Source organism: Pteropus medius, unplaced genomic scaffold, assembly GCF_902729225.1.
Source record: "Pteropus medius unplaced genomic scaffold, Ma_sr-lr_union100, whole genome shotgun sequence".
NCBI classification, from domain to species: Eukaryota; Metazoa; Chordata; class Mammalia; order Chiroptera; family Pteropodidae; genus Pteropus; species Pteropus medius.
In genome coordinates this window covers 21,937,535-22,007,751 of record NW_024344378.1, presented here as the reverse complement: position 1 = coordinate 22,007,751, position 70,217 = coordinate 21,937,535, and the positions used below count along the sequence as shown (strand labels likewise).

General features: G+C 47.6%; 2 protein-coding genes across 16 annotated transcripts; both read right to left on the bottom strand.

The window, feature by feature from the left end:
- Window positions 1–12,502: 12,502 nt before the first annotated feature.
- On the bottom strand, window positions 12,503–39,103 carry PYROXD2 (pyridine nucleotide-disulphide oxidoreductase domain 2). 6 transcript variants are annotated; one of them, XM_039871558.1, is made up of 16 exons: window positions 37,237–39,103; window positions 31,865–31,884; window positions 29,292–29,385; window positions 29,144–29,217; window positions 26,992–27,147; window positions 24,895–25,048; window positions 23,059–23,120; window positions 22,863–22,960; window positions 20,592–20,733; window positions 20,046–20,180; window positions 18,657–18,729; window positions 18,231–18,387; window positions 15,955–16,109; window positions 15,133–15,239; window positions 13,568–13,688; window positions 12,503–12,779 (listed from the first exon to the last, which is right to left on the bottom strand). In XM_039871558.1, exons 1-16 carry the CDS (start codon window positions 37,361–37,363, stop codon window positions 12,709–12,711), a joined length of 1,746 nt encoding a protein of 581 aa, XP_039727492.1. In that variant the 5' UTR covers window positions 37,364–39,103; the 3' UTR covers window positions 12,503–12,708. The 6 variants fall into 6 exon arrangements, with proteins under 6 accessions (XP_039727492.1, XP_039727493.1, XP_039727497.1 ...); XM_039871559.1 differs by having other exon boundaries at window positions 18,231–18,354; XM_039871563.1 differs by lacking the exon at window positions 29,292–29,385 and adding an exon at window positions 32,079–32,510 and having other exon boundaries at window positions 37,237–37,370.
- A 143-nt stretch (window positions 39,104–39,246) lies between these two features.
- HPS1 (HPS1 biogenesis of lysosomal organelles complex 3 subunit 1) lies at window positions 39,247–63,979 on the bottom strand. 10 transcript variants are annotated; one of them, XM_039871557.1, is made up of 20 exons: window positions 63,871–63,979; window positions 62,236–62,351; window positions 60,340–60,456; window positions 55,903–56,040; window positions 55,544–55,686; window positions 55,041–55,149; window positions 52,676–52,836; window positions 52,065–52,221; window positions 51,411–51,506; window positions 51,228–51,303; window positions 49,195–49,250; window positions 47,828–47,995; window positions 47,552–47,731; window positions 46,448–46,509; window positions 45,805–45,939; window positions 45,650–45,715; window positions 44,416–44,560; window positions 42,267–42,380; window positions 40,520–40,602; window positions 39,247–39,994 (listed from the first exon to the last, which is right to left on the bottom strand). In XM_039871557.1, the coding sequence occupies exons 3-20, from the start codon at window positions 60,454–60,456 to the stop codon at window positions 39,832–39,834; spliced, it is 2,169 nt and encodes a 722-aa protein (XP_039727491.1). In that variant the 5' UTR covers window positions 62,236–62,351; window positions 63,871–63,979; the 3' UTR covers window positions 39,247–39,831. The 10 variants fall into 10 exon arrangements, 7 of the variants coding, with proteins under 7 accessions (XP_039727491.1, XP_039727484.1, XP_039727489.1 ...); XM_039871550.1 differs by lacking the exon at window positions 45,650–45,715 and adding an exon at window positions 45,364–45,526 and having other exon boundaries at window positions 44,416–44,550; XM_039871555.1 differs by lacking the exon at window positions 45,650–45,715 and adding an exon at window positions 45,367–45,526 and having other exon boundaries at window positions 44,416–44,550.
- Window positions 63,980–70,217: the final 6,238 nt, after the last annotated feature.

Genomic DNA, 70,217 nt, shown 5'->3' with positions numbered 1-70,217 from the left:
TTTAAATTTAGAAGGTGAAAATAGAAAGGTTCAGATAAAGGTTCACAGAATATCAGTATTAGAAGAGACGTTCAACATTACTGAGTGCAGGGATGTCACAGTTTTCTATTTTAGGTGCCGTGCCAATCCATGCTGTGTCTAGGCTTAGAGACTGTTTGTTGATTTGGCCACAGGCAATGGATGCGGAGGGGCATGGCAAATGCCACATATTTGCTTCCTTGCAGAAAGGCAGGGATGTCATATGGACTAAAGGGAAGGCAGGATTTAAGTTGAAAACAGCACGGGTATTTTAAGAAACTGGAGACTTGGTGGCGGGAATAGTGTTCTTTTTACTCGATATCAATAAATATTCAAAATCACTTTCAACGCAATTAGGCTAGTAGCCTACTGAAAAACGGTATCATGAATATCTGGTCATGAGCTGGCTGGCATGAGGAAAAACTTAAAAATTTAACTTAAAAATTATAATTTAAAGAAAAGGAACTAATACTGCGATGACATAAAGAAAGAGATAATTCCACTTGTATGTTACCTGGCCCTTGGAATTTTGATGCTAGAAGTAAAACAAAATTCTTAATTATAGGGACTAAGTAAATGAAGGTTTATGTACCTAATGGACTATTCTGCACCTATTAGATATTAGAATTACTATGAAAAAGAGTTTAGAGCAACATGGGGAAATACTTGTTATGGCTTCAGGTGAAACCAAAGTTTTGTGTACTTAAGATGATCATGACTAGGGAAAAAATGTGCTTCACTGGCAAAAGCCTTCTTTATTCCTTTCTGGAGTAAGAAAGAGTTAAAATTATGTATCCTATGTCATTAGGACATACAGATCTCTCAGTGTTTCCATCTATTAGGCATCAAAATATTAACAGAATTTGGGCTCGAGCTACAATCATGGGTGATTTTTTTCTTTTGTTAGTTTGATTACATATTCCTTCTCGTTTAATGTAGCAATATTAGAAAAGAAATAAACACAAGTAAAATAAAATAAAAAACATTTATAATCCTGGATAGTAACATTTTGGTGTTTTCCTTCCAGATACTTTAATATGTAGACAGACGTGTAAGTACATTTGTTTTATAAAATTAGGATCATACTCTGTGTCCGATGACTATCTATGACCATCGACTTTGCACTGGCTGGTGCCATCCTGGCCGTGGGGGAGCTTTACCTTCTTTTCCAGGTGGAAGTTCATGGGCAGTCGGATCACAGAGTAGTCTGTAACTCAACCAACTCTCTATGTTGCACCTATAAGAAAACTTTACACATAAAAGCAATATAATGTGCAACCTTTTCATTTTCCAGAGAGGCAGCCCTTCCCTGGTGATCTGATGAGCTCTTTGCTTTTGTCCTAGAAAAAACATTGAAGGGCAGGATGGCTCATCTAATCTCTTGCCCTTTGCTAAATGGGGTGTGGACAAGAAAATGTCAAGTGGTTCTGCTGAAAGCAGAACAGAACCCTCGGGGAGAAGGGCTCCCCCATCCTCCTGGTGCCCAGACGTGGGCACTGACATTACGCCACCCTCTCCATGCCTGAGTTGTGTGCCCGCCCAGGGGAGGCAGGCCCCAAAGCCCCCTGATGTTACTACCGCAGAGACAGAAAAACACAGTGAAGAAACTGAAAAGGAGCTGCCTTTTCTCTTTTGTTCCCAGCCAGCTTCAGGGAGAGGTGTGAGAGGGAAGATAGCTGGCCCCTGGGGCCCATGGGCCACTTAGGGGTCCTGTATTAGTTTCCCAGGGCTTCTCTAACTAAGTACCACAAACTGGGTGGCTTAAAACAACAGAAATCTATTCCCTCACAGTTCTGGAAGCTAGAAGGCTGAAATCAAGATGTAGGCAGGACTGTGCTCCCTTTAAAGGCTGTAAGGGATGTTCCTTCCATGCTTCTTCCAGCCTCGTAGCCCCCGGTGTTCCTAGGCTTATGGCTGTATAACTCAGATCTACGCCTCCATCTTCACAAGGCCACGTTCCCTCTGTATCTGTCTTCACATGACATTCCTATGTGTGTGTGTGTGTGTGTGTGTGTGAGAGTAGAGAGAGAGAGAGAGAGAGAAAGAATTTTCCACTTTTTATAAGGACACCAGGCATTGGATTAAGGCCCACCCTAAAGACCTCATTTTAACTTGACTATATCTGCAAAGACCCCCTAGGTCCCAGTAAGATCACATTCACGGTTACTGGGGACAGGAATTTCAGCATATCTTTTGGGAGGCAACTGAATTAACCTTCTTTCGCTATTTCAGATGTATCTGGAGGGAGTGACTAAATAGAACAGACTACGTACCTGAAAATCCTACAACTCTGCCTCCTAACACACCTTTATAACACTTAGAAAATCCTTTTTGGGGTCTCCATGACAACTATAGCTTTGTTAAAGTCATTTCACTTCTCTGGGCCCTGGTTTTCTCATTTATTAAATGAGCTAAAGCAGTGACTTTCAGGGCGTTGGCCTTGACATGCTGGTGGGAACTGTGATCCTGATGACTACAAACTGATGGAGGAACGCAAATCTTTCCCTTAGTTCCTGCAGGTGACTCACACACATCCCCTGGACTTTCCTCCTCAAGTACAATTAAAAGCTGCTTGTTTAACCCACAAAAATGTGGCATTCATAAACTAAAATTAGCGCCCACATGGTTTGCTAAGGACTCGATTTTGTTATTTCACACCTACTTTACATAGGTAGAATTTCTCCAGTTTTTAGAAGGATATTTTTTAGTTCTTCGGCAGTTGTTATGAACTGTCGTGGTGTTCAATTGCTGTGATTCATACTTTTTATTTATAAATTACTATTGGTTTTGTGCCCTCATTATTCATTTTAGCCTGATGAGAGATTTTGGTTTGTCTCAAGAAAGATATTTTTGGCCTATAAAATTGTCTACTGTCTACACATTGTACATAGATAGATTGTAGTTCAATAAGTAAAACTTGTGCATTCCTATTGCTAAAACGGATATAGACATAATCCCTTATAGTTTGTTTGTCGGGTAGAATGACCAGTTGTCCCAGTTTGCCCAGGACAGAAGTTTCCCAGGATGTGAAATTTTCAGCACTAAAACTGGGAAAATCCTGGACAACCTGGCCCAGTTGGTCAACCTACTATTTAAGGACACGTTGTTGGTGGTTTGCTTGCCTGTGGATGTGTGCTATTCTAATAACTTTCATCTTACAATCTAGGTTTGTATAATAAAATTAGTAGGGTTATTTTTGAGACCATAAGGCGCTTATTTACAATGTAAAATCAGGCGTATATTGTGAGGTTCTTCTCTTTTAACATAAATAGGAAGTGAGTCACATATGTTGCACATTCAACAAGTTCAGTGCTACATATTTGTTTGGTTCCTATGCAATTCTTACCTCCTTCCCCTAAACCCCATTCCCCTAATTACCAGCCTCAGTAGAGACATGGAATAGACTGGATGTTGGTGTTTTTTGGCCCCACCCAAGTGGATATGGTCAAAAAAGTTTAGGAATCCCTGGTTAAAGGACTCATAAGAATGTTGCTACCCCCATCCCCTCCCCCACCCCCCCCTGCAGCCTGTAGTTGCAAGTCCACCTTGACTTAGCTCAAGATTCTACACAAATGCAGACTGGGAATCACAGCCTTGCGAAGTGTCCTGGAGGTCCTCACTGGGAACTATCTAAGTGGTAAGTAATTCTCCCCACCTTAGGAAGATTTTGATATTGCTAGAGCCTCCTTTGGATAGTATCCAGTATGGATTCCTTATTTGGCTCTACTGTTTTACAGGAAGCTAGGGGGGCTTTGGGGGGGCAGGGTGGGTAGGCAAGAGAGCTTTCATTTACTCACGTGTTCATGTTCAGCCTGTGAGAACCCGGACTAGGGGCTTTTTGCTTTTGACCTAATTTAATTTAGTCCTCACAACAACTCTATGAAGTATGACTGACCCCACTTTGTACATCGGGAGCCTGAGTTGCAATGCAGCTTGCCTTGGCCTGACTTGGCTCAAACCCTGGTCTCCCCACCACACCCCTCAGCCTCTGAAGTCCCAAAGAACCCAGCACTCCTCTCACCTGAACAGAGGTGCCTTTCAAATTGCAAAAGGGGCAGAAGCCTTAGAAACCTCAAACAAACAAACAAGAGGTTGACAATTTAAAAATAAAACCAACATGTACTCAGCCTAGAACAGAAGCTCCTGGTGGCTTCATCCTTAGAACTCATTGCCCCCAATTTACCCCAAATCCTGGGCCACCTCTCCCTGACTGTTCAGGTTACATTTAGAGCTCCATTGGCTTATGGGCATTGTAAAAGGTGGCTGAACCATCAATGGGAGGCGGCTTTCCTCCCACATATAATTTCCTTTTGAGTCCCGAGTGGGTAAAGATAAACATTTTTCTGCTTTATATTTCCAAAGAAGTTGTCTTTAAGACCAGGCAGGTGATCATGTAGTGACCTGATTCCTGCTCAGTCATAAGAGTTTTTTTTGTCCCCTTGGCAAGGGACAGACACTCAGCATTACAGACAGGATTAGCTGTGGGACTGCTATTTATCTTACTACTAATCCCACTTATGGGAAATTAATTTACTCTGCTATTATAACTCTCCTTGCTTCCTGCCTGATGGGCTCCTGTAATTTACACCTGATTGCTCTATTATGTTCCTGCTTCCTGGGCTAAGAGTTGGGAGCTGGAGCTTGGGTGACTCACATTAGGAGGTCGTTTATACAGAGAAGAGGTTTTCTCATTACAGACTGAGCAGGGTTACTATAAAAGCCATAGTAGTGTTTTGTTTTTGTTTTTGTTTTTTTCCCTCTCCTAATAACAAGTTCCCTTTAGGCCGACCTTTCCCAAGGAAGTTTGTTTACTATTATTAAACTTCTTCCCAACTCCAAATGTGGGCTGCTCCAGTTTTTACAGCATACGGATGAGTCACTGGCTTCCCTAGCGGAAACCCAGCCCCTGGGTTCTCACCTGCCTCCATCCTTGATGAAATGCTCTGCACGGTCCTAAAGCAGCCGCTCACGGAAGAGGTGTCTGGGCTCCTCTTGGAATAAAAGGCTCTAGGGGCCATTATTTACAAGGTTTTACAAACATCTCTAACAAGAAGCAGGGTCTGCCAACTTAAGCTTCCCAAATCCAGGCCCTGTGGCCAGGGTCTCTCTCCTTTTATGTGGCAGGGGTGAACAAGGAGCTGTTGACATCAAGGCTGCTGGAGACAGGGCTCTTCTACAGACACTAGAAAGAGCCACTCTGGCCTGCTGCTGACACCCCCACGTTGAACTCTTGGTCGGGGCAGACAGTGGAGCGTGACAGTCTAAAATCTGGTTCTAGCCTCCTGGAGACAACGTCCCGTTCCTTACTCACTTCCATCTCTGAACAGCTGGTTTGGGTGCCTTGGGAGAGAGCCAAGAGGCCAAGAGGGGCTGAGGTCGGCTCAAAAGCTTGCCTCTTCCAGCACTGTGCATTGAACACTTAAACAAGTTAAGGGGCTGGACACCCTCTAACTTGCGTAAAATCCCCAACATCTTCTTAAACAAACTCCACGTTGGCTGTAGAATGAAGCTCGGCTTTAGCCAGATATTAGGGTTCCCAGTAGCATGAGCCTTTTGTCCTGCCTATTTTACAACATTGCTTTTCACAAATCCTCTTCCTACACAACTGCGTGCACTTCTGAACTTTCCGCCCGCTCCCACCTCCCTGCCTGTGCCACGTGACTCCCTGGAGGAAACAAAATGCCCTCCTCATCCTTTCCACTCATCAGGTGTTTTCACTCATTGAGTCTAGAGTGATCATTCTCTAGCTCATGTCACCTCTGCTGGAAGAACTACTCCCTGATTCTACCCATTCAGGGGTAGCTTATCTCTCCATCAAATTTTGCCAGTGTGCTCTGTACAGATTCATATGGCACTAGAGTTGTTAATAATCCTTATATGCATGTTTTTTGTCCCTCTCCCTCCCCCCACTAGACTGTAGATGCTTTGAGACTATGGACCATTGCTTTACATTCGTGTATAGTCTTACACATAAGTAGGTCGACAATTAGTGAGTCTTGTGGTGATACAACCAGTCGTCAACTAGTTGGATCCAGAGTGTAGCTTCTTGCTTGGAACGTGGCTTTTGGTGTCAGAAAGACCTCAGTTCAAATCCTGACTGTGTCAACTCTCAGCTCTGTGCCTTAGGCAAGCTACCTAACCTTGCAGGACTTGTTTCCTCATCTGTGAAAACAGACAGTGTAGATGGCTCCGGTTTTGTTGTGGATTTAAGTGAAGTCATGCAGTGAAATGCTTGGTTGACGCAGTGCTTGGCACCAAGTCAGAATTCAGTAAACAGCCCCTGTTGTTATTATTATCTGATTCTTTTTTGGGCCAGTGCCCAGGTACCTCTGCTACAGTAAGACTCAACAAATAGCAGATTGATGCAGAAGTTGGTTCTAGGGGAGGTGCCCTGGAGAGAACGTTGCAGTGAGCTATGGAACTCCAACAAGGAGAGCTCTCGGAGCTGAACCCAATCCTATTTCTCCCACCTTTTCAACAGCCCATAGACGGACTAGTTTTTAACGGATTCTCCAGATATTACGGAGCTTTGTCCAGAGGCAGGCGGAGAGCGACTGTGCACAACCCTGAAAACCTGTGCTCGTCATCTGACCTTGAACGTAACAAACAGTCCCTGAGGAAGGAGCTCCAATTACAGTCATGGAGTTGGAGGAGCTGGTTCAAAACAGATTGATTTACTGGACCAGAAATATAGCTCACCAGCCCACACAGATTCTGCCTTTGGCAAACTGCCCTGCCCACTTCCTTCTCTCTTGCCCTGATATATTATTGATCTCTGTGTGGGGGAGTTGGCGTAGTTGATTGTAGAGGTGTGTGTGTGTGCGTGTGTGTGTGTGTGCGCAGCTGTCCCAGAATGGAATTTCCTAGCTTGGGGGCCCTCTCTCTCTGAGGGATCATCCAAACCTGAAACTGAAGGGAATCTTGCTTCATTTCTTTGTGTGGTGGCTCAAATTTCATTTCTCGGCTTCATGCGGGCCCAGAATGTTCCAGAGTGCCTCTTACCCTGTCTGAACCCTTTGTTTCTGAATGCAGTAACTTGTTACTTTGTAAGGAACGAAGAAAACTAGTCTTTGTTGTGTGCCTCATGCCAGGCAAAACATTACTATCCCCATTAGTCAAAAGCAACTGTTACTGAGAAGAGTTAAGGAATGTTCACAGGTTCAATGGCAGCAGAACCAAGATCCAACTCCAGCGTGTCTGACTGATGACCTTCGCGATGGCTAACTTCATGTTTAGCCCTGCTGGGGGATAGATGGCCAGTCGTAATGGGAGCGACGTCCGGATCACAGGGTCATTTTAAATGGAAATGCTTGGAAATTTAGAGGCACAATTTCAATTCATAGCATCAGATATATCTTGTACCCACCATGTTCATGTCTGTTTGGCCTTCCTTGTTATTTCTTATTGCTGTGTAGCAACTTACCACACATTTAGCAGCTTAAAACGACACACATTTATTGTCTCATAGTTTCCATGGGACAGGAGTCCTGGCAGGTTTAGCTGAATCTTCTGCTTAGGGTCTCACAGGCTTCTCTTGAGGCGCTGGCCAGGGCTGCACTCCTACCTGGACACCCAACCAGGAAGGACCCGTTCCCTGCTCACATGGTTATTGGCAGTATTTAGGTCCTGGAGGCTGTAGGACTGTTGGTTGGAAGCTGCTCTCAGATCCTGGAGACTGCCCCAGTTACTTGCCACATGGGGATTCCCAATGTGGCCAGCTGCTTTCTCACACCCAGCCAGGGAGAGAGAGAATCCTGCAAGATGGGCACTGTCATCTTTTGGGACATAATCACATATATATTGTCACCTTTGTTGTATTCCATTGGTTAGAAGCAAGTCACGGGTCCTGCTCACGTGCAAGGGGAGGGGATCATAAAGGGTACGAATGCCATAAAGCACGGGTCATGGGCACAGGGCACCTTGGATGTCTATCTACCACATTCCTCTTGTCCTTTCTGTCTTCCTTCTCCTTTCCTACCCTCTGCCTTCATTTCCCTGTCCTAGTCTAGACTCATACCTAGGGTTTTGCTAGTAAACAAGAGCTTTACAGTAACGATGTTCACAAGTCATATCACTTTGTGCCAGGTACCAAACCAATTCTCTTTTTAGTAATGATGTTCACAAGTCATATCACTTTGTGCCAGGTACCAAACTAATTCTCTTTTTAGCTTTCTATTGAAGTCTAATACACATTACAGACACAGCATCATTGTAAGTTTAGAGCCGGATAAATTTTTCAGAGACTGAACATACCTGTGAACCATCGCACAGATCGAACTGCAGGATGTTACCAGCACCCCAAATACTTTCTCAGGCTCCCTTCTAGTCCCTAACACACTCAAGGCGAATCTCTAACAGGGTCGATAACTTTTATATGTTTTTTACATTTTTTTAAATGGAATCCTATGGCCTATATTATTTTATGCCCATCTTTCTTGACTCAACATACTATTGTGGCCTGTGGTTTTAGGTTGGTCATTCTCATTGCTGAATAAAATCCCATTGTGTGAATATACCACGATGTACTTACATAGTCTACTGCTGATGATCATTTGGTAGTTTCCAGTTTGGAGGTATTATAAGTAGTGCTACTATGAGCAGTCTTGTATGTCTTTTGGTGAACACACGTAAGCACTTCCGTTGGGTATACACTTAGAGTGGAATTGCTGGGCTGTAGGGTATGCACATTTTGGTGAGCTATGTTTATAAATATAATTCTCACATTTCCCTCTGTGAGGAAGGCATCGTCAGTTCTTGGATGCATGGCAGCTTTGGAGCCAGACCCACACTTCCTCCATTGGTCCTGAAAGAGCAAACAGGAAGAAAGGCAAACTGGCAGAGCAGAGAGTGTAAGACCAGCTCCAATGCTTTTTCACTATTGCCAACCCTCTGTGTTAATTTTTCTTAAGAGACCCATTGTTTGGAAGATTTCTGCATACCAAGCTATATTGTTTGCTCAGGATCATTTAATTCATTTTCCAATTTCTTTATTAGTCAAAGACATATCTAACCAGATGTCAAGTTGTTGATCTGACAACCTACATGACAGAACTGATGCAATTTCAGGTAAAACCAAAGAAAGTCCAGGTTTGGGTCCACCTCTGTAGCCTCTCTACTAGAACACAGGATTCCTGTAGGGCTGTTGAAACTCTGACCATACACTCTTCTTGCCTTTTGTGATGTCAAGGGAACTTCAGGTGATAGAGATCCCCACTCCTCCATCAAAGAAATCTAAGACCAAACCATGTCTGAAATCCTCTATTTTATGATCAATACATTAATGCACAAGTAATTCACAAATCATTTGGACCAGATCTAGATGATCGTTTTAAACAAAGTTTCAAAGCCTCATCCATTTACTTTGGGCTTGTTCTTAAACTAAGATAGGTTATATGAGGGTAGTAAGGGACATTTTCCAAACTGCCATCGAGTGGCAAGAAAGACTTCAGGCTACTGCTAACCTTCAGGTGTACTTGCTTCATTCCCATTTGTCTCTTTGTTTCTATTCTCCGTCTCTGTCTCTGTCTCTGTCTCTCTCTCTCTCTCTCTGTATGTATATGTATGAAATATATAGGTACATATGTATTAGAGACAGACAGATAGCTATTGTTTATCGCTATAAACAAAATAGTAAAAAAAGTAGCTTACTTTTTCTTAGCATTTTTCCATGTGATAAAAAAAGTAATTTCAAAAGCGATTTCTTACAAATTGCCATTTGATAGTCTATCATGTGATTAATAACTAATTCCCTATTTTGGGACATTGAAGCTGTTTTCAATACTTTGCCATTGCAAATAACACTGAATGAATATGCTTGTACCTAAATCCTTGAGGACAGCTCTGATATTTTCCTTAGGCTAAATGACAAGATGTTGAGTAACCCACCGAATGGGTTGGCTTTTAGATGTTGTCTTTTGAGTCTCATAATCAAATACAAATTAATGCAGCTGCCAACATTCTCTGTATGAGAATATTTTTTTCTGCCCACCCTGGTAATTTTCTATTACAAATATTTTTTTTTCTCAGTTTTATAGGTAAAATGTGATAGTTTGGTTTAACTGCATGTAATTGATTCCTGGTGAGGGTAAATATTTTTTTTTTTAGGTTTGTTGTCTATTTGTGTTTCCTTTTTTGCATTTTGTGTTACTTCTTATTTTACATGTTTTCCTCCTCCACACAGAATTCCACGCCATGCTTGGGCAAGTCTCTGTTCCCACCGCTTCTCTGCTTTTACCACGGGAGTAATATCAATGTTCCACAGAAGAATTCAGCATTGTCAAATGCCTTGTAAACAGAACATGTATCAGGAAAATGCACACTCACAAGGCCCGCAGGTGGCTTGGCCGGCCACATTTGTCATTCTTCCAGCTAGGATGCCTAAATTCCTCCCAGAGCTGTAAATCTCACATGTCACCCAGACACTGGACATCATGGCCCACAAGCCCTTGGGGCAGACAGGGCTGGCTGCATTACCTAACGACTTAACCAGGTGAAGCTCATGTACGCTTCATGTTTTTTATACGATTGTACCTCAGAAGAAGTGTTTCCTACTGCTTCGGGGAAACAGGTAACTGTAAATCAGGTAACAATATGGTGTTGACTTATTTATCCTTGTAAGAGGTTAACGTTCTATAGTCAGCAAGGGACCCATTGCCCCATCCACGACCAATTTGCAGAGTCGTCACTTTGGGGAAGCTCAATCCCGTTTGCTCAGCCGGACTGCGTGTGCTGGGACCTATAGGAGGCAAGGCACCCCACAGGGCCAAGGCCTGATCATGTGTCTCAGTCCGAACCAAATGTATCTTCCAGAGCTGTGAGACAGAGACAAGAAGTCAGCAAACAGTGGGAAATTCTTCCTTTCAGTGCTAAAACTGCTCTTTTGCCTCTCCCTGGCCTCCTCCTGCTGTTTGCCTCCACAGCAGCTGAATCCTGGTAGATAGGACGGTGAGTCAATCAAGTAGGAGTAGCTTTCCGGCCTTCGGCTGGTGCTAATTAGCAATCAAGGCTTAGGCTGAACTCAAGATCCCATAATATATTCTTATAAGAGAATATTAGGTGGCTATTAAAAAGATGTTTTCAAAGAATTTTTATAATGCTGGAAAAAGCTCATGACTTGAAGTAAAAGAAAGGTATAAAGCTCATGTATAGAATAGAGAATGTGATCCAAATTATGTAAAAAGACTAGCTAAAAATATTATAAAATGGTAACCGTGATTATCTCTGCAGGTAAGGTTATGTTTGAGTTTTATGTTCTTTCTCATTATATCTTTAAAATGTTCTAAATTAAGCATCTGTGACTTTTATTTACCAAAAAAATCATTAATATTTCGAAAGACCAAGTCTGATGTGATATCACTGCCCAGGCCTCAGGACATTTCACAAGTTCTTATTTGTCATTCAACTCTGCTCTCCTTGTGTGTGAATTTGGAAGGGGTGAGCTGTAAGTCCACGGGTGATAAAGAACAAGACAGCTGCCTTCACAGAGAATATAGTAAGACATCTTACTACAGATATTAGTACTTACCCTCAGCTATATGCTTCTTCTTCCCCTTCTTTCCTTCCTTCCTTCCTTCCTTCCTTCCTCCCTCCCTTCCTTCCTTCCTTTTTTTCCACAGAATACAAAAATGACAGTAACGACTTCACCAACAGTATTAGCAGCAAGACCACCACTATGAACTGACTATTGTGTGCCAGATGCTGGACTAAAACATGACCTACTGTCTTATTTGATCTTTAAAACAACTCCTTTACCGATGAGAAATCCGAGTTTAGCAAAGTTGAGTAATGAGGTGGGTATATCTTAATCTGGATAAATTGCCCAGGGAAAGGAGGGAGGAGATGCCCCAGAGAACCTTCTGCCTCTTCTGCTGGTGGGGATCTCTGGGCCGTGTGGCTTTGGCGGCTGAGATTGGAGAAGCTGGCTGGGAGAGCCGCATTACCATGGGGACATCTGCGATTCTTTCTGACCAAGAGAGCAACCCAATCACTTTAATCATGTAGGTTTATATGGAGAGATTTTAGTGATATGACAGGTATGTCACTTATGGGAAGTAAGAGGTTGACTGTTCCAGAATCAGGAATGTGGGTTCCCAGATGGCCCTCAGCTGCGTGCACCTTGCACTCACCCTTGACTGCTGTTCCCCTGACTCTGGTGACTTCTATGGCTTGAGATGCCAAGCATTGTTCAGGCCGATGGCTCCTGTGCATGACTTGGTGGGTCCCTGGGAAATTGGGTCCTTTCCTACAGTTTGCCTGGAACATGGCAGCAGTAGGTTGGGCATCACTGAAGCAGTGCTCCAATCTGCTGGTGGAGGGGGCCCAGCAGTGAGACGGGAATGCTCGTTGGTCAAATGGATTGTTTGGAGCTGATGTTGTGAGGATACTGAGTATCTCAAACAAGTATAGCTCACCTATTATCATATAGATATGTCATTACATAATTATTACTTAATACCTGTTCTACAAATATATAGAAAAATGTAAACTCTGTATAAAACATTGTTTTTAATAAAACAAAACCAGTTCATTCATTAAGTCATGGGTACAAGGTTAACTTGTCCATTTATTCTAAAATAGTCGCTTCAGTCTTGAGGACTGGTCTGCCTCAAGTCATAGCCTGGGAAGATGATCCAATGGGGCCTTAAAAGCTCAAGGGTGGATTCCTCTTCCTGAGTCAGAGTTGGTTCAGGGTCACATGCTCTTGAGGTCCCCAAAGACCACGTGGGCTGCATTGCGTCCAGCGGCTCCCATGACACCTCCTCCTGGAAGGGAATCTCCCATGAACCAAAGATGAGCTCAACACCTCCCAGGGAACAGGCAGGGGCAGGACAGACAGAGGGGCCAGCGACCAGGCAGAACAGAATGCTTGAGGGAGGCACTTGGGCTGCGGCCATCAGAGCTACCTGGGTTCACTATGAAGACAAATCTGAGCTCCCCTCCAGGCTTCCTGCCTCAGAGCTCTTGGGGGGAGGCCAGGCACACAGTCTAGCAACTGCCCCCTCTCAGTCTGAGCTGATGAGCTAGATGGCGAGATGCTCAGCACGTGAAACTAAGACATGCGACTGAGGGCTTGAGGGGAAAGATATGGAAGTACAGAGTCTTTCTGGGAAGCTGAGGGCTACACAGTTCTGAGAAAGTGTCAAAATGAAATGGCGGCCTTGCGAGGTCAGTTAGGCTTGGGATAGGTGCAGGGAAGGATTTTAAAATCGAGTAACTTTACTGATTCTTGTTGGTCTAAAATATGGAGGGGGCATTCAGAGACATGGGTCTCACAACCCCAAACTGGAATTCGGAGAGATGTCTCTGGGACATATCATCGAACCTCACGAGGAGATGGCGGGAGTTGACCTGTGGGCTGCGGCCGCTGTTTGTTTCCCCAAGTGCTGAGAATTCTGAATATGGGGCATGGCTTGTTCTCATAGGAGTTCCATGCTCCCCTCCCTCCCTTCCTGCCTTCCTCATTGTTTATCCTGTTCCCCTGTCTGCAAGCCTCCGATGTCCGGCCAGCCCTCGCTGGCCCCATAAGGCAGTGGGACCGAGGGTTACTCACCAGGATGGGCCCCACTTCCGCAGAGATACAGGCCCCGGAGAGGGCAGCGGTAGCTGGAGTGCAGGGGCACAGGGCGGGCGAAGTAGAGCTGGTCCAGGGCCATGGCACAATGGAATATGTTCTGTGGGAGGCAGGGCCAAGGCTGTTAACATGGGAGTGTTATGGTCTTCACCGCCTCCGTGGCCTTCTCCCCTTCCCTGTTCTCTGAGGAAGGGTATTCTCCTTCCGGGATGTTTTCTTGGTTCTCATGATGCAGAAAGGGTAGGGGAAGAGAGAGAATAGGCCCACGTCTTAGGGCTAGGGGTGAAGTTTTCCAGAGGCATTTTTTTCAGGAAGAAATAAAGGTAGCGAGTGTTTTCAGAGTGTGAGGAGACTGAATGGGAAAGACAAGAGAGATTTTAAAGGTTTTGTTGTGGGCCATAAATCCCATTCACTCTATTTAAGTGATAGAGGAATCTGACTCATTTTGGTTGCTGGCACATGTTTCTTTGGCCAAGACACCCATCTGCGCCTGGGCCCCATGGGTCCAAGCTCCAGCAGTATCCCAGTAATGGCGGACAAAGGGCACTGGGATCCGAGCCCAGTTCTGCTCCATGGGCCTGGGTCAGATCAGCCAAGAAGGGAGGCAGTGTGGACATGGGGCAGAAGACCAGCATCTGCTGGACGTCACCATGGAGATGTCCTTGCAGCCAAACCTCTCAGCATGTCCGAAAACTGAGCTCGTCCTCATCCCTCGTGTCTGCTCTCTCTCACCTTCCCTGACTCAGTGGACGACTCCACCTTCCTCTCCTCCGCCTCCAGGCTGGATCCTTCACATCATTCCCACCTTGGCCTCTACATTCAGTGTTACTAAGACTTGTCACTTCTGCCCATCCCAGGCCTTTCACATTCATCCATTCTTTTTCCTCCTTTACTCTATATCTGGGCTGGTGAGGTCCATTAAAAAGATAACACGAGCCACATATATAATTCTTATTTTCTAGTAGCCACACTGAAATTTAGAGACGAGTGAAATTAGCGTCAATATATTTCATTTAACCCAGTAGATCTAAAACATTATCATTTCAACATGTTAAGATGAAGATTATAAATGGGACATTTTCCATTTTTTTATACTAAGTCTTTGCAATCTGTATGCATCTTACACTTGCAGCACATCTCATTCTGGCCTAGACACGTTCAAGTGATTGATGTCCACATGAGGCTTGTGGCTGCTGTGTTGGAATTGGCCTCCTAACCGGTCTCCATGCCTCCAGTCTCAGTGAGTTTTTGAAACATCAAATAGAAGTCTGAGGACATGCCACCTTAGGATGGAAGCTCCCTCTGAGGAAAGTCAGGTGGCAGGGGCTAACATGGATATCCACGCAGAAGGGCCACAATTCTGGTGGCACAGCCACCCCTGTCTATGTCACCTAACTCCTCCCCCACGCCCTAGATCTGATCACTTCTCTGTCTCCTCTCTGCTGTGGTCTCTGCCACTGCCCTCTCTTCTGATGAAGGCTGGGTGTGGAGGGCACGCCAGGGAGGGGGTGCAGAGAGAAGAAGGGAGCCAGGCTTATACTCACCCCTCCAGGAAGCCCAAAGATTCTCTCCAAATCCGGTGGTACGAGAATGTCCCTGCCCACCACGGAGCCCTTGAAGCCAGGGGCATAGGCCTCGATGCAATCAAACACTGGGTGCCAGACAGCAGGAAAATAGGATGGCATTGGGAGAAAGGAGGTGTTATGGTTGCATAACTTGGCAAGTTTACTAAAATTTATTAAACCATATACTTAAAATGAGTTTATTTTAGCATATACAAATTATATCTCAATTAGCAAAACACAAAAATGGTCCGCAGGCAAATAAATACTTCAGGCCTATGGATCTCAGGGTAGTCCAGCTCCCCACTCATTCCCAACTCCTTACCCCAACCCTAGATGCAAAGTTACTTGTCTCCCCTTGACTATGAGAAGCTTTCTCTGCCTCACTGCTTTGCTCGAGCTGTTTTTTGCTTAGAATGCCCTTTGCTGCCTGGCCAACTTCTATTCATCCTTTAAAACCCAGCTCAAATGTCCCCTCCTTTGGAAAGCTCTCCTTGTCTCTCTGGCTCACGGCTTCCTCCTTTGGTTCACATAGTAGCTTTTACCATAAGGTTGGTTTCTTTATGACTTAACCACTAGACTATGAGCAACTTGAGGGCAGGAACTGTGTCTTTTTCACTTCCTTAGCCCAGTGCCTGAACCCAGCAGGCATTCACTATTTGACTTAGGTTCTTTTGGGTACTTCTCTCCACTTGGGACAGAATCTGAAGGTGTTTATTCTGAATGGGGCACTTAGGAGAGGGAACCATCCAGGCTACATGGCCAGCTGTCGCTCTGGAGACAGGACAGTCTAGCCCTCCTTACCTTTGTCTGCATAAGTGTTTCTCTCCTGATCGTCCCAGACCTTGCCTCTAGCCAGTGTGTAGGGAGTATACTGAGTGAAGAGGGAGACCACGTGACAGCCGGGAGGAGCCAGGGTGGGGTCCAGCGAGGAAGGGATGCAGAGCTCAATCATAGGCCTTTGGGATGGGGGAGGAGAGAGGGTCAGATCTGAAGGAAAGGGGCCGGGGCTACTCTGAGATGATGAAGATGAAATGAAGGCCTGAGACAAGATGATGATGAGAAGGCCGGGCCGATTGTCGCTGTAAAGCCATGAGGGTTGTTCACCTGCGTGGGTTTTGCGACCACCAGGACAGTCCAGGCTACTCCTGAGAAGCTCCTCCAGCCCCAGGCCCCAGCATCTCTGGTCCTGTCCATCCTCCCTCTGAATGTGTGGCCATTCCCTGCCTCCCTCCCCCACATGGCCCGTACCCTAATCAGGGTCCAGACAGTACGAATGAGTGAAGGGGCCAGGCTAAGACAGAAAGTGCTCAGGCGGCCAGATTTCAACCAAGCTTACCCCTGCCTGATTACCTTTCCTGAGCAGGCAGGGTAAAACAGAGCTCCCGGGGCTGCCTGGCACCCAACAGAACTAGGAACTGCCTCCTGTTCCTCTCTTGTTTACGACGCCTGTTCTGCTTGGAGCACGTTCTGCCTCTGATCTCCAAATACGACCATCCTTCAAGCCCACATGAAATGCCCCTTCTTCTTGCATCCCACATTCGCAATGTTTCCTCTGAGCTTGGATGTCCACTAGGCATCATCAAAGTAACTTGTCCAAACCCAAACGCCTGGTTTCCCCCAAAACCCACTCCTCCCTACATGCACCACCTTCCCCTTTTCAATAAGGGAAATGCCATCATCTGGTGGCTCCTCTTTTTCACTCACACCCCACTTCCTGTCAAACAGCAATCCTGCCAGTTTTGCCTTCAGATACCCATCATTTCTGCTGCCACCATGGTCTAAGCCACCATTCCCTCTCCCTTGGGTTCTGCAACAGTAACCAATTTCAACAGAGGCCCTTTTCCTGCACACAGTGGCTGGAGTTTTCCTTTGAAAGTAGGAGTTGGGCTTTGCACAAACTTCCCTGGAGTAAAAGCCAGGGGTGGCTGACAAGGCCCTGCAGGATGTGGCGGCTGCAGCTCAGACCCCACTCTCACTCCTCACTTCTAGGTTCTCTTTCTCCAACCACTCTGGCCTCATCCCTGTGCCTCCAACACAGCAGCACACTCCTACCCCAGGGCCTTTGCACCTGACTTTCCCTCTGTCTGGATGTTCTTCCTCAGATATCCACAAGACCTGTATCCTCACTTCCTTCAGGTCTCTGCTCAAACGTCGTGTTATCAGAGAAGGCTTTCCTGACCTCCTTATCAAGACTAGCAAACCCTTCCTTCCCCTGACCTATTTTTCTCCGAATCATCAGTGCATGTTTGTCGACTGTTTTGTCTCCCACCATAGAAGGTCAGTGATCTGATGGTGGAGGCCGTGTTGACTCTGCTTGCTGCTTTGTGACCAGGTCCCTGAATTAGAATAGGGGCCCCAAAATATTTATGAATGGATAAGCGGACTTCGCCCTCTAACCTTCTTTCAGGGCATACGTCCTCTTTACCTCTTGCTGTGAACATTTGTGTGCATGTCTTAGGATAAACTCTGTTTCATGTCTGGTTCCCAGTTCCCCTAATCTATACCTATACAGAGCCTGGCACAGAATAGGTTTTCAACAAGTTTTGGTGGACAACTGACAGTATGGAAAGATGCTTGTTCCTGCAACATCCCTGCCTCTTCCCACAGGATAGGGATGCAGCTGCAGCTGGAGGTGGGAAATGCTTTTAGAAGTTTTGCGTGAATGCAGCTGCTCAGAGATGAGTGAGAATCAGGTAGAGTATGTGCCTTCTGTAGAATCAGGTGAGTATGTGCCTTCGGACAAGCTGCTGAATCGGATAATCTCTCTTTCTCTCCCAGAAAGCTTTTCCTCCAGTTCTTCCCAAATGCCAGCACTATTCTCTCTGCAGTCCTTTGCCCCTTCTGCTAATATGTCCTACTCTTCACCCTTTAACCTTCCCTGGCCCAGAGATTTCTTGTCTGGAATGCATTTCTTCACCTTAGAACCTAAGCATGGATTTAGGCAGATATCGACATCATCATGAATGTTTAACCAGGAGGAAGAGGCGATCCCTGCTGTGTCTGGACAGTCGCCCCCTTCTCCCCAGGACCATGTGTAGGAATATTCCAGGGGACGCAAAGCTGAGGGTCTCACCCACCTGTGGGAAGGCCGGCCGTCCACGGCATCTTCAAAAGCCTGATGGAGGAGGTCGGTGTCTTCACAGTTCAGGTGAATGGAGCAGTGGTGTTGGGGCAGCGGCTGGCCATCGGGAGCACAGGGGGCTGCCAGGAAGTCAGGAAGCCTGTCAACAGCCACTGAGTGACCAAAGGGGAGGGTCAGGGCCCAAAGGCCTGCGTCCTCAGCCCTCTCCCACCCACGAGCTCTCCTTCTCTACCATCGCCCTGCTCACCCAAGTGGTGGACTAGGAAGAGAAAATACGAAAAAGTGTTTCGCCTTCAAACTAGGGGGCAGGCTGGAGGTTGGGGATAGAGATGATGATGTCGGTCAGTTTTCCCCAGACCTGGAGATTGCTCACTCAGGTGACGTCAAAAGAGAGAGCTCTGCAATGTGGTGTGCCACTTACCGTTGATCTTGGTGACGGGTGACCGAGTGTCCAGCTGAGAGATTCTCTCCGTGAACTCTTTAGGAAGCCACTTCTGGAAGGAGAAGTTTCCATGAAAGCCCCGAGGATGGCCAAGGCCCCCACGGGGCTGCTTTCTTCCTTTGCTCAGACTGGTCCCTTGACCTCTTCTTCCAGAAATCCACTCCATCCTCCAGAGCTCAGCCAAACCACCTCCGCTGTGAAGCCCTCCTGGACCCCCTCCTGCTCAGTGCCAGCCACTTCTTCTGCACTCTGTCAGCAGTCTTGACTATAACTGGCCCACACCAGCTCTTCCATGGGATATGGCCAGTGGTCTGCGGTCCTTTTTTTCTACTCTGGTCTGTAAGCTCTTGGAAGTGATCTCAGAATTGCCTCAACAAGATGCTTTTGAACTGATCTTTGTTAAATTTTATTAGTGGAATCACTCAGAAAAGTGGTGCTTGTACCCAAGAATAGTTCCTAGAATGGCTGGGAACGCCATGTTCATTCACATATTATCATATCTTTTGGGAGACAGCGAAGTTGTGGTCAATTGCAAAAATTGCCCTAAATTCCGCCCCTCCCTGTATACATGCCCCTTTCATGCCCTCTTACTCTAACTCTGGGCTTGGCCATGAGATGAGGCCAATGTTAGTAAACAGGATATAAATAGAAGTCTTGAAAAGTATTTGGATGATTGAGCTTGCTTGCTTTTGCCCTCTGCCAGATGCTGAGAATATGCTAGAGGATGAAAGACACATGGAACAGAGATGAATCACCCTGGTCATTCCCACAGAAACTGTCCCAGACTAGCCACAGCCTGCTGGCCCCTGGCACATGAGGGAGCCCAGCCAAGAGCAGCAGGACCCATGAGTTGACTCACAGCTGGTGGCCAATGCATGAGTGAGCCCCGATCAGCTGAACTCAGCCAAGATCAATAGAATTCTCCAACTTTGTGTGCTGAATTAATATCTCTTGTTATGTGCCCAGAAGTCGTGTGGTTGTTTGTTATGCAGAATTCTTATAGAAATAGATAATTGGCATAGACAGTGGAGGTAGAGTTGGTTAAAAGGGAGAAATCAGGACAGCAGGAGAATTGTATAAATAACTCTGGATTGAAAGTCGGACCTGGGTTCCAGCTCCGGTTCTGCCGATTGCCAGCTGCATGGCCTAGGGCATCTACCCACTCTAGACCTTTCTCCTCACCTGTGTGGCTTCTTCCCTGTTTGCTACCTGCCTGTTAGGTAAGAAGGAGAAGGACTGGCTTCCCCCAAAGTAGGGAGACTTGGCACATGCATCTCTCACCCTGATGCAGTCCTGCCTCTATCGATCACCCCCATTTTCCAGCCCCAGTCTCAGCAGACATCTTAACCTCCCGCCCCAAGGCCTCACCTGTGGTGTCAGCGTCAGGAAGGTGACCTGCGGTGACGCGTTGGACAGCACCACTTTGCTCCTCACCTCTGTGCCATCTTGCAGCACGACTCCTTGAACTCGTCCTCCACTGCTCACCTGTACCTTAGCCACTGTCTAGAGCCCATCGGAATGAGGCCCCAGAAACCCCAGGAAGGAAAATGCAGGGTGGGTCTTGGGGAGTTCCACTGTCTGCGTTGCTCCTAGGCACTCACAGCTTCCTCATCCCAAATCCACCCTGCCAAGCTTTGCGGCTCCTCGGTGAAGCCTCAGCCCACTCCCGCCAATGGGAAAGCTCAACCCAAATGTGCGTTTAATGGTGGTGAATTCAAAGGAGACCTGAGTCCACAGAAAAATGGGGACCCGATTGACAGCTGTTCAGCCACAAACAGGCTGCATAACCTGAGCCCCTTGACTCCGAGCCCCGCCTTGTCCATCAGTAAAACAAAGGACCTTCCAAATCTGAGATTTTGTTCTATTCTGGAATCTTAGCCAATAATCAGGGTAGGGGGTACAGGGGCCATTCACCTTTTTGGTGAAGATACTTGCTCCATGCGCAGTGGCTGAGCTTGCGATGGCATCAGAGAGGGCACCCATGCCACCCTGGACGTAGCCCCAGGCCCCCTGCATTCCCTCCAGGCCCCCCATCACGTGATGTAGCAGCACGTACCTGAGGACAGACCATCAGAATCAGTGCCCGGAGTTTAATCAGTGGAATTTAATCTCCCCAGAGGTCTACATGCAAATGTTCCATCCCATCTTATATCTTCCGCCTCTCCCTGCCCCTCCAGCCCTTTGACACTAGCCTTTACATGAGCTCTAGGCTTTCGTAAGAGTCCTTTGCTTCCCCAGCCTATATTCTCTCCCCATGCAAACATGTCTACTAGCAACGACACGATGGTGATGCCCAAAACCACAGTTCCAGTTCTTTCCTGGGCTCCAGCCTGTATGCCCTGCTACCCACAGATACCTCCATTTGGATGGTTTCTTGACAAGCATCTTAAACGCCTTCCTTTTCCCTATTCCCCAACCTGTTTCCCCTTCGGTCTTCCCCAGCCCAGTAAATGGCACCTTCAGTTTCCAACAGAAACCCGGGTGTCAGTCTTGCCTCCTACTAGTTGCTCACCGCCTACATCCAATCAAGTGCTGTCAACTGTGCCTCCTGAAGAACTTTCCAACTCCCCTGCTCCCTGCTGCCTCTTCCCTGGTTCAGGCCACTCTCTTTTCTTCCTTGAACAGCTGCAGTAATGTCTTCCTAATTGGATCACCTTCTTCCAGTCTTTCTTTCCTGAAGACCTTTCTCCACGCAGAACCTGGAGCCTGATCTCCAGCTACGCTCCTGTCGCTTCTCTCCCTTCAAGCCTTCACTGGCTCATTGTTGCTCTTGGGGGAAGTGGCCAGTCTCCGGAAATGGCCTCCAGAGCTCCTGCCGGCCCGTCAGCCTCGTCCCTCACCGTGCTCTCACGTGTACCCCACACTCCTACCAAAGCTAACCTCTTTCAGTTCTTCGAACGGGCCGTGTAGTTTCTCAACTCCTGGCGTTAGCACGTGCTGTTTCAGCAGCCTGGAACCCCCTTCCTCCTTTCTCTTTTGCTTAGCTAATTCCTCCTGTCCTTAGTCTCAGATTAAGCATCTCTTCCTCATGGAGGGTCCTCTGGCCCGAGACCACGTCATCTCCCTGCTGTATTTCCCTGATCATAACTCCCGGCACTCCACTCTCGTTACTTGTTCCGTATCGACCTCTCCCACAGGACTTCAGCCCCAGCACCTAGCACAGGCAAGTGCTCCATCAATATTTTTGAGAGAATTAATGAAGAAATAAATGACTTAACGGCACATTTTACAACCTGGGCATTAGCTAAGCCTCCCGGAGACCCACAGAGAAAAGAATAGGAAGCCCTAGCTGGAAGATCCAAATTGGCCGTTTGATCACAGAGCTTGGCCGAGGTGTGGCAGCTGCTGCCAAACCCCCTTTTCCATGGCCCTGGGGAATTTGGGGCTGGCTTAATGTGTGTTGAAAACCCCTTCCAAGGGGTGTTCTCATCTCTTGAGAGAAAAGCCACATTGACAGCTTTTAGCTGCATCTTCTGGAGCATTGGACATGGCCCAGCACTTGGCAGCATCCTCTATCCCAACACACGCACGCACGCACGTGCGCGCGCACACACACACACACACACACACACACCCTTTATTCTTGCTCCTACAGGGGCTCACTAAGCCATACCACAACTACAGACTTTCCTGTGTCTGACTGCCCCCTCCCGGATCAGGCTGTCAGCACACCCCCACTCACAAAGGGGAAGGCAGCTCCCCACTCTCACAAAGGTGTCTCTGTGTAAGGGTGTTCTGGAACCCAGGGCAAAGATCAGTGGGAGAAGGAGGGGCCATGGGGCTTCCTGGGAGGGGAAGAGACAGGAAGAGAAGTGAGCCAGAGAGAGAAGAGGAGAAAGAGAGTGGGATAAAGATCTTCGTGTTGAGATCTCACAGCGGGAGGTGGGAGAGAGTCTTTGAAGTAGTAGAGAGTAGTGGCTACAAAAGATTTTTGCGGGGGATGGTGGTCAAACAACTTGGGTTGCACATCAGCTCTGCCACTTCCTAGCTGTGTGACTTTGGGCAAGATACTTCTCTTCTCTGAACCACGGCTCTCAGATGTTACCTTGAGGGGTATATGAATCATGCAGGACGTTCTCGGCTTCATGCCTGGCTGGCTGGGTGAGCTCAGTAAATGACAATTGTTATTGCTCTCATTGGGGAGTTCGCTCCACTCCTGCCACCCCACTTTGCCTCCCAACTCACCCACTCCCTGGAGTGTGGGGACTTATCATGGCTCCAATCACAGCATCTGTTGCTAAAGTGGCTTTTAGAGGTTCGGACTCAAACCACTGATCCAGCACCTGGGACAGCAAAATGGCAGTGAGAAGAGCTTAGGGGCCTTGTGAAGAGAGACCCCCCCTCGCTGTGAGGCCCAGCCTGAGGCTGGGGAACCCCTGACCTTGGTTATTGGAGCTGTGAGGACCTGGTAATACTGGGGCAGCCGGACTCCCAGGATGCGACCTGAAAGAGAAGATTCATAAAACATAAACTCAGACAGGGAAGAAGGAAAAGCTCTGATCTGTAATGTAACATCTCTGCATATCTGTTTATCTATAAAATGGGAGTAATATTTCATACCCCCGAGAGCTATTGTGAGGATTAAATGAGGTATGTAAAGCATTTGCAAGTTCATAGGCACTTAACACATTTTAGTTCTTAGCATTATTTTTGGAAAAAATTTAATTTGTTCCATATTCCTTTACTTTAAACTCTGTAAGGCCTGTGACCTGGGAGGTAGCTGGCTTGGTTCGTCCACTCCTCGGATACTGATTCAGACTGTCTCAGACAGGAACCAGGCAGCAACACCTTGAAGGCACGGGCTGTGATCTCCAGCCTTTGTGGCCCCAGGGCCTAGCTTAGTGTCCGGCACACAGCAGGTCCTCCATAAATGTGCATGAATGTTTACTGCACAAGGCTCTTTGGACTGGTAATCTGAGAGCCATTGTCCACTTTTGGCATGTGTGACAGATTCTACTGGCTCCAGTCCTTTGCCCTTCCCCATATCCACACACTTTACCGTGTAACCGCAGTGCTGCCCACCTTAGTGGGGTTGACCTGCCCTGCTCCTTAATTCTGAACTCATTTGCATGATTTGCTTGGCCAGTGGAATGTTTGCAGACGTGATGCAAACAGAGGCTTGAAACTGGCCTGCACATCTGGGCTTGCCCACTGTGCTTCTGCTGTTGATGTCAGAAGGCCATGCCTGGACTAGCCTAAAGCCAAGAGGAGGATGAGATACACCTGGAGCAGAGCTGCCCTAGCTGATGTGCCCCAGCCACAAACATATGCGTGAGACCAGACCGGATCAGCTGGACCACGCAGATTCATGAGGAATAAATTATTTTCATATGCCACTGGAGTTTTTTTGTTGTTTGCTATGCAGCAATTTTGTGACCATAGCTAACTGGTTCAGTATTTGTCTAGAACATAGAGGGTAAACTGGTCTTTACACCCTAGAGGAGTGGCAGAAAAGAATAGCACGCTTAGGGAAACTGCCTTTCTCATACCTATGGCAGAAATCAAAAATTGATCACAGAATTTTTTCTTGCCGAGTTCAAATTTAGTATCCTTTTTGTATGGGGCACCTCTTCAAATTCTCTTGGTACCTATCTCTTATTCTAGTAGTGCCTATGGTGACGAGCTCCACGTAGGCTTTGATCAGCTTCACACAGTGAAGCTGACAACTCACCTCACACTTGTAAGATGTGCCTCTTTATTTCTGCCCTGGGGCTTTCCTGGCACTGTGACAGGACACCCACGTAAACCACATGGCACCCACGGATACACAGCCCCATATGGGATTTAATATGTCACGGGGAAAGCTTTGACCAATGGAGGACAGAACGCGATGGATAAATGTTCCCCCTTTCCTCTCTTGGGGATGGTCCTCATGTGCACTTCATACTGCTTCCACGGTCCTCACAGGCTCAGCATTTTGTCACCTGTGGAGTGGCTAGCACAGCAGGACACCTTGGTGTCAACTCTCCCTCTCTGCAGTTTCACTCCTCCTTTCCCTGGGCCACCCTTCAAAATGAACGACTTGCACGTAAGCATTTGTGTCAGGCTCTGGTTCTAGGGCGCGCCAGGCTAAGTGCTTCTCGTGACCGTGCTCCAGGCAGCCCCTATCAATGGACAGGCTGCCTCAGAATGTCAAGCAATGCTCAGTCATTGAGAAAATAGGCTCAACTCTGTGAAGGTCACACATGATGCCCTGAGGCCAGCACTTTGGACTTACCTGCCTGTAGCAGGGGTGTGAGGGTGGAGAGCGACTTGAGCCTTTGTAGCAGGGAGCCCTGCCTTAAGGCTTCCATGTCCACAGGGGCTGCGTCCAGTAGAGGGTTAATGGCTAATGCCAAGCGATTCATGAAGGCCTCATATTTGGGAAAGGCCTGGAACAGAGCACCAAGTCAAGGCCCCATTGCCTAGACCCCACGAAGACACTGCTCCCACGCTCGGCCCTCCATGCCACCCCACGTGGCCTGCTGCACCTCAGCTGAGGCTCCATGGTTCCTCAGGACTCATGCCCAGCCGCAGCTTGGCGTGGCTGTGCTGAGTTACTCCCAGTCCTAGGTCTGTGTGCTGATATCAGCACTGGAGGAGGTCAGAGAGAGCCTGTGCAGAGGAAGAGCCATCCGGTGGTGGCAGGGAAAACCGGTTGATGCTGGCCAAGAACAGTAGTCAGCCACGGAAAATTGGCAAATATCTTAGGATGTGCTGTGTTAAACCAAAAACCATTTACGTGTTTCTTCTTTCTGTCCTGTCTGTCTACATATTACTGATAAAAGAAAGATCAGTTTCCTTGTATTTCAGCATGCTAACTGTTCTTCCCTGGTCTTCAAATCTCCTGTCCTCTTATCATAAGTAGAAACTGAAGCCTGCATCCCTTCACCCCACAAGCTCCCATGACAGAATTCATTTTGACAGCCTGGTTAGGACACCCACCCCTCCTTCACTGGATGGGTGACAGGAGCAGGGATGAATGCCTGTGCTATGGGAGGCCTTATTTTGATTTTCAGCCCAGAGTTTTAAATTTTTGGTTCATCTAGACTCATGTATATACCCATGGAATTTTAATAACTGTTACATAAAAGTTCTATGCGGAAGTACATTCGAGAAGTCTTGATAAAAATATAGTTAAACAGGTTTCTCTGCAGCAGGCCTTTAATATGACAACATGTAGAGACAAAACCAGAATTCAAGTTCTTTACTTTCTACAATGGGATGTGGCCTCTGCCTCCTGTTCCTACAGTTGCTAGCATTCCAGGCTACAGCCTCTGTCTTATAGGACCAGGGACCCAGCTTTGTCTTGAATCTTCTCTAGTGCATCTAAGATAGGCAGAGTTTGGAGAAGAGGGTGTAAGCAGTGGTCCTCAACAAAAGAGTCACTTTTTTAAAAAAGCAAAGCTCTCAAGGTGATTCTGACTGTCAGCCAGGTTTGGCTACTGCTAGTCGAAGAGAAATATTGTGTATCTGTGGTTCTCTTGGTCTCACCCAACACTAGATTAACGCAACAACAAAGCAAAACACATTAATTAGATTAGGTTCTTCTTATAAAAATGTCTCCACCAAGATATGAGTTAATGCTATGCCTTCGGCTTATATGTAGGCAGAGTACAAAAAATAGCCATTCAAAGAATCTTTTCATATCTGCAAAACCAGTCACACCAGGCCCATGACACTCAGTAACGCGTAAAGCTACCCAACAAATTACTTAGAATGCAATCTCAAGAAAAAAAAAATGGGCATCTCCATCAGATGTGGGTGCTTTCTTTCACTAGACCTGCATGCCATCATGGACAAGCTCTTTCCTTAGGCTGTCAGGGAAATTGATGCCAAATTGAATGAATACTTATTACAACTCTCTGGTCCTAAATTCCTGATCCAGTTCATTCTATCTTTAATTGTCTCTGATCCGCCCTTTATCCTTCTTTTTGGCCTTTACGTGCTTTAATATTGATAACCACTTAGAGTTCTGTCCGAAAGCAGGAGAAATAGAAAGTACAGAGAGGATAAGTACAGTCCAATGGATTCCCTTTTGATATTCAGTAGGTGGTCACCCATACAGTGGCCTCATATTGAACACACACAGGTTTGAGGGTTTCTGGTGTCTGCTGGTCTTAATCACTGACTTCCATCTCCTCTTCACAGTGCCCAAGATCAAAGGCTAGCACAGGTAGGAACCCTCCTAGAGCAGGGAGCGGGGTGGCCTGTCCAAGCCTCTGTGGCTTTCAAACATGTGCTCTAGGACAATGCCAACCAGGCCCATTTCCTTTCAAGAGCCTCCTCCAGAAGGAGTTAAAGGAGAAGATCAATCGCTGGTCAGTTTCCCTACCTGAGCATCCTTCCGTGAGAACTGGGCGATTTGCTTCTGGTTTTCCGCCATGTTTGTGCCTAAGAGAAGGGACCTGGGCACCTTGTTCCCTGTGCCTTCTTCCAGCATGGGGGTGAAGGAGTAGGGGTTTCGAAGATGAAGCCTCAGCCCATGTTTCTGCCGAACACAGATAGCACAAGCAACAATTGAAGAGATCTGTGGCCTCTGCCCTTGGCCCCTCTCTGGTTACAGTTTTGACTGTTTAGGTACCTGTGTGCACGTTACCAAAGCCCCAATTCTTATTTTTTAATATAAGTGTATAACAAGCTCTTTTCCCCCAGCACTCTATGACAGATCATATCACACCACACCACACTATACCATGCCAAGCTGTGTCACGCCATGCCATACCTAACTACATCAGGCCTCACCATGCCATACCGTGATGCCATGCCACGCCACACCATGCCATACCGTGCCACACCCCAGCAAGCCACACGCCACACAGCACCATGCCATGTCACACCATGTTACACCACAGCACGCTACACCACACCACACTGCCCTATGCCGGGAACTGTGGGAAGGTTTACAGTGGTTACTTCGCAACTCTATAAATATATCATCCTCATTGCATAAATACAATAACAGAAGCTCAGAGAAGTTAAATAACTTGTCCAAAGTCACATTGGGAGGTGGATCTGAGTTTCAAAACCACATATATGTGACGCCAAAGCCCGGGCTCTCAGCACTGGTCTATAACTGCCTCCACTCCAGAAATAAGTAATTAAAATTTAGAAAGACCCAATAAAGCAATGGTTATGTCAAAATCCATACTTGCAATGTAGAAAAATGATTCACATAAAAAATTTTTATTTGCTTTGTAGACTCATTTACTCCAAGGGCACCTTAAACGGAAGTTCCTTTGATGCATTTAAAATATAATTTGATTTACAAATATTTGAGTAGTATACAGAACTTGCCAAGAGTACATCTCTCTTTTTTTTTTTTAAAAGAGAATAATCATGTGAAAATTTGTATTCTGTGATTCTTAGTTTTCAGAAGCTAGGTTTTTCAAAAGGAGGGTCTACGCCCCTGCCTCCCCCCGCTACATTCTGCCACTGTGCATAAGTGATGCCTTTGCAAACTGCCTTCAGCTATAGTCTGGTATGGACTGAAAACCAGAGACCCGTTCCCAAGCCTGGTCGGTGACAGGCTCTTCCTCTCCTCTCCCTGTTTCTATCTTTGTCTCTCTCGGTCTCTTCTTTGAGCCCCTGACTTAGGGTTCAAAGAATAATTTCTTTAGTGTGTTTCTGTAATTATCTGGTTCAGAGAACTCATCTATATGAACCAGTGGCCAAAGAGCTGTGAACAGTGGCTCAACATCTTATTAATTTCAAACTTTCAATTTAAAGTTGGTGCTAAAGTGCACAGCAGCTTCGTATACAGATGGCACAGAGGACTCTTTTCTCTGAGTGGCGGGTGACAGAGGCAACGAGTGGGTAGAAGCTTAGTGGACTCCAGGAATGTGGTGACCGGGTTTACAAAGGAGGCAGTAAGGGGTGAAAGGAATCTGAAAGGGTCGGGGGAAGAGTTTGGTAAGCTTGTGGACCAAGGTTAAGGTCACTAAGAGAAGTCAACAGGGCAGACAGAATGCAGACAGAATGTTCTCAGGATCCACTCAAAACAGCCCAGGAGCCAGAAAAGGTGAAAGTCTCTCCTACTTCCTGCTGAGGCTGCCAAGAATGGTAACAGGATCTAAAGTTTAATCGGACTCATGTCCTAAGGCAGCTTTGTAAACTCAGAGGCACAAGGGTTCAGGCAGCTTCCCTGCCATAGCCAGACAGGACACCAGGAAGTGATGGGACAGCGGTGGCACCCCCGTCCCATGTAGGGTATCAGATCGGCTGCATGTAGGAACATGAGCCTGATGTTGACAAAGCTTGTCCATCAAAAGAAATCCAATATTTATGTGAATTTTCCCAATTTTTAAGACACAAGGTGGGCTAGAAAAAACTCACGTGTGGGAATGTACCAAGGAGACTGTGTGAGACAAACCCTCGGACGGAAGAGAAACCACAGGCACACACATAGTAGGAGCCTTCAGCCCAGGGCAGGAAGATGGAACTGCCCCCCACCCAACACCATCAGGCCACAGGCAGGAGAGCTCTACCTTCAGCTCCAGGTCGGTGTAAATCTGTGGCCTCAGCAGGCTGAGAAGGTAGGATGCTCGGGAAAACTTAAACCCTAAAACCGAATAAGATGAAGACAGTCACCAGTGGTCACCCCCTGCCACCCTCACACCACCTCTCAGGGCTCACCTGGGATGATCTCCTCAGTGACAGCTGCACCCCCGATCACATGGCGTCTCTCCAAGACGGCTGTGTTCACCCCCAGTCTCTGCAGGTAGGCGGCCTGTGGGGGCGGGGGATGGGCACACGGGGTCCTCCCTTTATCCCTGGAGGCCAACCTGCAGTCTCAGGCTCCTCGCTACGGGGCCAGCTTGCCACGCCTCGGCTCCTGCTGTTCCCTGCTCTGAGAATGCTGTTCCCTGTTCTGAGAATGCTGTTCCCCGCTCTGAGAATGCTGCTCTCCTTGCTTCCTAAAGCCACACTTTCCCAATCGTCTTCTGAGATTGAACATGACTGTTCCTGCCCTTCCACTTCCCAGCAGAAGGTGACCGTCCTTCCTGCCAGGCCCAGGTGACTCTGTGAACTCAGGCCCATCTCCTCCAAGCAGGGGCGCACCTCGTCCCTCCTCACAAGCCCTGAGAGGCGGCACAGCGAGCTTGCGTGTGCGTGCTGAGCTAGACTGCCAGCTTCTCCTCCTCTTTCTCCGCCTGGGCGTCTGCTCCACCTGGCCTCCGTTTCCCCATGGGCGAAAATAGGGCTGATCATAATAATACCCACTTTGCCTGCTTTGCAGGGCTGCTATGAGCTGGTTCTCTGGCACACGGAACATGCTCAATAAATGAAGCTATGGTTATAACACAGTTTTATTCGGGGGAACAAATGATGCAGGAGTTTTACTATGTTTTTTCTCTAGCACTTAGTGGGAAATCAATAAATATTTCTTGAATTAAACTAGTCTCGAGTCTACAGATCTAAAATGCTGGTCCACCCACCGCCACCACCACCAAGGTGACAATGGGGATGATGCCGTTCAGAATTCAGACTTTTAAAAAGTTCACATGGCAACTACTATGTGCCGGACACCAGAGCGGATCATCTCATTTAATTGAGCCCAGCCCCCTTGAGGTAGGCACTATAATTCTTCCCATTTCACGGATGAGGAAACTGAGGCTCAGTGAGGTAAATAGTCTCCTCGGACACACAGAGCTGATGAGTAGAGGTGTTGGGAATGGAACCCAGATGGTCTGGACCCAGAATCTATACTCCTGACATATCCTGATGAGAAAGGAAAACGAGTAACCCCGACTCTGGGGAGCTGACCTGGCCCTCGGAGGTGAGCCGTGTTGTTCTCCTGTTAGAATGAACACCTCGGACCAGGGGCGTCTGAGAACATCTAGACTGGGACAGAGCAAGCCCCCTTTGCAATTTTGTCTAAGCACAAATGCAAACAGGATCTTTGGGCCACCAGCAAAATGCCAAACACTCCCGCTCTGGGCCGAGTGACTCCCGCTTCTTCACCAGCTGCCACTCTCCTCACACCAGTCTCCCCTCCCTACAGACGAGATTTATCAAGATGCCCAGCCACAGGATTGTGCCACTTCCTGACAGTGTCCAGTCCAGAGCAAACTCTACCTGCTTCCTCAGACTCTCCCTCAAATTATCTGACCAAAGTGAAAATCCAAGAATTGGTTCCTCCTCGCACCCTCTCACTGAGCCACCCAGGGTTGCCATGGTGTGCATTTTTTTGTTGTTGTTGCAAGGAGCCGCCAACCAAATCGGTTGGGGGTGGTGCCCAGGTGGGCCTCTAGCTGGGGCTGGAAACCTCCAGCCATGAGTCCCCATTCGTGTGAGGCTGCATGTGCCAGAACTGTGAAGCACATCACCTCTTCCCTTCCCAACAACTCTGAGGATGGACGTCTTTAGTCTGATTTTACTGTGGCTCAGAGAGCCTAAGTGACTTGCCTTACCCTTCACAGACAGAAGGTAGCAGAGTTGGGAGACAAACCCAGGTTTATATTAATATAAAATGATGTTTCAATTACCGATGGGTTGAGTTACCGAGTATCTCCTTGCAAAATGTTCAAGAAAAATTGGTAAGTCAGGGAAAGTATTCAGATTTAACACATCTCATAGCTCCCTGACATTGCTAAGTCCCCTATATTGGTATTCTAGAGCTGCCACTGCTTCAGGAAGATGTTGTGTTTGTCTTGTGGCCCGAACACCCTCTAGCATGCCCTATGGCCTCCTGGGGGTACAGGGACTCAGGTTTGAGAAATACAGCCTTGGGCTAACCGGGCCCAGCTCAGATTCAGATCTCCTCTGCTGGACTGGCTTCCTTGCTGTCTCCAGGGTACACTGGGGACTGTGTAGCTGCTGTGCTCTCCATGTTAGTATACAGCCTAGACCCATCTGGGAGCACCGGGCTCTACACACAAGCATTGCCTGTAATCTGGGATCATAGGGCCCCACCCAGCTCCAGTTACCTGATCCCCAGGCTCCAACACGTCTTCCAGGCTATGCCAGTTATACACTTCCCCACCTTTTCATCATCCCACCTCTGAAAGTTTCCTGACTCTCCCAAGGTCATGAGGGAAGTCCATGTGCATTAAGGACATCCTCTTTAACTACTGCTAATGTCCCTTTGACCCAGCCATTCGTCAGCACCAGAGAGAGGGGACTAGCCTGACTTTCCTTCTTTCCTGTGGCTCCTGAAGGCCACAAACCCAGGGGCCAGGGAAGTGAGGCAGGGAGAAGGTACTCACAGCCACCAGCCCGTTGTGACCTGCAATGAGACAGAGGAGAGGGTTGAAAAGTAACACTGGTCAATGGGAAGACAGACACATTCCTTGAGGACCGTGGCCACCCAACCTTGTCACTAGGCCTGTGAAGATCTTGGAGAGGTAGCAGAAACTTAGGGGACCCCTAAAATCCGTACCTGGATATTGGAACAGCATCTAGCTCGATGCTATAAAATACCTGGTCTGTGTAGAGTCAGAAAACCTTGGTTTTTGCCCTGTCATGAAAAATGTCCTGTCATCCTGACTTGGTCAGAGGCTCCATGCTGGAGTGAGGGGCAAGGAAAACATTTATGGTCATCAGACAAAAGCTGTCCCATGAAGCCTCATAATGCTGAGCTTTCGTCATTCGGGGATCAGCAGGTGACCGTCAGAGGAAGAGTCAGTTTACTTGGCAAGGAGGAGAAGGAAAGCGTGGCTAATACGCTGAAGTACCAGATGTACCGGGAGAGCTGGTGTGCTGACCTCCGGCGTAAAATCGCTGGCCACCCAGGTGAGCACTGGTGGTGTGGACAGTCGCTGTCAAGCCTGGCTTGTTTTGCCAAATGTGGTTCATAGTAGAGCCCCGGAAGGCTTTAGGCACATGGGTTTGTTTTTGTCAATCTCCAGTATTCTCAAAATAAAATGGAAACAGTTCAAAATGAAGTAATTAAACATATACGGCTTCCATGTGTGTTAGAGTCGCTAGTATGCTTCAGGGGTACTAGCGGATTGGGCCAACTTACCTATTTTACCTATAAAGTTTCTTTCCAGAAATCTGAGGAGGGCTGCCCCTGGGGTAAGAGCCCTAAACTTGGCTTGGGATCCCCATGTTCCACGCCAAGACCACTGATAGTGAGTGCCTCTCCAGCTTTGAGAAGCTTCAGGATCACCTGAGAACTCATGTAAACGCCCAGATTCCCAGACCCCTCTCCAGACACTACTCAGCAGGCTGAGGGCGGGGCCTGGAATGCGGTTTCTCACAAGCAACTGGGTCATTCCGATGCAGGTGGTCTCAGACACACACACCGAGCGCGCAGGCGCTGGGGCTGAGCGGCCTCCTCTTTCCTTACTCCCGGGAGAAGGTGCAGCTGCTGATGGAGAGTCTCCTTGGGCGGAGAACATGCCCCGGTCATTTTCAGGGAGGGGAGTCCGGCCTTGTCTGAACCACTTGGTGATAGAAGGGTTGCTCTGTGTCTTCAAAGATGTCAGAAGATGACTATGTTTTCTGAGCAGCGACCCGAACCCAGTGTTGACTCAAATAAAATGCTCGACGATAATTTCACAAACATTCATAAATAGTGGAGCAGCGGTGACCCACGTGATGGATTTCTTCATAGCTGAACTGATTTTATTTTAAAATCTCCACATAGAAACTGCCAGGATTTTAGAGATGACTGAGCCAATTTCTCATCCATTAAAAGACACTCTACCATGAGGTTTTCAAACCTCTGTTACCATGATCCACGGGAAAAAAATGTATTTTACGCTGTGATCCGGCACACCCCCCCACATAAAAGTGTAGTTCACAGACACAAAAATTTCATGAATATCAACCCTTATCATGTGATAATCAAGTGATAATCTATTTGATTATACTTCATTTTTTAAAAATGCTGGTGGCTATGCTATTTTTACATATTTTTGAAAATTATCTTAAGGAAAGTTAAGAAAATATTGCTGGATGAGACTCATGAGTGGATTGCAATCTGCTGTTTGAAAAGCCCTGCTCTCAAATACATACAACTACTTAAAGGCCCACCATCTTGGGCTCAACTTGGCTTCTGCTATTCACCAGACATGATCCTGGGAGAGTCACTTAAACCAGCCAGGTGCCTCAAGTTTCCTCATATGTAAAACAGAGAGGATTCTGGGACCTCTCGGTGTTGCAGAGAGAATGACCGATAATATATGTAAGGCCCTAACCCTTAGCAGATACTGAATAAATGGTAGCTATCTGTCCTTTAATCACTGCTGATTATAAATCTTGGAAAACTAATAAAGGCTTCCAGGCAACTGGGTTCCAGTTCAATTATCACACATAAGCCCACCTATGCACGAACACATCTCAAATGACAAAGGTCGAGGATCCAATATCCCAGGACCCTCCTTCCTCCACCACTCCCCCACCCCTAGTCCTGGCTGAGCCCTTCTGTGGCTTCTGGTGACCTCCCTTTGCCCCTTGAAGGGACCTTAAGCTAATCTCCAGGCCTGACTCCTGGGATCCTTAGGGAGCTGGCACCCCGGGCTCTGCAGGGAAGCTGCTCTGAACGTGGCATCTAGACTGTGGGCTGCAGCCGCCTGCATTGGATCTACTCAGAGTGTTGGTTAGATGTGCTATCTCCATAGTGACTTTCAATCCTCAGAATCCGAATCACCAGGAAGTGCATTTGAATGAGCTCCTGGGTCATTCTTAGGCATATTGAATCGGATAACTAAATCAGGGTCATCTTCTAGGCGGCTTCCAGGTACTGATGTTACTTCAGGGATACAGAGATGAGACCAAGAGTCAATCTCCCTGCCAGGAGACAGCGGGGATGAGTTGTCCCAAGAAAAAGGTGGGTAGGGGGCTCTATGAGGCTGAGAGGGCCGGGTGCTCCCATTTACTGAGCTGTCAGTGGGGGCTGGAGCAGGCTTCCCCAGCCCAGGTCACATGCAAGCCGTTGTCAAACACAATCATTGTTAAAAATTAAAGTGTATAAACTTACAATGAAATAAATTATATTAAAAACACAGGTAATACATACTCAAAACTTGCCGCTTTCTAATTATTTTACTTCATTTTACTATTATCTATGCTCTGGTGGTTATTTTTCTCTACGTAGTGCCGCGTCCTCTTTCTATCCTACTGCGTGACAAGGTCCGGAGATGGGGACAGAAGCTTCAAGGAATGCATCGTCAAGAACGAGGATGTGGCACGTGTTTAGGGATAATTGGTTTCTTAGGAACGATCCTAATAATAGGGGGAATTTGGGTAGCACAAATTCTAGTAAGTGTAAACGCTGTACAAGTGGATTTCCTCAAAATTGGCTCTGAGGAAAATGTAGTAAATTCCCTGCGTATGGAATCAGCTCTAGTCACCCTGACGTGTCCAGAATGCGTAAACCCTTTATTTGAACAATTATTAAGAGAAATTCCTTTTGACGCGCCTCTTAAAGATGTTATGAATAAATTACAACAAGCTGAATTACTAGAACCAGCTTATACTCCTGTTCCCACGCAGTTAGTAGAAAAATTAGTAAAGGATAAGAAATTTACTCATAAGCCTGTGCCTACTATGGAAGGGCCTCCTTTTGTGGCCTACTGGATAAATGGAAAACTCTGGTATCCACCTAGCGGGGCTAATAGTATGAAAAGATTACCTGATCCTCCTTTGCCTTATATAGGAGCTTATAATGAAGATAGCATACGTATGGTGAATAAAGATGGAATTCATGTGCCTTATAGTAGTTTAAGTTTTATAGAAAGGCTGGCTAGGTCAGGACCTCCTTGGTGCTTAAAAAACAAAGGAACAAAAACTTAGCTTACGAAAGCAGCTTTGTAAAACTGATTTTTATAAATATTTTCCTCAATACTGCACCAAGGAAGCTTTTGAACAGCTATGAGAAAGGTTCAGCTTGAACTTTAGATAACAGCATAAATAAAGTAGCAATTAAAAGATTTCTTCAGGCAGAAAGAAGAACAATGTCTGCTCACAAGCCAATATTTGCTGTTATGAATACTCTATCTATCACCTTTACTTAAGTCGAACTGTATCTTACGTAATAGATATAAGAATTAAAAGTTTAGATTGTTCCATCAGGTAGTTCTGTTCTAATAACTGAGAAAAGAATGTACTAGTTAATCATGAATATTAATAATAATAGGCTCTATAAGATTTTCTGCTTCGCTTAACCACAGAAATTTAACTCCCTGCTACCTTAACCACAAAGTACAATCAAATGCCAAAATGGAAAGTATAAAAGTTTACTCAAATCACAATAAAACGGAACAGTGTCACACCGCCTCTGAGTTGTGTAGTCGACTGTCTCCCGCGCCGACGCCCTGCCCACCTTCGGGGCCCCCTGGATCCTGTCGTGGCTGGACCGCGGCAACGTAACCTTACGGGTGCCGTCCTATGTGACGGTGCAGTGCTGTCTCTCTCCCAAATTCATATTCAGTGACGTTATGGCAGGAGTATTTACACCATGGAAATCAGCGTTACACATCAGGGCTTGATTTATTATTCTGTTGATTGTTGTACTTAAGAGAGTGATGGAGAAAATGCTAATATGCAGGTCAAACTCAACAGTGCACTGTGTCTGTAGCTGCTACATTGTGACACTTTCTAGTCTTTAAAGTAAATGAACATCTCAAACAACCTTCCTTTTGGAACTATCCTCATTTGTCGATTGCAACCATAAGTTGGCTACTGAGTTTGACAAAAATCAGAAATTCAGTGAGAATCAACTATCTGGAATTTATAGTATTGTTATTTTATCCGTAAAATTGTGTGCTACACTTCTTTTATTTCAGCATTTCTAATAAATTGATGTACATGTGTACACACGTACACATTTTCTCCTAAGCGACTTGAATATTTATGGGCACAAAAATAAAGAGGACAAGAACAAAGAACTGCCCAAATGCGATGCACCTTTAAAGCTGTATGACGAACACGTTCTTCTTTGGGTCCTGTCATTGTCTCTCTGTATAAACCCAGTTGGAAATAATGTCAAGAGCCGAGCTTTGTTTGGGCCCTTGTGTGACTGGAAGGCCCCGAGGGAGGGCAGCCTCACAGTCACCCTGGGGGGCAGCAAAGTGTAGCGGATGTGCTCGTCAGTGGGGACTGTCACCCTCTGCAGACATGCACTACGATCTCTCGGACTCATTTTTACTTTTTCCTAACTCCCCTTTATGAAATGATTTGTTTCCTTTGAGGGTAGGTGACCTTGCTGTTGAACGGGTGGTGACCAGAAATCAGGATACTTGGGGTGGCTGGATTTCACAGGTCTGTTGTCCCAGGGCTCTTTCTTTTCAACCCGTATGAATGTGGTGGCAACCGGCTAATTTCACAGGAGATACATGGAAACCCTGAGCTCACCTAGTCCTCCCTGGTCATTTTAGATGGGAAGACCCAAGCCCAGAGAGGGCAGGAAGCTGCCCCAGATCACACAGCAAGGCGACAGCAGAGACAGCCCCAGAACTCCAGAGCCTATTTGCAGACTGGTGGGCTTCCCACCACAGTGCCTGCTCTCGCCCCAACTCCTGGCCATCTTATGCCAAGAGAAGAGGGAGAGGAGGGGCTTGGGAAGGGGTCCCTCCAGGCCTCTGGGCAGGGCTGCCCTCCCAGCGCACAGCTCTGGCTCAGCCTGACTTACCTGCTCCTATCACCACTGCATCGTACTCAGGCTTCAGGCGTCCCTTGGCTTCCCAGTGAGTGCATCTCCAGGCAGGGCAGGGAGAGGCACTCATGGCCCTGCTGAGACCTCGGCCACTTGCAGCCATTTCCGCCCAGTACTAGGCCAGGAATTTGCTTGCAATCAGCTTTTTGTGTGTCCTCAAGCAGGGGGAGGAGCAGGGAGAAAGTAGGAAGAGAGGAGGAGCTGCAGTCCAGCTGCCTTACTTGGCCTTAGGCCACACTAAACAGAGGACAGAGTTGCACACTCCGCCACGTGGAGTCCCCACAGGGCAGGGTTGAGGGAGGTTGACTGTTAACCCAGCTGAAGTTGTGTTGCCTCCAGGCCTTTGGATACTCACCTCCAGGCTGATAATTCTCTGACCCCACGTGTCAAGAGCTGTGCAGCCTCTCATGTCAGCCCCAGAATTCCTGTTGTACAGACAGGGCCACTGAGGCTTGGAGGAAGTGAGCGTGAGCAGTGAATGCTCTGGTGAAGTCGGAACAGGGTGCCAAAGGCCCTCTTCTCCCTGTGCTGCCCTGCTTCCCATTAAGGAATCACACGTCCACCATGTGCGGGACTGCTCCACTCCCCATCCTGCCAGCCGATAGGCGCTGAACTGCTCTACACCCACAGCAGACTCAGGGAGCCTGCTAGCTGAGCACCCTCTTAGCATCACTGTGACCAGGGCCTCAGAACAACTGCAGAGAGGCCCACGTCTGTCACTGGGCCCGAGAGAGCCACGCGTTCTCTCCCTGATGCTTAAATGCCGTGAGCTCATGAGGATGCTGCACTAGCTAGAAGGGCTGGGAGGCCAGTTTGCTCATCTGTAATTCTTGGGGTTCACCTTTTTCTTGTGAAGGCCTAGACATTTCTCTTCTGTCCTTTGGCACCTTTCCTGTTTTCCAGTTTCTTTGAGGATTAAAAATCTGTAAATATCTTCAGACGAAGTGCTTTCTTACTGTCCTCTGGCCCGTCTTGAATTAGGAACCCCTTTGTTTTCTGCCTATTAGTTTCCAGGCCATTCCCGTTGTAGGAAAAATGCACCCCGGGAGTTGGGAGTGTCTCTACTGCTCTGACATCTGTCAGTGTCCTAGAAACCCGCTGTTAGAAACACATTTCAAAACTGGGAGAAAATGTGGAAAAGGTGTTTCTGAGTGAGAGGGTTTTCTGGGGACACTTCTCTCAGCTCAGACCCCCCTCCACATGCCACGGAAGGGCCATACCGCCTGCAAATCTCTGCTAATATCCCTCTCAGGACATTCACTCTGCTGTTATTGTTATATTGAAAAACTTGGGGTTTTGATTAAACTAGACATGTCACATCATGCAGCTGCTAAAAATTAAGGGAAAATATTAAGTGACAAAGGTTGGACCCTAAGCGGTGGTGGCTTCCAGACCTAGTCTTTCCCCTTTGTGCTCTTCTGTATCTTCCACAATTGATATTTTAAATTTCTGTCCATAACATCCCGGTATTAAGAACGCAGTCCTCTCAGGTGACTGTCCCTCACTGCCACCTTCTGACGACTTTAGCCCAAGGTGTAGTTCTAGTTCCTTCAGTACCTGAAACCTTTAGGCTGTTTCCTTAATGGGAAAGAACAGTCTTGGCACGAATCCTGGCTCCAGACTGAAGACAGAATGCCTGGCAGCTGTCTGCATGTCGTGAGTGAACCCTCGGCTCTACTCTGCTGGGTCCTGACTTCTGCCATGCTGCTTGTCCCCGCTCTATTTGGTCTCTTGTCATCATGTCTGTTCTGGGGAGGGAGCTGCTAGGTTGGAGGGGCTGCACCCCTGCGGCAGTGGTTCTCAATCCAGGACATGCCAGGATCACCGGGCACAGCCTGGGATCCGGTGCACCGAGTACACGAATCTCGGGTGGGGCCAGGACAGGACCTGAGAACCGCGAGCGGCACCAAGAGGCCGACTCACCAGGGCTTCTCGGCACCAAGCAAGGTCTAGGGGCCCAGGCACGGTTAGCTTGAACAATATCAATAACTGAGACCAGTGTTTATTGAGCACCTGCTGCGTGTCTGGCGGCCCTAACCAGCACCCAGAGAGGGAGGTGCCATCACCCCACAAGCAGGGAGACAGGTCTGGTTTAGGAAACCCACCCAGAGCTGCAGAAAGAAAATGGCAGAGCTCAGAGCTGGACTTCAGCCAAGGGAGTGCCTTTCATTTGGGGAAGAAACCAGCTTCCTGAGGGACTTCCTCCTCCTCTCCTAGGACAGCGGAGGGAGGGTGTCTTCAGACACCAACAAGTACTGCGGACTTTCTGTCTCCTGGGGATAAATGGAGATGAAGCTCTGAAAGAGGCCACTATTGTTTCAAGGAAACCAAAGGAATCCCCTGGCCTCCCTCCTCCTTCAGAGGGAAGAATCTGGGGGTTTGGTCATTGCCTGGAATGGAAGCTGCTCTAAGTGAAGTTTAAGAAATCACAGGGCTGCCCTGGGGACTGCCCATTCTCGGGTGGCTGCTACGGAGGAGAGGAGGCTCTTGCTGCAGCCATGTCTGCAAGTGGGGGTGAGGACTGGAGAACTGGGTGCACAGGCAGACCGCGCTGGGGCCATCCACCCCGGCCTAGGGCAGGGGGACGCGGGATGCCTCCCACAGGCGCCGGGCCAGCTCGCCGGCCTGCTGCACCAGCACGTCTCTGGGGATAACAGACAGGTGGAGGGCCAGCAGCTCATGGCACTTGACAGACTCAGCTGGGTGGCCCTTGCTGTAATAGCGCAGGAGCTTCCTGGAGGAGGAAAAGGGAGGAGAGGATTCAGGGGCAGGGCCACGGTACTCCCCTCAAAGCCAATGGCCTCTCCCAGCACCATGCAGGTACCGTCACCTCACGAGGCCCCAGCACCCAGGCCAGTGGGGCCTTCCCCACCCCTCGCTGGCCTAACTGTACAAGCCTCGGCCGCAGGACGCCATGGTCCTCCCACCTTTGGGTTCTTACTCCTGTGTCCGGGGTCTGCTGACAGCGGCGCCCTAAGGATGCCGCAGAACCATGGGGGAAGTTCGGGGCCCCAGAGGAGACATCTGCAAAGGCTGCCAAACGGGTGCCAACAGCAAGACGGGCAGCAACGCACACGCGCTCCCCACTCACTCCCTCCGGACACCAGGTCAGGCTGTGGGGAGCTTTTCACAGGGGTTTGTTTCTAGCTTCTTGGGGGACATTCCTGAAGGAGAAGCTGCTCCCCCATAGGGGAGCTGGCGCTTATCACTCAACATCCGAGCACGCACAGTCCTCAACAGCCTTCTGAATCGGTGTTACCTGTAGTAGTCTCCGCCCAGCATGCCCACAGGAGCCGAGTCATCAGAAAGGACAGGCACCTCGATTATTTGGAGTTTGTACCCCTGAGGAAGGAGGAAGAGGGTCTTGACTGGGGAGGCGGTGGGCGTGGTGGGAAGAAGGTGGGCTTGGGTCAGACACACCAGGTTCATTGCCTGGCTCCGCCCTGCCTGGCACGGGCTTGCTGCTGGGAAAACACCTGGGCCTCTTTACCTTGTTTTCTCATCTGTGAGGGGGGCGGGGAGGGGGTGACGGTAATTCCCAATGGACATTAGAAACAAGGTATATGAAGTTCTGAGCACTGTGTCTGGCACATGGTAGCTCTCATTCCCATCAATGAATGAACGGGGTCAGCCACCAGCACATGCTCAGGAGGGCTGCCAGGTGGATGACCTGGGGAGGTGTCACTAAGAGCAAAGCGTTATCAAAAGGCCCAACTCTCTCTTTAAAAACAATGGGAATTCCCAGGGTAGGCTCTGGAGAAGGGAATCAAGATCCACTGTGTACCCGCTGTGTACCAGGCACAGTCACAGAGCACCTCCGAATGCTCACGAGGGCACTGTGGGGTGCGCCCTGCAGGTGAGGGGGTGGACTTGGCAGTGGCAAGTGGCCGCCCATGACGGCACAGCTGCAGCCAGACCTCACACTGTCTCTCCCTACCCCACAGCTCCACCTTAGCCTATGACCCAGTGGGGCCAACCATACACATGAAGTCATGTCTTTCCCTAGAAGCCAAGATCAAGGTCAAATATACACTGGGCACTTATGAAGACACAGAGCAAAGATGGGAGCCTGCAGGTCAAAAAAGCTGCGCCTGGGTTCTGGCTTCATCGCCTGTGATGTTGGTGGCCCCGGCCACGGTGTTTGATCTCCAGGGCATGTGTAAAATGGAGTCACTGTATGGGCCAGCGTGGATGTGGGGCTATGAGAACAGCAGTGAGAGACCCCGATAACTGCACTTCACTGCGGAAAGGCAGGGCCATCGCCTCAGGGTCACCTCTTGCCAAGAGCAGAGAGAGGGGAGGGTATCAGGAGGGGAGGAGACAGGAGAACTGGGACCAAAGGCACTTGAGGGTAGAAGGAATGACCCTTAAAGAGCTGGAATAATGAATAATGACAAATGAGAAGAAAACGAAGAAACGGGAAAGGAAAGAGGGAAGAGAGAGAGAGAGTGAAACAGTGAGACAGAGCAGGAGAGAGAAGGGCCCGGGGAAGACAGAGACGGTAATCGCCCCGGCCCTGTGCGTGCACTGTGCTAACAGTGAGGTCCAGCAAACAGGCCAGGAGGCCAGAGACCTGACCCTGTTGTCGGCCTCACCGAGGGCAGGTGGGTGAATTGCTCTGAGCCTCGGCGTGCCCACCTCTACAAGGGGAACGACAGTGTGCCATGCTTCATAAGCGCAGCGGGTGGCACTGAGGCACCGAGGAGGCACACGATCTGAACAGCCTTTCTCACACAGGAAGGGCATGCGTCTGTCTGTTTCCACATTACCTGGACATTGCCTTGAACGACAGTATGAACTTTTCAGACAAATGGGTGGAGGGGTCACAAAGTCTGCTCAAAAACGGGACCTCTGAGTTCTGGGTCTCAACCAGCTGTACATATCTGTCAGCTCCGGCAGGGATGAGAAGAGACAGAATGAACACAGTCCAGAAGAGAGGAATCCAAGTGTTACAAGAAAGGCAAGCTTTTCCGGACTGTGCTGCCCCAGGACCTGGCCACACCCACCATCTCGTTCTCGAACCACAGGAAGTAGGAGCAGTGGAAGTCCCCGTCCTGGAACAGCAGCGTGGTGTAACCCTTCTGCAGGTATCTGCGTGCCAGTCGGATCAGAGACCAGACCTGGGGAAAGAAGCGGAGAGCATCTGTGGCTGCCCTGACGGCCACAGCCTGCAGGTTGGCCCTCTCCCCATGGCAGGGGCAGAGCTCAGGTTCGCGCCTCCAGGGGAAGAAAAGAACTCAGAAGAGAAGCTCCTTGAAGGCCAGGGGCCTCTCCTGCTCTTCTCCCTTAGTGCCGGGGCATGGCCTTGGCTCAGAGCAGGAGCTGCATGATAAGTCCATGTTGGATGGATGGTGGACTACTCCTCCAGCTACTGTGATGATAAAATACAGGTAAAAATACTTTATATAACTTTACCATACACGCCAGCCATAAATTAGCAAACTCATCATTCAAACCAGAAAACAGCTGAAGACAATTAAGACAGTGGGAGATGAAGGGTGGCCACTTGCAAACCCCTCCTTGCCGTCTTGGGCACAGGTTCTAATGCTGGGAAGGGATTTGAACACGTACAGTGCCCTGATCCAGGCACATCTTCTGCTCCAGGGGTGGGAGCCAAACCAGGGCTCACCAAGGGGTCTGATGGAAACACGGTGCCTTGTTCTCTTGCCTAATCCGAGGACTTCCTGACGCTGCCTGTGAACTGCGTGAGGGAAGGAGCAGGGACAGCTGGCTCCCCGACCTCCCGGGCTGGCGAAAGGCCCGTGAGCGCTCTCACCAAAACCCTGAGCACACACGATTTACTCCAGACCTGACCACAACGTAATGTCTAATTAAATCTGCAAATACATGGATTTGCTATATTTTCAGGAATGCAATCTGACAACATGTATCAATAACCTTAAAAACATTCCTTCCATTTGACTTAGCAATTCCATTTCTGGGAATCCATATTGAGAAAATCATCAGAGATGAGGACGAAGACGGATGCACAAAGGTGTGTGCTATGGAATTATTTATAATAGCGAAAGCCTGGAAACAATCTAAATGTTCAACACTGGGGAAATGGCTAAGTAAATTATGTTACAGTCACATGATGGACTGTTGTGGGGCTGTTAAAAATCATGTTTATAAAGAATTAATGACATGAGGAAATGCATCTGATATAAAGTAAAGTGAAAATGTGGTAAACAATCGCATAGACGGAAAAAGCTCAACTATAACAAACGGCACAGAAGAACAATGAAGAAAATGTACCAAGAGAACCCGGCTACCTCCGGAAAGAGGGAGGAAGATGACGCTGCTGCTGATGGTACCAGCAGGTGCCCAATGAGCTCTACCTCGATGTTATGCCACATACTGTGCTAAATATCTTACATGCATCTGTAACCTCTGCAATAATTCCATGACACCAGTAGTGTTATTATTCTCTTTTACAGATGAGGAAACTGAGCTTAGACTAACTAACACCCCAACCACATCGTGAGTGACAGCCAGAGCTGGCTTTCCAACGCAGGCCTTCTGTCACTCATCTTATTTGAACTATTATGATATATATATTTTGGATGTAAAAAGTGTGTGTGTGTGTATGTATATACATCTAGTTTTTCAGAAAGTGGCAGAGATCCTCTCTCCTCCCTGCCAAAAATACTAGTTTGCCATGAAGAAGTCAAAGAAAATAAAAGAATCCCCAGAAAATGCTTCCCTAGTAGAAACCTTCTAGTTTTAAGTTCTGATAGTCAAATTGAATAAGCTATGTTTCTTCTGTTTTAAGTTAATAGGACAAGAGGTAGTGGGCATTTGCTTATGCCAGGCACTTTGTTAGGCCCTGGCCGTTTCCTCCTCCGACCTTGCTGTCCAGACTCTGCTAATCCAGGACATTAGCAAACATCCAGGAAGCTACCCCCTAGCATCGACTGAGGCCCATGTGGCCCTGGGTGCTGACCAGGGCCCTCGGGTGAGAGAGACAAGCCACTATTCCTAGAAGCTTGTGGAGCTGGGAGCGGATACTGCCACAGAAGAGCAGGGGTGAAGGTGGGGTGGGCTCCAGGCCTCACGGGAGCCGAGGGCAGGGGGACTGGTCCTTCCTGGGCAGAGTCAGGCTGGCACACCTCATCCGACAGGCAGTGCAGAGTGCCTGGGTTGGGCAGTGGTTACCTTTGTTCTGATGAAATTGGCCAGGGGTCCCTTGCCCAGCTCCGCTGAAGTCCTTTCGCCGCTGCTGAGGGACGGGGCCACCATCTGTCCAGCCGTGCGGTCTATGTAGATGAAGTGCACCAAGCCTGGGAAGTCCTCTAGGTAGGTGAAGGTCTGAGTTAAGGTGCTTGTAAGCCAGGAAATGGGAAGGGCGCTTCTCTGTCCCTAACCTAGGCCTCCAGCCAGGTAAAGCAGTGGAGTCTGAGGCCAGGCCTGCCACGCCCACCCCCCAAAGGTTTCCACTCCAGCCAACTCCTCTCCCAGATCTCTGCCTACCTCCAAACCTCCAAACCCGAGAAGTTCTGAGATGCTAGTACAACGGATCCTTGACCCTAGAACATTTAACACAGGGAGTTCTAGACCCAACAGGAACATGATACGCTTGTATTTTACGGTTTTCGTGAGGCACGGCTTTAAATTATACACACGGTGAGGCTGGCGTTGAGGACAGAGCTATATAGCTCATGAGTGAGCCTAGCTGACCGCCCAACCCACACACCTCACCGCGATTTTGTTCATCTCTATGCTTCACCTCGAGAGGCTGGAAGTTCCCACTTGAGAGGAGAACAGACTTCCAGGGAAGGGCAGTGACTGGTGGCTAATGGGGCTGTCATCCCTTTCATCTATATACTGAAGACAGAAGTTTCAGGAGGCTGGAGACCAGACCCTTTAGAGATATTACTATAGGAGAAGGTGTTTTATATAAAGTTCCAGAAAAACTAGTATAAAGTTCAATAAAACTAGTATGCTATAATGGGTCAAATAAGTCTTGGACACGTTCTGTTTTTTTTTTAAACTGGGATAAACTTTTTTCCTGCCGGCCTTCTCCGAGCCTTCACATTCTGCTCTGAACTGTGACCTCTACGTGGGAGGCCATGGCTCTCAAACCAACCAGACCCAGGACCCCACCCCTTGTGGAATATCCATCGCCACTTTGCTGGCTGGACAACACCGACATAAACGAATGCCGAGGCTTTCATGAAGTAACTCTGAGACACCAGGGGCTTCTGAAACTTCAGCCTTGGGGCGTTCCTGCAGGGAGGCACCCAGGACACGCTCTCCCATTATTTTCCTTCAGACAAAAGAAGAAAAGGTGGAATATACAGCCTCCCATCCCAAAGCCATGGTCCTTCAGAGTGAGCAGTTGGAGGACACGGGCAGACACGAGGGGCTCGAGGCTCAGACATTGGGATATGACACCATGGTGACGTTCCTCCTGATCTTCACCAGCAGGAAGTCCTTCCAGTCCATCAGCTTCTCTCTGCAGGGGAAGCAACGGAAGGGGGGGTGGGGGCGTGAGGTGTGCCCTTCCCCTCACCCTGGCTAGTGTGGGGCCACGCCCACACTTACTGCATGAGTGTCTGGACCTGGTCCCGCAGGTGCTGGGGCAGCTGTGGGCCTCCCCGGCCCGGAGTGGTGGTCAGGAAGCTAAGACGGTAGATGGCACAAAGCTGCCGCTTCACCTTCCCACACACCTGGAGCAGTCTGGGCACCGAGAGATGAGAGCGTCACAGTGGAAAGGGCCCTAGAAGAGTGTGTTCCCCCGTGTGGTCACCCTGCTCCTGCACTGATGACAGACACAGCTGATGAAGTGTACCCTGCCCCTCACGGATCCAGGAGGCAGCATCCCAGTTTTTCCCAAATGTAGCATTCCAAATACTTGGGAAGAAATTCATGGAATCTCATCTAACCTCATGGTTTACTTTACCAGGAAGTGAGGGGAAGTGATGTGCTTGAGGTCGCAGTGAATCAGTGCTGAAGCCAGGCTGGAACCCGGGCCTTTCACCCCAGTGCTGGATCCTCACGGCCCTGCTCCTCAGCCTCTAGCCTCTCTGCTTGCCAATCTCCCGCTGGCACCCGTGGGCTGCACCCCGCTCTCCCAGGACCCCTCTGCCCTCAGAAACGCCTTCCTGAGCACTCTCTCCCTCTTGGCCTGGAGGAGACTTGCCCTATTCCCTAACTGGCCCCCTTGTCCTCAGAGCCCACAACTCACTCCCGGGACGATCCGGGTTCACTTCTGGAGAAGGCCTTGGTCTTGAACTCCAGCCAGGCGCTCTGTAGGAAGGCAGGGGACAGGTCAGCTTACTGATGTTCTCACAGTGTAGTCCGGCAGAGACCTTTCTTACATCAGGCTCTGAGAGGGCATCGTGCCTCCTGATGGCTTCTTTAGGCCCAGCACACATCTGGCCTCACACAGCCAAAGCTGGGCCTCTTCCAGGTCCTAGCCCCACCCCACCACCCCCAGCTCTCTGCACCCAGCTGTGCATGGTCTACTTACTTGGCAGATGTTTATTTAAAGAACGGCTTCTGTGTGCCAAGTACTGGGCTCACTGCCTGGCCGGCACAGACACGTAAAGTAATGCTGTCAGAGTGAGAGGTAAGTGACTCGAGGGAGGGTGGACGAAGGGGCAGAAGCTGGGCCGTCTCCTTCAAGGAGAACTCTGCATGCTAACACAGTGCCACTGAGATGCCCGAAGCACTGCGAGATGCTGAGCGGCCTTCTGACCGCTCTGAGTGGAGAATCTGGGTCTATCTGGCCTTGGGGCTTCAGTGGCTGCTCTGCCTCCTCCAATCCGACCAACGCCCCTGCAGCCACAGAGAATCTCAGCTCCTCACAGAGACCCAAGCAGCGCCGGCTGCTTACCCGAGGTGATTGAACCCCCTGAACTTCCTTCTAGGTGCCTGACTAGACTGTGCCAGCTTTCTACTGCTTCCGCACTATCCTTTATCTCTTGGCCTTGTCTCCTACCTGGACTCTAAGCCCCCTGGGGGTGGGAGTGGGCTGCATCCTGCACTTCTGTGTGACCTGCCATGCTGTGAGGGCAACTGCGGTACACTGCAGGCCTTCACTGAGTCCTTGGGTTAGGTTTTGGTTCTGCCACTCACCAGCCAACTAATCTTGGCCAAGTTACAATCTGTCTAAGCTCCAGTCTCCTCATATAACACATGGGAACTATGATCAGTGTTCTGCCAAACTCACATAAAAATGTTCTGAAAAATGTCAATTTTGTTATCGTTTCCTAACTGGGAAACAAGGATCATGAAGAGGCTCTACCTCCTCTCCCTGAGGTGGGCATTCTCGGGACCTGAGTCTCACCTGAATCTCTTGCCCCCCGCGATTCTTGACGAACTTGTCCATCCTGTGGCGCAGGTCCCCCATGAACGGGAGGGCCCGCAGGGAGCTTCCGGCCTCCTGTCCCTCCTTCAGCTTCTTCTCCAGCAGGGAGAACCCATCCAGCAGCTGGAACAGGACCAGGGCCAGGGGCGTGCTGGGGCTCTAAGGAAAGAAGCGCAGGGCAGGGGAACGGGCAGCTGTGTGGAAGGTGTCCAGGCCGCAGTGTCACTGGAGCAAGTAGGGGGCGCTCACTCGTACCTTGGTCAGGAGCACCATGTTGATGCCTGGCCACAGGGGCAGGCAGTACATGGTGTGAGGCACCATGGGGCAGTAGCTCTCTTTCACACTGGCATCCAGGAAAATCCTTCTGGGACTGGAAGGTGCTGGGGAGCCAGGGATCAGCGTTTGGAGGGTGTCTTCAGCTATCTGTGGAGGAAGAAGAGCTATCGCGGGAAGGGGCGGGCTCCTGTCTGGCCCCCTCCCCATGTCAGATCCACCCACAGCTGCCCATTCGCCACCCTCCCTTTGAATCATAGGCAGCAAACGTTTTAGCTCCAAGAAATCTCAGCTCTTAAATCTCTGCCCTCTATTGAAACCGCTCTAGCAGCTCCAGTTCCAATGTCTGTCTCTCTTTCAGCTTATTCTGGGCCTTTCTGCCCAGAGTCAGGACTGGATGCCAAGCAGGGATGGTGGGTGGCAAAGAAGGGACAAAAAACACAGGAAAAACAGACAAAGGTGAAGAGAGGGGGAGAGGCTCCTTTCCCATGTGGTCACATAGATGAAGGCATTTAAAGCTAAATAACATTCTGTCATTTTAGCCACTCTCAGAACATCCTGACTGCCTTTCCAATGGGGGAAACCGAGGCAAAAAAATGACTCAGTGAGCAAGACTGCAGCCTTATGAAAGGCTCGAAGAGAGCCTTTAGTGGGTAAAAGCAGAGCATTAAGGACATCATTAGAAATGCCACCAAAACTTCTCTATAAGAATGTCACTACAATCATGATAACAGCGAAAAGCTGGAGATGATGCACTAATTGTTCTGGGGATTTGCTAAATAAGTAATAACATGCATGTGATGGACTCTTGAACAGTTAACCCTACCAATGCTTAAAGAAAAAAAGTATAACGAAGTACATTAGGATTCAATTTTGAAAAAAAAAAATACGTTGTTTGCATGTATATATATATATTCATTTACAAGAAAGATTAAAAGGAAATACCAAAAACTCTTAATAGTAGTTAACATCTGAGGGTGAGATTGAGAGTGATTTTTATTCCTTTTTCATACTTTACTTTTGTAGTTCCTAATTTTTCTACAACAAATATATTTACTTTCTCATTTAAAAAAAAAAAAATTAAGTTAGATTTTCACACCCAAGAACAGCGAGGAGGGTGGGGACTTCTCAGTAGACAAAATTACGTTTCACTCTCTGCACCCCCGGCCCCTGCTTCTGGGCTGAGCTCTGCCTGTCCCCTATATTGGCCAGCCCTGAGGTGGCAGGAGGAAGGCCGGAGCTGGGACAGAGTTACTCAGAAGAGAAATCCCCAGAGTCCCCAGTGCTCACTGCAGCATCTCAGATCAGCTGGTGCCCTGGCACACTCCGCTCTCCCAGGAGAAACTCACCTGGACCTGGGGAGCATCAGTGGGTGGGGTGCCCCCGTCCAGCCAGATGGTGCTACCTGCAGGCCACAGGTAATGAAATAACAACATAAATAATTGGAAAATGTGAAAAATGGCCCAACAGCATGTCAGAAGGGAGGGTGGAGTAGAGACGGCCCTGCCCTACCAGCAGCTTGGAGCACCTGGCAGGGACAAGGGCACTTAGTATGGGCTGGAGCAGCACTGTCCTTCTCATCCCAACCCTAGCCAGCAAGTGCAGGTGGACTCTGCAGTACCAGGGCTAAAGCAGCCTGGGCTGGGAAGAGAAGCCTCCTTCTCCCAGAGCCAGCTGCTGGGAGCAAGTGACTGAGGGTGCACCTCACAATGTGGGGTGTGAGGGGGCATGCTCCTCAGCCCCCTCCTCCACGCCCTTAACTCTTTTCTTGTTTCTGCCCTCTCTACTCTTCCAGGTCCCTCCCTGGCTATAACAGCCTCTTCACTAGGAGGCAGCATACACATCTACAGTTCCCATCATTTAGTCAATAAGCAAGCTTACTGAGCACCTACTACGCGCTAGGAATTGAGCTAGACTTCCTTTCCTAGTACAGCTCACAAAAACCTACTGAACCCAGTATACATTGGAAATATGTTTGTAATAATAGTGTTCTCTCATGGTTTATTGCAAATAATTATCATTTATAACCATGTTTCTCTGGGGAAGCCTGTCCCTATGTTTCGAAAACCTGATTTACAAATGGATGAGTGCAACTCAAGCCATTTGTTAGCTCTGAGTTCTGTACACTGTGGAATGGCATTATTTACAGCTCTGAGGCAAAAGAACCAACCACTCAGAGAAGCGGAAGAAGAGGAAGATCGTGATGAATGAGGGACGGGAACAGTAAGAAGAAAAGGGAACTTCAGCGATCACCCCAGAGCAGTGCTTCTCTACGTGTTTTGGGCTCATGGAGAAGCTTAGAGAACTGAGGACAGTTACAGATCCTGGCCCTAGAGAAATGTACGCATATATACGAATTGGCACATGATCTCGGGGGGTCCCAGGCTCCTTGCCTGGGACCTAAAGACCTTCTAACCTAGTGGTTTTCAACTGTGGCTGCACATGAGATCTTTTAAAAATCCTGATGCCATATCCCAACCAGTTAAGTCAGCATCTCTGGCACAGGCCCAGCTTCAGTAGTTTTAAAAAATCCCCAGGTGAGCCCACTGTGCAGCCAGAACCGCTGCTCTAACCTAAATCTGTGCACAGCAGCGGTTCCCGCCCTGAGGCTCACTGGCCTCCCTGGGAAACTTCTAGTATTTACCTGGGCCTCGGCTCTTGGACTATGGCTTCATTGGTCTGGCCGAAGCTGCCCATGTCATTCCACTGTACAGCCAGAGGTGGGAACCACTGGTCTAAGGGGGCCATACAGTAAATTCCTTTCAAAACTCAGTCCCTGAGGAGTTTCTCCTCCTGCAACCCTAGCCTTCTTTCTCCGATCAGATGCGTGCATGTCCCCTTTCCCTGAGAACTCCAGTGATGCCCACTCAGTGACTCCAGCAGTCTTGATTTTGGCTCATCTATTTCTCTAAGTAATGTTATCTCTTTTATTTTGTTGAAAGTATTTTTAATATTTGTAGTTTCTTTCTATTGCTTACCCTTATATTTTGAGAAAACAGGTAAGATATAAACTATAGAGACTGAATATTTACATTTTAAATCACCGTACTTGAAATCAAAGAATTTAAATTAGTTGATTACTTATTAATTACAAAAAAGAGAATACACAGATAAGAGATTAATTTTACACTGAAATCAACTTGTTGTAGTAAGTTTTAGCAATCATTTGAGTGGCCTTCACAGTCCCTGAATTCGAGCTGGAGCTGGCAGGGGAGACGGAGGGGTTGCTGCGGACAGCGTCCTGTGCTCTAGGAATCTGGATGTCTGGACCTGGACACTTACAAGGCAGTGACTTCATAGAATCCTAAGACAGACTCCCCAGGGCTGCCAATTGCATCTGCCTCCCCGCCCTCCAGCCCTCCCCTCCCACCCCACATCTCACCTGAACCTGAACTCTGCTCCCCGGGGGAAGGAGCTGGTGTGAAGTACTCCTCAGGGAGGGAGAAGCTGTCTGTCTCCTGGGGGAAGAAGGAAGCAGCTCGGCCTGAGGGACTCTGGTCCCTGCTCTCCAAAGAGGGGCAGACCCTCCCTACCCCTTCCTTCCCCAAGGGTCCACAGAACATACGGTCCCTGCAGAACTCCTGGCCCGGCCTGAGGAACGAGGGCTCCGGGGCTGCTGCAAAGGGATATGCTGGCTGCTCCGGGGCCTCCGCAGGGAAGGCTGCACACGCACAGGAGATGCTCGTTAGCATGTGTCCGACAGGCTCCTCCCCACCAGTCCCCTACCCCTGGCACTTCACAGCACAGCCCTCAGAGCAGAGGGACAGGCACAGCCCCACGCCACCTAGTAGGTGTGCATCCTTACTCCAGGACCACTGAAATTCCATCACATTGGCATCCAAAACAACTGCCACCACCAGCAATGATAATGAGGATGGTGACTATGGTGGCTAGCACTTACTGAGTGTTCCCTACGCCTCAGGCACTGTAGGGCTCTGGGTAAACTGTCTCCTTTATTCCTCAAAACAACCTGGATTGGTAGATGCCATCGCCACCCCATCGCACAGATAAGGGAATTGAGGTTCAGATGGGGCAAGTACCTGCCCAGCTCACAGAGCTAACTGGTGAAGCTAAAACTATCTGAATCCAAAAATCTGCACTTTTAACCCACCAAAGCACACACATTCCAGAATTCTCCTTATATGAAAAACGCCATGCCCAACCACATGCCCAGAACTGTGACTCGGGAACCACAGCCTCCCAGTAGCCTGTCCAGCACCCTCCAAACTGGTTTTCTGGGCCATCTCCCTGATGGCCTCTCGCTGCCCGAGACCTGAGTGTCGTCATCCTCCTCTGTGCTCTCGCTGGGGTAGAGGTCCTGAACCAGGAGAATGAGGGCAAGGAGGTCAGCTGGGCGCAGGGAGCTGGCGCTGTGGCTGCAGAGAGAACAGGCAGTTGGTCGGCACATGCCTGGTGTCCCTGGTGCCCCACAGGTGGCAGTGGACAGGGACAGGTCAGCTAAGGGAGTCTCCAGTACGGTCTCGGCCCTTAAGGAGTTTATGAATGTGCCAGCTGACTTCATCCTTTTTGGAGGAAGGCAAGGTAGAAATACAATTAACTCATCAATTTTTAAAATAAAAGTTATATTAAGAAAAATCACCAAAGGGAAACCACCAAGAGACCTATCTTCCTATCAGGAAGTTCTAAATTCAGACACTGAGACAGTGTTACAGGAAGAAATAATTCAGAGAAGGGAGTGAGCTGAGAAGAGTTGAAGAATGGGAGAATCTGAGGCTTCACAGAAGAGATGGGTCCGGAGGGTTTTCTTGGCCAGGGAAGTGGTGCTTTTCAGAGGGGTGAGTGTGAGGGGCCAGGAGGCCTCAGGCTCACCTGGAGTAGAAAGCCAGCAGCTTGGAGTGCAGGAGCAGGAAGGCGTGCAGGGCCTCTTCGCCAGCCCGTGCAGGGCTGGAGTTGACAGCCTGGACGACATGTTGCTCCAGCGCCTCTATGCACAGCTCACAGAACTGAGGGTGGATCAGCCGCTCCACAGCCTGACCACAGGTGGGCAGGGAGAGGAAGCCACGTCACTCACCACCCTCTCCTGCTCCATGCCCTGGCTGGTGGGTACATTCATACTGAGCACACCGTGTGCCAGAAACTTGGGAATGGGGAGACTCAGACCAGCATGGTCTCTGCCTTCCTGAAGCTTACAGTCTGGTCATTAGACTCTAGTGGATGATTCAGACGATATGCAAAGAAACAGGCAAAATAAGTGCCAACTTTAATAAGTGCTGTGCAGGAAATATACAGGACTAGAGAAAGTAGCATAGACCTACTCGGGTAAGGTGTACAAAGAAAATGTCCCTGAGGAGGTGACCCTTAAACTGATAGCTAAAGAACAAGAAATTCTGTCAGAGGAAGGGGTGTGGGGAGAATGCTGTAAGCATAGGAAAGAGCATATGCAAAGACCCTGAGGTGGGGAGAGAGTCTGCAGCAGTGCTGTCCAAACGATATATAAGGCTTGCCCTATGCCCTTCTAGTAACTACATTAAAAAGTAAAAAGAAGCAAATGAACTTACTCTTAATAATTTATTTTATCCAATATATCTAAAATATTATCATTGCAACATATATTATAAAATCATTATTAATGGGAGGTTTGACATTCCTTTTTTGTACTAAATCCTCAAAATTCACTGTATATTTTATATATACTGCATAACTCAACCTAGACTACCTACGTTTCCAATGTTAACAGCCATGTGTAGCTAATGACTACCACACTGGGCAGAATTAAATGCAGAGTGCTCCTGAAATGGAAAGAAGTCCCAGGTGGCCAGTACACAGTGAGGGATGACAAGAGAGGCAAGAGATGAGGCTGGGGTGAGGCAGGCAGTGGCAGATCATACGAGGCGTGGTAGGCTTGAGAAGGAGTTTGAATTTTATATTAACTACTTTAGATTACCTCCAAGAAGCCTTTCCTGATGTCTCAGAGAGTTGACAGTGCCAACAGGAGTTGTGCCACTATGAACTCTGATGAGAAACCTAACAGGGCAGCACCTAGCATACTTTATTGTATTTGTTAGTATAAATGTAGAGCTGATTTCCTCTCAAGGGCAGGGTCTGTGTCTTTACTTATCTCGGTATTCCAGGGCCTGGCACACCTCCTGGCATAGAGTACGCACTATACGTTTATTGGAGGAATGAGAGAATAGGGCATGAAAACGAGTGCCTTCAGACCTATTTTCCAGTTCATTAATTCTCTTTCTAGCTATGTCTCATCTATTATTTAATCCATCCCTTGAAGTTTTCATTTTAACAATTATGTTTTTACTTCTAAAATATCTACATGGGTTCTTTTTAAGCTTTCATGTCTTTTAATATTTCATAGTTATTTTATATTCTGTACCTAACGATTCTGGTATATCGAGCTCCTTGGAACTCTCTTGGTAATTGATTCCCCTCTCACTCCTGGTGGCTTGTTTAATTGTGAGCTCATATTTGTTTGTTCTTAATCTGTCCCCAGGGCTTTCAAAGTATAGTTCCCAGACTAGCATAAGCGGCATACCTTGGAACTTGTTAAAAATGCAAATTCTAGAGCATCCCCACTTACCATTCCCAACTTAATGAGAAAAGTGAGGCCCAGCAACCTCTATCTAATAAGCCTCCACACGGTGCTGAAGCACACTGCAGAGTGAGAGCCACTGACCTAGAGAGAAATCGTGTTTGTCTATAAAGGGGCCGGGGAGTGCTACTGACAACGGCCACTTTAGCTCCTTGGATCTGGGCTTAACGTAGGAGTCGCAGGCTTAGCTCCCCACGGTGCTGCAGGCCTCAGTTTAGTTTTTTGGTTGTAGTGTTGGTGTCATCATCTGCACTCAGGCAAGCTTGCCTTTAGTGCTGCTTATTCTTCACCATTTTCCGCTCCAGTTTCAGCTCAATATAATTTTAGGGGAGGGGTTCGGAGTTGAGGGGGCTATCTTCAGAGGTTTCCATAATTTACTGTGAGCCTAAACACTGCTTTAAAAAGTCTGTTTTATCCAACATCCAGCTGTTTTATTGTAGAAAGGTCCATCAAAATATAACCCACCATGTGGCCAGAAAGAGCAACCCTCTAATGCATGAGTCCGAGGGTCTGTCTGTGCCCTCACTCATTGGGTTGGGGAGAGTCAGGGTCAAAACATGGTCTTAAAGCTGCACTCCCCTGCTGACCTGACACTCCCACGGCCTGAGGTACCCGCACCCAGTTAGTCACCTCCACAGCGAAACATTGCTCCTGCTCCCGCAGGCGGCTGTAGGTCCACAGCAGACTCTGGAAGTGCTTCCACACCTGGACACGCTGCTCCAGGTCTGGGGGCCGCAGCCTGGTGGGTAGAGTAGGAAGAACCCATGAAAAAGGTGGTTGTCCTCAACCTCAACCAAAGGAGCACAGTCCTAGCTCACCATCAGCGCAGGGTGAGCTCAGATGACATAACCAAATAACCGGGAGAGCCCAGAGAGCAGAGAGGGCTGTGCCCTAGCTGTGGAGTGGAGTGGTGGGCACAGAACCAGGAGCCAGACATCTGAGCAAATCGCTGCTCTTCTCAGTCTCTCTCACACAGATATGTAACACAAAGCCAGCTGGAGAGACCTGGGAAAGTGCCAGGAAGGAGCCAAGGGCAGAACGTGAATGGGCAGCTTCAAAGAGGCTGGGCATAAACTGCCTGGCCTCAAGGTGTTTAGCAAAAGATGAACAGGGTACCAGCCACGAGGACTCACTCCTTTCGGATAAGCTGGCCGTCCACAGTGACCAGCCCGAAGTGCACTTCGAATAGGTACTTGAGCACACGCAGCTTCTGCCGCAGGTCCCCCTCGTCCTCCGTGTGGTCTCCGTTGATGGCGATGAACAGGCATTCTCCAAACTGTAGGCACAGTAGGCTTATGTCAGCCAGTCCCAGGGGACTCTCCTCACCTGCCCTGATCCCTGGGGACAGTGGGGGAGGCTCAGGTTCCAGGGGATTTGGTAAGACACAGTTTCTGCCTTCTAAAGGAGTCTAAAGTTCAAGATCAGGCAGAAGCTTGTGGACTGTCCACGGAGCCAAGGGAAGAGGAACATGGGCTCCAGGACTCACACTTACCAGGTGAAGGACATACAGGTAGTTCCCTTTTTCTGTTGAGAAGCAGGTGTATGTGTCTGAGAGCTTCTCCAACATTGTCATGGAGGAGATGATGACTGGGGCTAGGAGGGTGCTGAGCTGGTCCTCCAGGGCAGGAAGCTGCAGGAAGGGACAAAAATAACACTGCTTAATGTGCCAGACACTGGGGACAAAGGAATGGGCAAAGCCCCAGGCCTAGCCACCAAGGGTCTCCATAGTTTTAGACCCGCTTGTGAGGGTATCACTGTCCTGACGTGAAGTGGGGCAAAAAGACACTGCCCCTAAACTTTGGATGGTAGTAGGAAGGCTGGGAAGGGCCAGCCAACTAATTGTGCTGTTCAGGCTCTGAATCTAGAAGGAACTGTTACAGGATTAGGCCATATTTCTACAGTGGAATGCCTTTGGTATTTAATGGAGAGCTGGCCAACTCTAAGAAAGTTCATTACATGTACCCAAGTCCATGCCCTCTGCTGCAGAAAGTCTACTGTGCTCTAAGGAAAATGATCAGAGAGAGGGGCAAAGACACATGCACAATGTTCACTACAGCATCATTTACAACAGCAAACAACTGGGAAAATGTAAGTGTCCAGCACTAGGGGAACAGTTAAGTAATTAACAGTATATTTAAATGATAGAAGAATAGACAGCCACTTAAAATAGTAGAGTGTTTCCATGACATGGAAAATTCCTCTGATACAATGTTATGTGTTAAAAAATGGTTGTGAATACTCTGCATTTAAAAATGCACAGAAAAAACAAAGTGCTGAAAAAATATTAAGAAAGTCAACACTGTTAAAGTCATAACTTTTGGATGGAGGGATTATAAGTAATTTCCTCCCTCTACTTTTTATGTTTCTGTACTTTCCCTATTTCTATATAAAGCATACTTTTACTTTTTATAAGCTCTTCCCCCTTCCATTCCCACTGCCCTCCAAAATAAAGAACAAAACGAACCAAAAAGAAATTGGACAAGTGTGTTGAAAATCTTCAAATAAAATGGGATAAAGCTAGTGGAATGAAAATAGCTCAAATTTGCAATTCTGGAATGTAAAGAAAGGAGGGAAACAGCTGATCTTCCCCAAGCTGATTCGGGAACCTTGACTGAAATATGGAGAAAGCAGAGTCCTAACTTTGAGCTGGTGAAATCTACAAGGAGCTGAGTAAGACCTTGCTTTGAAAAACAAAATAGGCACCCGGCCAGGGGCAATGTAAGCATTTGAAATATGAACAGGACACATCACTGTGCAATGCTTTTCCTTCCAACATTCTCAGCATTCAGGAACCAAGGTCTGTGTCCAGCTGCTACAGTCTGTCAGTCAAACTTGAACAATGGTTCCTTTTCGTCATTTAGGTCTCAGCCTAGATGGCTCCTCTTCTGACCACCCTCAGGTCACTCTGTCCCAGTCACTCCCCATCCTATACCAGGTCTAACTTCTTCAGACCGTTTATCACTCCCTGAACTCATGGTGTTTATTTAGTTCCTCATTAAGCTTCTAATTCTATGAGAGCAGGGCATATTGTTATGTTCACTGCTTCGCTCCCAGAGACTGGCACATAGTAGGGTCTCAATTAATGTTTGTTGACTAAATATTCCTCCAGAGAGGCAAATGTTTGTTGAATTATTCATACACCACAATTTTCTTGAACTGTCATGAACAAATAATATTAATAGAAAAGTAACTTAAAAATCTAGATTGTATACAGCAACTTATCTTAAAAGTAGTAGCTTTTTCTGCAGGTGCAGCAAGAATTTTTTTTTTTTTGGTGGGGGGAGATGAAAATATTGGTGTAGGCAGAGTGCAAAAGGACATTTTCCTTTATTAGTTGGTGGAGTTATAAAGTGGTACAATATCTTTAAATGGCTTTTGAAGCAATATTTTTATTTTGGAGAATTTATCTGAAGTTAATGATAAGATGTGGGATAAAATTCAAGCACAAATGTTCCCTACAGCAATAGTTACTGCAAACTAGAAGCATTATGCATGTCCAGTAACGTGGACATGGTTAAATAAATGATGATGCATTTATTCATACACTGAAATATGTGTCCACCAAGACATGCTTTTGAGAATACTTAACAAAATGGAATAACGCTTTAGATATAATGGCAAATGAAAAAAAACAGGAAACAAAACTGTAAATGTGGCATGATCCCAACTAGGTATAAAAGTTAAAGACCCAAAGAGAATATATTAAAGAGCTAATAGCGACGGGTAGTAAAATTATGGATCTTTTAGAAACTATTTCTCTGTATTTCCACATTTCCCACAATTAATTCATATTATTTATAAGATCAAGAAAAAATTGTATTGTATACATAAAAAATGAAACTTTAAAGACTATTTTCTTTATACTAATCATTTAGAAACTAAAAAGTCAGTTTATTAGTTAGTTCCTTTACTAGGTTTTTATTAAAGAGGAAGAGAAACGTTATCAAAAACTAGTTGAAATGATAGTTTAAGAACTGAAATACTTAAAAATTCTTAATTTAAAAATGATATGTGTTGACTGCTAAAAAGTAAAAGAGTCTAACAGGTAGATCTGTTTTTAGTTTCAATTAAAGCACTTAAATGTCCACAGTCTCGGATGTCTTGTTTTATTCTTAAAGACTGTGACGAGAATGTGAGTAATGGGTAGGTCCGCTGGAGCAGGAGGGACCTTGAGAAGCAACTGGTCTGTGTTGCTTCAAAAATGCAAGAAGTCCTCCACTGCATCCGCGATAGAGACTTTTTAATCCAAAACTGATCTGGAAGAATTTTTAAGTCAGTCAAAATAAATGACTCCTTTAAAATGTAGAGTGGAAATTGAGTGAAAATGACAACTACCTCTGAGTTGTAATATTAAGAAACTGAATGTCCAAATGCCAAAAAAAAAGTTAATCCATACCTTACGCCATATTTAGGAAGTCAAGATAGATCATTAGACCTAATATAAAACTTAAAACTATAAAACTTACAGAAGAAAATATAGAGAAAATTCTTTGTGATATTGAGTTGAGCAAAAATTTCTTTGATATGGCACCAAAAGCATGAAAGCAAAATAAATAAATAAATAAATAAATAAATTGGATTTCTCAAAATTAAAAACTTCTCTTTGAAAGACACTGTTAAGTGGATGCAAAGACAAGACAAAGATTGGAAAAAATATCTACAAAACATATCTAGTAAACGACTTATATCTAAAATACATAAGAAACTCTCAAAACTCAATAAAAACAAGAAATGATCAACCCAATAAAAATGGGCAAAAGATTTGACCAAATACTTCACTAATGAAGATATAAGGATGGCAAATGAACACATGAAAAGATGCTCAAAATCATTAGTCATTAAGAAAATGAAAATTGAAACACAATGAGAGTCTGTCATGAACAAATTATATTAATAGAAAAGTCACTTTCTATTAGATATTTATTAGAATGACTAAATTTAAAAATATTGATTGTAGCAAGTGTTATCGAGGACATAGAGAAAACGGAACTCTCACACGCTACTAGTGAAATATAAAATGATACAACCTCTTTGGAAAAGTTGGGCAGTTTCTTAAAAAGTTTAACATACAGCAACCTGATCCAGCCATGCTACTCTAGGGAGTTACCTATAAAAAGTGAAAACGGATGTCTAAAGAAAGACCTGTACCTGAGTATTCACAGCTGCTTTATCTGTAAGAGCAAAAACTGGAAAACCCAGATGTTATCATCAACAGATAAATGGATGAACAAACTATGGGGTACTGACTCAGCGACTGCTCAGCAATGAAAGGGAATGGACTGCCAATACACGCTACGACAGGAATGAATCTCAAAATAATTAGGCTGAGTGAAAGCAGCTAGACCGAACTAAAACGAAAACCAACCCCAAGTGTCTACTATATGATTGCATCATATAAAAGTCTATAAAAAACAAACTCGTCTACTGTGCCAAAAAGCAGATCTGTGGTTGCCTGAGTGCGGGTTGGGGCTGAAGGAGGATCACAAACTTTTGGGATGGTGGATATGTTCATTTTATTGACTGTAATAGGCTCGTAAGTATATGTATATATTAAAGTATGTCAAATTGTACACTTTGAGTATGTTCATGTTAAAGTGTGTCAATCATACCTTAAAATAGCTGTTATAAAAATTAATGTGTTCAGCTTATGCTAAACTTTTTAGGTAGAGAAACTGGTGACATTAAGTTTCTGCTGTAGGACTAATATGCTACCTCTTCCTGCCCTCATTTAGCCCAGTGAGCTCTGGGCTGGGGTACGGGGTATGGTCACTGCACTCAAGAGCATCAAGAGGCCGTACTCTGAGGATGCGGGCAGAGTGTGAGGGATGCTGGGCTGGGCCAGGAGCGGGTGGCCAGGTTCTCTTGCCTCCTGGCCTTCTGGTAGTTCTGTGCTGTCTCCTCCCACCCATTCCTCCTGTCCTGCACTCACCTCTTGTCCTTCATTCTCTGACGGCCCAAACTTCAGTCGCAGACTCTCTTTAAACTCTTCATCTGTCCAGTAGAAGAGGACCTCTGCACCCTCTGTGGCCACCAAGATGCACTTCATCTGCCAGGAGGAGGCAAGGTCAAGGTCACCTCCCAGTCCCCACATCCCTAAGCTGGGCCAGAGCAAGGAAGAGGATCATAATCCCAGCAAACACCTACTGAGCCCTTACTGTGCACCAGGCACCACCGTGAGGGCCTTCCTGGTGTTACTTCACTGACCCTCGCAACGACTTGATAAAGTAGGAACCTTCGGCTCCTCCCATTTTATAGAGCAGGATGTGATGCAGCTTGAAGCGGCAGAGCTGGGATCCAGACCCAGGCCTGTCTGATGTCAAGGCCGGGGCTCTTTCCTCTGTGTTATCCAGCTTTCCTCACCATAGCATCAGACCCATCACAGCCCTACTGGAACCAGACGGAAGGAAAGACCCAGCTCTCGATCTGGACACGGAGTCAACTGCACAGGAGGCAGACTCGTAGCACCAGTTAGAGCCTGGTCTGGACTTGGGGGCGGCTAGTGTACTTCCCTCTGGGTAGTCCAGAAGTGTGTTTCTCAAGTCAAAATCAGCTCCAGAAGACGTGATTCAAAGCCCACAAGGAGTAGATTCAGCATTACAGGAATTTCATTCAAAAGTTCCTCCTGCTCTGGGTGGAAATGGAGGCTGCCTGACCTTGTTCATGTTCATTTTCACACCTGCTTAGCTGCTGCGTCCTCAGCCACAACCACTCGAGTATCGTCTGTGCTACACATTTTAATGCTTGATTATACAAAATGAGTTCTATTATTCACCAAGTAGTAGATTCTTAAGCCAGAGCTTCTGCCACTGTGCCTTGTTCCCCTAGGGCGCAGCAAATCAGTGATCCTCTCAGCCTTGGGGGGCAGTCTGCCCAAGCCTGGTGAGGCCAGAGCTCTGAGACCAGCTGCTTGCAGCTGAGAGAACCCCAGGCAGGGGCTACACACCTCATTGTGTACCTCAGTGTGCCACACAGACATGATCATGTACATGTGCTAAGACGTGACAATGCTTAGGAAGCTCTGTTCTGACTTTCATGAGCAGAGGTTCAGTTTCCTCAACATAGCACCTTGAGGTCTTGGACTCGGTTACACTCTTTCGGATATCCTACGTGACCAGCTTAGTGGTACTTACTGAATTCCCCTCAAATCTCTGCTTGGTTTATTAACTCCAACTTACAGCACCTGGCCTCAAGGTGTTTCTGGCACAGTGAAAAAGAGAGAATGGAGCCTAATGCCATGGAATTGTTAAGCACAAGGCAGAGACTGAGAGAGCAACGCAGTGCGAAGAGGTTGCTGATTAAGGTTAGGATGACCTGGAAGAAGTTCACCTGGGACTCCAAGGTGAGTGTGACAAAATTGAGGACTCGAGGGACCAGCCCAGTGGAAAGAGAAAGTAAAGGTTGGAGAATGGTGGGCTATGGAGTGGATGCTGAGGTCAAAAGCAAAAAGCCCCTGTAGGCTAAGGGTGTGGGAAGTGACGTGCTGGTCAAAGATGGGTGAGGTAAGGTTCTGGAGGCCAGTCATCCTGGTGTGGGGTAATGAGGGCCCACACCGTGGTGGAGGCCAGGAAAAGAAAGAGCAGATTCAAGAGGTGTAGCTTAGAGACATAGCAGGCCTTGATGACCACCTGGATGCAAGGGAGGAAGGAGAGAACAGGCAATGGTGACAGGAGGATGTAGAGCTGGGCAGGGGGTAGGGAGGAGAGGGCTCTGCAGAGCCCGGGAGTTCACTGCTTGCCTCACTCTGTCCACCTCCCACAGCCCCACAGTAGTCCCAGAGTGGGTGCTGCCTGCCTCTGTCTGCTCCAGGTTGGGCAGGATCATCTACCTTGGCAAGGAGCAGAGCGGAGCTTCCAGCAAGCCAGAGGTTCAGAAAGGGCTGCAGTACCCAGACTCGGTGACCAGCTCATGGAGAACAGCATAGCATCCTGGGTCCTGCAAATGCTTAAAACAGAGAGGTCATGAGGGCAAGCACAGGTCGTCGTTCTGACTGTTGCCTGTTTCTGGGAGTGGACAAGGTAGCGAAGGACAGAGTGGTTAAAAGTCTCTTTCTGGCCGTGAGGCAGTCTGCTCAGAACATTCTTACCATGGCCAGGAGGCGTCTGAGTGCCCTGTATCTGTCCCACAATGGAGAACAGGCACCCAGCCAGCACAGTCCTTCGGACATAACAGGAGCCCATGAACAATTCCCACGGTTTCCTTCCAAGCACTCTTATTTCACTGTGGGTCACTCAGAGCCACGGTGCGTTCAGCAAACCCGCCCTGAGCAGCCCCAAGGAGTGTGCTATGACCGGGTGGGTAGGGAAGGAGTCCCAGCAGGAGAGGTGTCCTGGGAAGATGTGATGAATGGCAGTAAACCAACACAAAAGGAACCTGAGACCTGGTTCTAGTTTTGGCTTTGCCAAGGCACTTAAACCTCTCTGAGCCTCAAACTCCTGCTGTGAAACCCAGGAAAAACCGCCTGCTACACCTTTCTACGGGGTCATAGTGACTATAAGCAGGCAGACCGCCCTTAGCAAACTCTGGTTTTCTTAACATAGAGCGGGTCTTTACCCCTATTTCCCAGTTACCCTTGGTCAAATAACAGGAAGAACTAAACTGTTTCCAGATCTTTCACATTTTGATGATTAAAAGACAGGAACAATATAAAGCTTTAGCTTAATTAGGAAATTAAACATTGTAAGCAAATTAGAGGCAAGAAAAGGCTGTTAGAGGATCAACATGTTTTGCAACATAACTGAGACTTCATACAACGCCAGCATGACTGGCCTTAAAGTCATCTTCCCATAAAGATGGGGATGCTTTTTAGTGGACATTAGGTTCTACTTTTTTTAATTCCAAAAAGGCTGATGGAAAGAGAACCTCGCTGGAGTCATTTTGCGGTTTCCCTGTTCTCCTGTCTATCCCGCTCTCAGGAGGAAAGACCAGATTCACTGCAGCTCCAGATGGCGCCGGCCAGCCTGGGAGAACCCCCGGGGCCCATTTGCATCATCCTGCCCAGCAAACCGCCTCTACCGCCGGCCGCTGCTCCTGCCTCCCAGCAGCTCCGTCTTGGGCTCCGCTCCCTCGGAGCCCGGGCCTTGCCCCAGCTGGGCTGGAGGACCAGGAAGGGGAATCCGCAGGGCGCGAGCGAGCAGTGGGCCGCGCGGGGCTCCTGCCCAACGGTAGCCTTCCTGCTCGTCCCACACTCTACGCAGCAGTTTCGCCCCGCAAACACCGCCGAACCTCACAGCTACCCTGGGAAGGAGGCCCGGCTTGTGGCAGCTGCCCCACTTCGTAGCTGCAGACACTTCGGCTCTGAGAAGTGAAGCGACGTGCCCACGGCCACAGCAGCGGGATGGGTGAGGCTGGGGGTGGGACCCGCTCCCGCGCTTCCAGGGGTGCTGCGCGGGGGTCCGGGAGGAAGCCTGGCCGCGCACGGAATGGGCAGCCGAGGCCCGGGCCGTCCAGGAGGCCCACGTACCCGATCGTAGCCCAAACACCAACCAACCTGCCCCCGGCCGGTGGGCAAGCTTCCGGGAGGGCCCGCGTGACCTCCCACGTGACCGCCCCGCCCGGGGAGGGGCTGGAAGCCGCGACTCTGCGCCTCAGGTTCGAGCCCCGCCCCGCCTTGCCTAGCTTTGCTTCTGCGGGCCCTGCAGTTCGCTCATGGCTGATCGGCTGCCAGGCCCAGTGAGCTCTGACTCCTGCCATCCTGTGGCCACCTTCCCCCTGTCATCAAGGAGGGCGCCGAGGTCAAAAGGATTGGAGAACTCGCCCGCAGCCGTCCGGGGCACCTGCTGCTTCCGGCACTGTGCTAGGCCCTTCCCCTTGCCTTAGTTCAAGCGATTCCCTCCTGAGGCACAGGAAATGTCCGCATTTAGTCTCATTTTACAGAAGAGGAAATGGAGGCCCAAAGAGAAGAAACAACTTGACAAGGGGCTGAGTTAAGAATGAGAACCCAGGTTTTTACCCACCATCTGGCTTTAATTACTGACTGTAGTCCTGGGGCAAGAGCTCCCTGTTCCCCTGGACTCCTGGGGAGGAGACAGGCTGCTGAAGGGCCAGTTTCCACTAGAGGGCCTACGCTGGAATTTCTTTTTAAGGATTCTTAATCCATCTAGGCAGAGAGGGGAATACACATATGGGCTTTGTTTTGAACCTGTGTTTGCAAGATATTCTTTAATCGTGTGTATTCGTAGTGGCTGATGGTGTTGGGGGAACTGATGGTCAGGGAAGGAACTAAATCCCCACCCAAATCACTCCTCAGTTCCATGGTGCCTCCTGGGAGCTTCGAGTGCAGCCCAGTAGGGGAGGCGTTTTGGGGACTGCCTGGGGAACAGCAGATTGAGCACCCTCTGGGGAAAGGCAGGGAACAAGAATTAATGCCTCCATCACTTGTAGATAAAGCATCACTTCCCCTCCCCTTCCCCCATTCATTGCCTACCCCTGGCAGCCCACCTAGGGCCCAAACTTTCCAACTCTCCATCTACAGCACAGGTACCTACCTCTCTCTCCAGCCCACAGTTGAGATCATCTGGCTGTGCACTCTTTATCCTGTTATTTTCACTCACCATGTTTCTCTCGTGTCGAACTCTTCATAAGTATGAATTTCAGTGGTTGAATAAATTCCATCAAATGGATACATTGCTGTTTATTTACTGCCCCTAGGAGTCCATTTCCCACCAGCAATGTATGAAGATCTCAATTTCTCCACATTTTCATCAATACTTGTTATTGTCTATTTTAATTTAGCTATTCTAGTGGGTGTGAAGATAGCTCATTGTGATTTTGATTTGTCTTTCTCTAATGACTAACGATGTTCTGCATTTTTTATGTGCTTTGCAACCACTTTATCTTCTTTGGAGAGATGTCTATTCAAATCCTTTGCCCGTTTTAAAACTGTCTTTGTATTATTGAGTTGTAAGAGTTCTTTATATATTCTGGATACAAGTCCCTTATTAGATATATGATTTGCAAAAAGTTTTCTCTCATTATGTGGCTCGTCTTTTCACTTAATGGTATCACTTATTGCACAAAAGTTTTCTTTTCAATTTTGATGTAATCCAACTAATCTATTTTAAATTATGTCCAGATTTTTGTGTCAACATAAGTTTTCATTTCACTTGGGTAAATACCTAAGAGCGGGATGGCTGGGCTGTATGGGAAGTGCCTGTTTAAGTTTATATTAGGCTGGTGAACTATTTTCTGAAGTGCATGCACCATTTTACATCACCCTGAGCAATACTGAGAGTTTTAGTTATTCTATAACCTCCCTTGCATTTGATATTGTCCTTTTTTAACTTTAGCTATTCTAGTAGGTGCCTCCTACTAGAGTGGTCTCTCATTGTGCTTTTCATTTCCATTTTCCTAATGACCAATAATGTGCAACTTCTTTTCATGTGCTTATATGCCATCTATATCTCTTCTCTAGTAAAGTGTTCAAATCATTTGCCCATTTTTAAACTGGATTGTCTTGCTTCTTGTTATTTATGGGATTTCTTTATGTATTGGAATACGAATCCTTTATCAGATACCTGTTTTACTTTTTTTTTTTCCAGCCCGTGGCTTTGCCTTCTCATTTTCTTTACAGTGACTTTCAAAGAACATAAATCTTTGTGCTTTTTTGTGTACCATCTAAAAAAGTCTTTGCTGAGCCAGGATCACAAAAATTTTCTCCTGTATTTTCTTCCAGAAGTTTTATAATTTTAGATTTTGCATTTGTTTATATTCCATTTTGAGTTGGTGTGAGATGGCATGACAGGATTCATTATTTTGCATAGCTGTCCAACTTTTCTAACTCCATTTGTTGAAAAAAATATCCTTTCTGCACTGTATTACTTTGACACATTTGTCTCAAATGGATTGACCATATATGTGTAGATCATTTCTGGACTCTCTGTTCAATAAATTTAGAACGATTCAGGTTACATTAAGGATTTTATTGATTATCTCGGTTTTTGGTTTCATCAATTTTCACTGGTTTTCTGGTTTTTATACCACCCATTTCTGTACTGATATTTACTATTTCCTTTCTTCTGTTTACTTTGGATTTAATTTGCTCTTCTTTTATAGTTTCTTAAGGTAGAAACTGACCCATTGTTTTGAGACCTTTTATCTTTACCAACAAAGAAGTTTACTGCTATAAATTTCTTCCAAGGTGATGCTTTATCAGCACCTACAACTTTTGATATGTTATATTTTAATTTTCAATTAGGTCAAAATGCTTTCTAATTTTTCTTTTGATTTTTTTTTTTTTTGATCCATGGGTTATTTAGAAGTATGATATTAATTTCTAAATATTTGGAGGTTTTCCAGTTATCTGTCCATTTCTATTTCAATTCCATTTGGTCAGAGAATATGCTTTGCGTGACTCGAATTCTTTAAAATTTATTGATAGCCTAGGATATGGTCTATCTTGGTGGTGCCCATAGCAGTCTTGGAGGCCAAGTGCTGAAGATGGCAGAGAACCCACATCAGAGAACTACATGGAACAGAACCTCTGTACACCTTACTCCATTCCCACCAATTGAATTTTAGTGATCTATGAGCTAGAAAGAAACTTCAGTTGTGTTAAGCCATTGAAATTCTGAGGTTTGCCCATGATTGCAGCTAACAGTTATTTTAACTAAGATAGACAATGACATCTAACTTGATTGATAAAATTTAATTTCCATTTGGAGTATTTGAAGGAAAGCTTGTTGGGGAGACAGGAGAGGGAGAGGGCAGCATACCATGAAATCAAAGATCCCCAGCATGTGTTAGTTCATCAGGCAATCAGTCTTGAGATCAGGTGTAGCACGGACAACAGTGGCCTCCCTCTCCCCACACAACACGCTGAGAACAGGAAGTGAGCGTATTCACATTTTATTACTTACAAATCATTATCTCAAAATATAAACTACCTCATGGATCCAAACTCTCTGCAATCACCAGACTCATATAAACCTTAATATAATCTGTTTTCTGGAAGAAAATATTAACACGTGCTAAAATCCCCTGTACAGAGAAGAAACTTTTCCCGGGATGTCCCTGCACTCATTTTGCCAACTTCCAGATGAGTAAAACTAAGGTTTCTTTTTGCTTTTTTCCAAAAATATAATTTATTACATAACATTTACAACTTGAAAACGAATCCTAGAATATGTTCATGAATAATAATTAGAAGAGTAATGTTCATGACAGGGGCTGTAAAGAGGGGCGCCCTTTTCTCTGCTGGGTACATGGGACAATGGGATTTATTTACCAGCCAGGCGTTTGGAACTTGGTCAGCTCCTCCCAAATGCACTCAGGGCTCTCGGGGGCTGCTCTAATTTGCTGTCTTTTGGTATTTTGGCTTTCTTGTTTTAGAGAGAGATTTGCAAATACTACCCGTGGGGCAATGATTAATGGACTTATTTAGTCTGGGAGGGTGAAGAGAAACTTCCAGACTTCAGGGTGGTGAGGGAGGAGGAGCAGTGTTCTGAAGATGGTACATGTGTGGGTGCTGAGGGGTTCCCACTTACCTCCAGGACGGGAATATCAAGAGTCATCATCACCTGTGGTGGGTGGTGGTGATGGGAGTGGCCCTTTAAATTGTTCTACAGAAAAACAGAGAGGGAGCGGAACAGACCAGGCGAGCCACTTGTGGGCCAAAATGAGCCTGAATTCAAAATTCTACAGCCAAAGCTGGTCACAGCCTGACTCATTGCTCATCAGAGTTACTACTTGGCTTCCTTAAACCCAAGATCAACTGTCCTGGGGGCAGGCACTGCTAGGGTTCTCTGTAGGCACACATAGGTCGTTAAGAAAGCTAGCTGTGGACAACACAGAGATGAGAAAAAGTTGGCCACAATCAGTCCAACGAGAGAGAGCATGGCGCAATGAGAGCAGGCTTTGGAACCCCACAGATCTGGGTTCAAATTTCAGTTTGCCACTCTATCTGCATGGTCTTGGGAAAATTACTTCACGGTCCTCCCCAAATATTTACTAGCCAGGACTGGGAGAGGAGGGAACAGAAGCTGCTGTGTTCCTGTTAGTAGAACTCAGAGGCAGTGATTGTAATGTGCCAGTTGTTTGGGCCTTATAATAACTGTTTCTCTTTGAGACCCCTTGCTATCTTATTTCCAATTCTAGTACATCCTAAGTAAAGACAGCAAACATTTCTACAATCAAAACTTAGTTCCCTCTTAGTGGGCTCCAGGTTGGGAACAGAGTGGCTGGCAGAGGCGAGACTGTGGAACTGGCGAGTAAGTGAGTGGAAAAGAGCGATTGAAAGTGTCCACGCTGGGCAGTGGTGCTGAGGTTGGAGATGGAGGGATGTGGAGAAGCCATGCTACATAAATGCTTATGCTCCTTCTTCCCCTGCCCTCTCCAAACCATGTCTTTATTATTTTTGTTTGCTCTATTGATATTCCACATTTTTAAAGTCGTTCCCTGTCCAGAGTTTTTATTGTCAGAGGGATCCACCTGATTCACCTTTGCTTCTGCAAAAATTAAACACTACCCTTTTGTTTTCAGAAATAAAGCTGGTCTCAGTGGATTTCCAAGGTGAATCCTGCAGCTGCATCCATCCCAAACACAGAGGCCTTGAGTGCCTGTGGTAGAGCACACCTGTAGATGCTGGGTGTGGCTTGGACCACGTGGCAGCTCAGCAATTCACAGTCCTTCTGGTCCTCCCTGCTGCCCCACCCCAGGAGGCTGCAGAGGCTCCCTGATGCCGAGAGCCAGTGGGGGCCTCTTGGGCAGAATCCACCAACAACCTCTGCCCTGTCAGAGATGCCAGCCTGAGGCCCATCTACCCAGGGATTGCCAACTGCTTGGGAGGAGCTGGGAGCTGCAGAGGGCCCTCGGGAATTGCGGTTCTGGGAGTCCCAGGCCTCTGTCTCACTGTAGCCCAGTTCTGGTATTTTCAAGCTTTTCTCCAGCTGGAGATAATGCCAACATCTCACAGTTGCAGCTTTTTCAGGGCACTAGAAGAACTGGGGCACTCTCTCCACATAACAATGAGAATTTGTTCTGAGCCTTTGCGATAAGAAAGGAGAAAGATAATCATTCCTAGAGGCAGAAGGAACAGAAAATCATCTCAACAAAAGGCATGGACTTCTCATTATACGTTATCACGCTTTCAAATAAGCACTTCCATTATTTGGTTTAAAATAAAGTAGTTCTTAAGTTTTAGATTATCTTGGCCATGTCTTGTTTTAGGTGAAACATCTGATCTGGGGAGGCTGGTGGATGAGCTCTTTTGTTCTGAGGCCCAGCCTGGCAAGCTGTTCTCTTGATGTGGATTGTGATGCTGAATTTTGCTACAGGTTGTCTTTTGGGGAGTGTGTAATAGGGGAATCCATTATAAGGAGCAACCCACTCCCACTTATTTGGTCATTACTCCCATCCCAAAATGAACAATCTGGAACAGATGCCCTGAACTTAAACCACTACGGAATGTGACGTTTTAGTGAATTTCTCGGTTTCCTTTGAACAATGCGAATATTTCTTCCACGTGACGGTTGCAAAATTAGAACTGCAGGACACCAAAAGTAAATTTCGGCGATTCCCTTCTCCCTTTTCATTAACTAAAAAACAAAACACACCTCTTAGGAGCAGCATTTAATACACAGAGAAAGACAACGGAAGCAGGGGCTGCCTACATACTGCATGTGTGGAGGCTTAGCGGAGTCAACACTCATTTACAGAAAGTGTGTCCAAATGGAGCTCTGGAGGTCCCGGCTGCACTGAATTAGCAGAACCTTTGAAAGGGTGAGTGGGTGAGTCTGTGAATGGGCAGCCCTTGAGCTTGGTGGTTAAATGAACAGACTGGATTATTCTGAGCTCAGCAGGCCATTGCCCTGG

Excerpts from the sequence above, each read along its gene's own strand:
- PYROXD2 (XM_039871558.1), bottom strand. The coding sequence starts at position 37,363 with ATGGCTGCAAGTGGCCGAGGTCTCAGCAGGGCCATGAGTGCCTCTCCC. Across the intron at positions 25,049-26,991 it reads TCTCACGGAAGGATGCTCAG|GCCTTTCCCAAATATGAGGC; the intron begins GTAGGGAAACTG and ends GCTCTGTTCCAG. Across the intron at positions 16,110-18,230 it reads GACGGCCGGCCTTCCCACAG|GCCTATGATTGAGCTCTGCA; the intron begins GTGGGTGAGACC and ends CCCATCCCAAAG.
- HPS1 (XM_039871550.1), bottom strand. The coding sequence starts at position 60,456 with ATGAAGTGCATCTTGGTGGCCACAGAGGGTGCAGAGGTCCTCTTCTAC. Across the intron at positions 55,687-55,902 it reads ACCTGTATGTCCTTCACCTG|TTTGGAGAATGCCTGTTCAT; the intron begins GTAAGTGTGAGT and ends CTGTGCCTACAG. Across the intron at positions 49,251-51,227 it reads GGAGCAGAGTTCAGGTTCAG|GTAGCACCATCTGGCTGGAC; the intron begins GTGAGATGTGGG and ends TGTGGCCTGCAG.